At 45.1% G+C, this 55,518-nt stretch overlaps 7 protein-coding genes and 1 pseudogene across 10 annotated transcripts; 5 read left to right on the top strand and 3 right to left on the bottom strand.

Annotated features, from left to right (window-relative positions):
* Window positions 1-218: 218 nt before the first annotated feature.
* LOC133917107 (DNA (cytosine-5)-methyltransferase DRM2-like) lies at window positions 219-6,193 on the top strand. The gene is made up of 8 exons (XM_062361083.1): window positions 219-533; window positions 865-1,011; window positions 1,154-1,253; window positions 1,342-1,388; window positions 1,486-1,647; window positions 3,330-3,429; window positions 4,643-4,734; window positions 4,832-6,193. The coding sequence occupies exons 1-8, from the start codon at window positions 528-530 to the stop codon at window positions 5,990-5,992; spliced, it is 1,815 nt and encodes a 604-aa protein (XP_062217067.1). The 5' UTR covers window positions 219-527; the 3' UTR covers window positions 5,993-6,193.
* Window positions 6,194-6,381: 188 nt separating this feature from the next.
* Window positions 6,382-9,059, top strand: LOC133917108 (uncharacterized). 2 transcript variants are annotated; one of them, XM_062361085.1, is made up of 9 exons: window positions 6,382-6,628; window positions 6,706-6,805; window positions 7,013-7,140; window positions 7,224-7,345; window positions 7,460-7,528; window positions 7,633-7,771; window positions 7,974-8,036; window positions 8,180-8,223; window positions 8,684-9,059. In XM_062361085.1, exons 1-9 carry the CDS (start codon window positions 6,532-6,534, stop codon window positions 8,768-8,770), a joined length of 849 nt encoding a protein of 282 aa, XP_062217069.1. In that variant the 5' UTR covers window positions 6,382-6,531; the 3' UTR covers window positions 8,771-9,059. The 2 variants fall into 2 exon arrangements, with proteins under 2 accessions (XP_062217069.1, XP_062217068.1); XM_062361084.1 differs by having other exon boundaries at window positions 6,383-6,628; window positions 7,224-7,363; window positions 8,684-9,036.
* A 1,909-nt stretch (window positions 9,060-10,968) lies between these two features.
* Window positions 10,969-11,673, top strand: LOC133914915 (uncharacterized). Its single transcript, XM_062357877.1, has 2 exons — window positions 10,969-11,154; window positions 11,248-11,673. Exons 1-2 carry the CDS (start codon window positions 10,969-10,971, stop codon window positions 11,671-11,673), a joined length of 612 nt encoding a protein of 203 aa, XP_062213861.1.
* A 6,997-nt stretch (window positions 11,674-18,670) lies between these two features.
* Window positions 18,671-19,283, top strand: LOC133917106 (uncharacterized). The gene has a single exon (XM_062361082.1). The coding sequence runs from the start codon at window positions 18,754-18,756 to the stop codon at window positions 19,159-19,161; it is 408 nt and encodes a 135-aa protein (XP_062217066.1). The 5' UTR covers window positions 18,671-18,753; the 3' UTR covers window positions 19,162-19,283.
* Window positions 19,284-26,094: 6,811 nt separating this feature from the next.
* LOC133917105 (folylpolyglutamate synthase-like) lies at window positions 26,095-32,350 on the bottom strand (annotated as a pseudogene).
* Window positions 32,351-33,509: 1,159 nt separating this feature from the next.
* On the bottom strand, window positions 33,510-35,612 carry LOC133917104 (remorin-like). The gene is made up of 5 exons (XM_062361081.1): window positions 35,237-35,612; window positions 34,640-34,681; window positions 34,446-34,533; window positions 34,100-34,181; window positions 33,510-34,000 (listed from the first exon to the last, which is right to left on the bottom strand). The coding sequence occupies exons 1-5, from the start codon at window positions 35,382-35,384 to the stop codon at window positions 33,800-33,802; spliced, it is 561 nt and encodes a 186-aa protein (XP_062217065.1). The 5' UTR covers window positions 35,385-35,612; the 3' UTR covers window positions 33,510-33,799.
* Window positions 35,613-39,326: 3,714 nt separating this feature from the next.
* On the bottom strand, window positions 39,327-40,737 carry LOC133917103 (heavy metal-associated isoprenylated plant protein 39-like). Of its 2 annotated transcripts, none has more exons than XM_062361079.1 (3): window positions 40,497-40,737; window positions 40,277-40,358; window positions 39,327-39,745 (listed from the first exon to the last, which is right to left on the bottom strand). In XM_062361079.1, the coding sequence occupies exons 1-3, from the start codon at window positions 40,503-40,505 to the stop codon at window positions 39,543-39,545; spliced, it is 294 nt and encodes a 97-aa protein (XP_062217063.1). In that variant the 5' UTR covers window positions 40,506-40,737; the 3' UTR covers window positions 39,327-39,542. The 2 variants fall into 2 exon arrangements, with proteins under 2 accessions (XP_062217063.1, XP_062217064.1); XM_062361080.1 differs by having other exon boundaries at window positions 40,277-40,355; window positions 40,497-40,727.
* Window positions 40,738-43,542: 2,805 nt separating this feature from the next.
* Window positions 43,543-50,336, top strand: LOC133917102 (uncharacterized). 2 transcript variants are annotated; one of them, XM_062361075.1, is made up of 20 exons: window positions 43,543-43,704; window positions 43,808-44,079; window positions 44,156-44,249; window positions 44,347-44,429; window positions 44,572-44,792; window positions 44,901-45,039; window positions 45,254-45,336; window positions 45,469-45,681; window positions 45,777-46,133; window positions 46,224-46,395; window positions 46,616-46,807; window positions 46,894-47,100; window positions 47,180-47,272; window positions 47,741-47,937; window positions 48,006-48,521; window positions 48,642-48,722; window positions 48,810-48,892; window positions 48,970-49,629; window positions 49,716-49,866; window positions 49,941-50,336. In XM_062361075.1, exons 1-20 carry the CDS (start codon window positions 43,608-43,610, stop codon window positions 50,017-50,019), a joined length of 3,990 nt encoding a protein of 1,329 aa, XP_062217059.1. In that variant the 5' UTR covers window positions 43,543-43,607; the 3' UTR covers window positions 50,020-50,336. The 2 variants fall into 2 exon arrangements, with proteins under 2 accessions (XP_062217059.1, XP_062217060.1); XM_062361076.1 differs by lacking the exon at window positions 46,616-46,807.
* The last annotated feature ends 5,182 nt before the right edge of the window (window positions 50,337-55,518 follow it).

Below are 55,518 nucleotides of genomic sequence, written 5' to 3'. Positions count from 1 at the left end.
ACCAACGTCGGTTAACTCCGCGAACCACTCCCCACACGTATGGCCACAGATCGACCGTCGCACGAGATCCTTACTCCATAAGCGTACGGCGCCCTCTGTTGCACTCCGTCACTGACAATCCTGACCGAGAGAAAAGGGGCCCCACAGGTCAGCGGGTGTATCCTCGGCGACGTGCCCACAGACGCGCTATTTGGCGGGCGCAGCACACCAGTCACGTTGAGACTTGAGATTCCCCGTCTCCTCCTCTCCTCGTCTAAAGCGAAGCGGCAAGAGGGCGGCGCCAGGCAGAGGCAGCGCCGTCCGGTCGCCTCCTCCTCTGCTGCTAACGAGGCCAAGGGCGACGAGAAGGAGCGGCGGGGAGAGGTTGCCCGAGGGAAGATTCCGAAGCGGGAGGAGAGGGGCCGGGCCGGGCCAGCGCCGCGGGGTCGCCTACTCCGTCGCCGCAGCCTCCCACACCGCCGGGGCCAACGAAGACGAGAGGGATTAAGGTGGAGAGGTATCCCGAGGCGCTTTGCGAAGGTTCCAGAATGGTGGTAAGAACTCTCTCTCGTCCCCTCCCTCCATGTATTGTAAGAAGATGATCTTTTTTTTTTTTGTTTGATGAATTCTGGATACTAAATTTGTCCGCTGATACGGTGATTTCGGGCGTTAGATTTGGGTTTGTCATGTTGCGAGGTTATTGCGGTGTAGTAGTAGTTGTTCCTGCCCCCCCCCCCCCCTCTTCGTTGCGAGGTTATTGCGGTTTTTGCGCCGGAATTGGGTTAGAGCTTTGCATTTTAGATGCGATTTTGGCATTGCTGGTGGTTTGGTTGGTTCCATTGTCTAATGAGGTGCCTGAGGTGTGGGGCTGAACTCGTGTCACAGGACTGGATCAGTGACAGCGATGATAGTGATAAGCTCGAGTGGGGCAGTGAAGGCGATGGGGAGGCGGCGGCGAGCTTCGACGCACCTGGTGCTGGTTCATCAGCTCCGGCCTCGAGGAACATTGATGCTCCTGGCCCGTCGACACAGGTGAGGCAGCTAACCGATACATACATATGCCACAATGTTGCGTGAACTCAGCAGCTAGTTGTTCTTCAGCTCATGTTATTATTACCTTGTTTCTTGGGGTTATGATCTTAGTGTGCTGTTTGTTTGTGGAACTGTCTGAAAGGTTGCTAATGGGAAGGCTGGGTCATCTGCCTCTTTGGTTGAGCAATTCGTGGATATGAGTTTCCCGAGGGACATGGTCCTGAAGGCAATGAAGGAGAATGGTAGTTACAGTAGTAATCGAGTTCTTCTTATTTATTTAGGTTGCAGGTGATTTTACATACTTTGTCTGACTGCTGCTTTTGCTTTCAGGGGATGGTGGTGCAGAGTCATTACTTGAGCTTCTTCTCACCTACAAGGTCATCTATGCGCTTGCTTTTATTGATTGTTCCTTGATGATCTTATTGCATGGTGCGAAAGATGACTTATATTTACAAGTGATGTTGTGAAATGCAGGCAATAGGCGATGACCCTTCAGTGGATAACGGCTCTGCTTCTGGTTGTGTTCCCCGGACTGTTGATGACAGTGATGATGACGACATTCTTGAAAACTGGGATGATGAGGATGCTGGTGGGGGTAGCAAGAGGGGTCCTAACTCTGATGATTCCGGTGATGAGGTATTTTCATGCCCCCCCCCCCCCCCCTGTGACCGTTATGCATTTACTTGTGCTTCAATCAACTATACTTATGCACTATACTTGTTTCATGTTAACCTAGCCCTTTCTTTTTTTCATAATTGCGTAAATTGACTACTTACCCCAAAATTATTAGGCTTCTTACTTGCATCCGTTCCCTTTGTTTTCAAACAAGTGTTAGCTGCACAGCTGTACCAGAAATAGGATGTGCTTTGTTTTGTCCCCTGTCCTTTTACTTTGGACAATGAGGTTGTTTTAGGCAAAACAAAATATTCCCGTGAAACCAGAAACCTGGATTTTGTAAGAAGATCGTATTGGTAGTCAATGTAGTTGTGTCAAGCATAAACTTTGAGCTACTGCATTTTGTCATTTGCATTCAACTGCAGCTCTTGTATTAGCGATGTTCCTAAATTTCTTAGTTTTTATTGATTCGGTTGTCTGTTCTAGTCATCTTTCAACATTGTTTAGCTGTTCTAGTCGTCTTCATTGTTCTGGTGTTGTTGACCTCACTATACAGTTTTATCTTACCTTTAATTTAATATATCTTTAGTAGCATCCTCTCCTACTATTTTGATTAAAGAAAACTTCACTAGTAGTAGGGTAGAATCTGTGTCATGTTGAGCACGCCGATTCCATTTTGATACTTATGCAAATTGATAACTATCCTGAGAATTGGAGGGTCATATCAGCACGCCATTCCCTTTTAAAATCAAAGGCATGACCCTACTTTATTGAAAGTTAAGCTATTCCCTGTTTAATCCCGCAGGTCTCACCTACATAGTTGTACATCTGCACCATCACTAGGAATGTGTTGTATTTTTCCACCTTTAGGGTGAGTGAGGGTGGGGGTTTGCTTTAGATAAAATCACCTATTCCCTTAGGATTGGTAAAATAGCTTTTTAGTCCAGCCATGTTTCAATGTAACAGTGAGCTTGTCTTGTTTTCCAGTGTTGGGCATGTGACTGCATGTAGCTGAGAGTTGGTCGAACTAGACTTCCGCTGGGCTTCCCTTTTTTTTAATCCAGTACCCCTTTTCTCAATGAAACGATTTGCAAAAGAGTAGCAAATCAGCTAATTGTTTGTCCAAAGTTCTGATAATTCAAGAATTTTAGTTTTGTCCTTTGGAAAACAACTCTTCTCTTCAGTTGTGTTGCAAGTAAAATATCAAACTTAAGGATTAGGAATACCCCCATTATTATCTTACTAGCTAAGTACTCGTGCGTTGCAATGAAAACACAAATATTGAACGCGGTAACATTAAGCACAAACTCAAGGTATGGAGATGTGGATGCGCTATGGGAGTGCAGCCGAACGAATACGTCAGGAGCAATGCCGTAGTTTGATTTCAGATGGAATCAAAAAAAGGAGGAGGTGATTATCTGCTAATTTTCCTCCTAATTTTTTCATTTATTTTTATTAGTAAAATGGGTCTCATATCCGCAGCTCGTAACGAGGTGGGGAGGCTGGATGGCAAAAGTGGGTAAATTATTCGAATTTTTGGGGTTTTTATTAGATATGAGGGAAGTAGGGGGAAAAGGTGACACAGGAACCAACTTGTGTTTTATATAGTAGAGACTTCGAATGTGCTTTCTAAAAAGGTCGGGACAGCATCTGTTTGAATATTCTCATTGCTTTCTAATGCGCTTTTTTGTGCTTTTATACAGGATTTCTTACACGAGATGTCACAGAAGGATGAGAAAGTCGAGTCCTTAGTGAAAATGGGTTTTCCTGAAGATGAAGCCACAATGGCTATTACTAGATGCGGTATGCTCTCTATTTAAGTTGCTGCAGATTCTTTTTCGTCATGCTTGTCATCTCTCTTGTTTATAGAGATAACAACATGGTAGTATTTTGTATTTTCATCACCTTGTTCCACCCACCTCCTTATGCCTAAGATTCCTCAACAAAATAAGCAAGTTTTTCAGAAACCATGTTTCTAAGATGAAGTTCCAGCCTTGAAAGTAGCCTATGTTCTTATATAGAATCAATCAGTTGAATAACATCATTGCTATGTTTAATGTTATGTCAAACTTTCTAAATGTTTTGCTCCAGCTTTTGAGAACCTTCCTCAAGTGCTTAAACCTAAAACCAGTAGACTTGGCTGCATCTTCAACTGAGATAACCTGATCTGGTGGCTTCCTGCCAAGCCTGATTTACTGTTTGCATAAAGTCAGGGTGAGCCAGTAATTTTCGAATCTGAAGACAACATTTGGGCATGTCTACTAATTTGTACAGAACAAGGCATATGATAAAAAAAATATTTCTTACAAGAGGAATAGCTAGGGTGTTTAGGAACTTATCTGTCCAACTTGTAGGTGTAAAGAACCAATCAAGTTGTTCTGGTAAGGGCACTTCTTTTCCCTTGCTACATGTATATGCGATTCCTTTCATTTGAAATTCAACCAAACCTTTACTATTAATAGCATAATTGAACTCTTTCATGTTTGATAAATTAAGAGAGCCCCTTTTCCTGCATTCCATTTGTCTTACCAAATTAAAGTCGCACACAACCAGACACAGCTCATCATCTTGTATGTCAAAATCCTTTAACCACGACAGAAATTTATTCTTTTCTTCCCGAAAAGAAGGGCCATAAATATTGGAAAGAAACCAAGTTAAACTGGGAGCTTCAGACTTGAATTTCATAGTGAAAGAGTATTTATTCTGGTCAACACATTGCCCTTCAAATTGGGACCAACCCAAGCAGTTACAAGCCTCCGGATGCTCCTTCAGAGCTGACAAATAGTAGTTCATTAATTTCATTGGGACATATTTTTTTAATGTACTTGCTGTCAAATGAAACCGTTAGTATCTTGTAAGCAAATAACATCACTTGCAGATTCCTCTATCTTGTCTCTATTTGATTTTAAATTATCTTCAGAGTTTATTCTTCTAACTTTCCAGTTAAAGATACTCCAAGTACCCCTTTTGCTGATCATGCACCTTATTCTATCTACTGTGGTTTAAAATTACTCAGGGCAGGATGCATCTATCTCTGTTTTGGTTGATTCAATCTATGCTGCACAGACAGCAGGAGATGGTTACTCTGGCAACTTCTCAGACCTTGAGGTAGCGTTTTGGTTTAACTGTTCATTTGAATCAACAAAAAATTGTGGTTCTTCTAATTTAATGGAATGACAATGGAACTGTTTTTGTAATTCTGCAGGATAATTCCTATGGAGGAAGAAAGAAAACAAGGTTCATGGAAGGTAACAAGAAAAAGAGAAAGAGATTTGGGGCTGCGGCACAAGGAAGTAGAGGGCCCTTGGATGGTAGCCATGATGAGCCGATGGCTCTCCCAAATCCTATGGTTGGATTTAACTTGCCAGATGTGAGGTCAAGATCAAAAAGAGACCTACCTGCACAGGCTTTTGGCCCACCATACTTCTACTATGAGAATGTGGCGCTTGCTCCAAAAGGTGTCTGGACAACGATATCGAGGTTCTTGTATGACATCGAGCCAGAATTTGTGGACTCCAAGTTCTTCTGTGCTGCTGCCAGGAAAAGAGGTTACATACATAACCTCCCAATTGAGAACAGGTCACCTCTTCTTCCCTTACCCCCAAAGACAATATCTGAGGCCTTCCCCCGTACTAAGAAGTGGTGGCCCTCATGGGACCTAAGAAGGCAGTTTAATTGCCTCCAGACCTGTGTGGCTAGCGCGAAGTTGACAGAAAGGATTCGTTTGGCTCTTACAAATAGTGAAGATCCACCACCTCTAAGAGTTCAGAAGTATGTGCTAGAAGAGTGCAGGAAGTGGAACCTTGCGTGGGTCGGTCTGAACAAGGTTGCTCCTCTAGAGCCTGACGAGATGGAGTTCCTACTCGGTTTCCCTAAGGACCACACGAGAGGAATCAGCAGGACAGAACGATACAGATCTCTAGGCAACTCATTCCAAGTGGATACTGTTGCTTACCATCTCTCGGTGCTTAGGGACATGTTTCCACATGGAATGAATGTGCTCTCCTTGTTCTCTGGTATTGGAGGAGCAGAGGTAGCTCTCCACAGGCTTGGTATACCCATGAAGACCGTTGTTTCGGTCGAGAAATCTGAAGTGAACAGGACTATCTTGAAGAGTTGGTGGGATCAAACGCAAACAGGCACGCTGATTGAGATTACTGATGTACAAACTCTAACTTCTGAGAGGATTGAGTCGTATATCCGAAGAATTGGCGGATTTGACCTTGTGATTGGGGGTAGCCCGTGCAACAACCTTGCTGGGAGCAACCGCCACCACCGAGATGGCTTGGAGGGCGAACATTCTGCTCTATTCTATCATTATTTTAGGATTTTGGACTCAGTGAAGTCCATTATGGAGAGGATGTAGTCTTTAGTGTAATCTTTATTATCTTGGTTCCAGAACTTTAGCATTTGCTTTGTTAGCAAACTTGTTAATTATTTGAAGTTTGGCTGGTGTTATTCTCATGCCACTCTAATTTAGGCCATTTTTTAACCTTCTTTGATGATCAATGCAAATCGTAATATTAGCACAATTTGTGGCAGTGGCAATTCTGATGTTTTGTTTTCATGTATGTATTTCTCAATGAGAGATCTAGTATCCCTCAGCACAGATCTTTGATACAAGCAACAGTACTGCTGATAGCAACAAATATGGGAAACTTGTTTTCCATTATCTAAGAAAACAACAAATATCTGAAACTGTGAAGTTGTGAAAAGGACAGTGCTATAAGCTCCAGCCACCCACTTACGGTGAGGACTGAGGAGGTCCTCCCGCATTGTGTGCACCCAAAAAAATCCTACTTCTTCTCACAGTTACCACCATGGCACAGCTCCATCCAAAGCCATAAAAACCACTGCAACAACTAGTCAATGAGAGCTAAGGCTTCCAAGCTCTGAATTTTAAGGATGTTGGTGCCAGCTTCAGTTCAGATGCCTCACACCATACGACCTGTTGCAAGCTGCTTTGGGCTGCATCACCGTTCTGTGCTGAATTCTGACCGATGTGAGTTCTTCAGTGTCAGCTTGATGCTTTTCGAAGTGTATGTATGTTCAATATCGATTTAAATCTTCCTTGTGCAGATTGCACATCGTGGTTGACTGGAAAGAAGCTTATTCTTTCCACTCGTGGTGTGCTTGAATCCAGCAGTGGCGCGCCATCTGGTGGCCTTGTGAAGAAAAGGTGGGAAACTCTTGAGTGTTGCATTGCTAATTTACCTCAGAAAATTAAAGAAGTTGTCCTAAAATTGACATTGTGAAAGCATCGTATTTACCTCGAGTCTTTTAGATTCTTCATACTACCACCTCAGGTTTCAGAAGAGCCTAGTACAGTACATGCAAATCTGGAGTATGCAGAGCTGTAGACAGCTTGACTGAGTAGTTTTTGCAGAACGATAGTGGAGCACATTATTCTGCTTAGAGCCAAACCAAACATCTCCGATGCTGAAGAAAAGGACATGCTCGATTACTTATATACATCTCAGTATCAGATGAGAGGGATACTCGCAGTCTCATTAGGTGAGAGGCTTATATACATCTCAAATGCAGAATCGATTAAAGTTATGAACTGTATTTTGGTACTTGTGATATGTTGGATGCAGGCCGCATAGAGGACCCCAATAGCGAGAACTTCACGCACGCTGTTTTCATGCGTTTTCAGCAGAAAGAAGACATTGCAAAGTTCCAGAGTAGTTCATACTATTCCAAAATTCTTGATGAGCATGTAAAACCTGTTTCCTATGTACGCCTCTGCATGTAATCTTCTTTCCAGTTCTTACATCATAATGATTCTTTATGCTCATAGCATTGTGAGAGTCACTATTTGGATAACTTACAGGGCTCAGTTTCTGTAGATTTCGAATCTGAGGTGGAAGATGACATAATCCCTCTCTTTCGTAGGGGAGAGGTAACTCAACCTGACCTTATTCTGGCATATATTAATATCCTTCAGCTTTGCAAAATAATCCCTTGTGCATTGCACTTAAACATAAACGTTGGTTCTTGCAACAGGATTTTAACTATGGTGTCGAGTTTATGCTGCTGATATCTTTCTTGGAGACTTCATCTAAAGAGGCGATGGAGGATGCATTAGCTTCTCTTCAGAAGTTGATCAGCCAATGCAGTTATTTTATTGTGCAGGCAACCTTTGGTACGACAATATGATACCTTATGGTTCTTCTTTTGCATTGTCACTGTCGCGCAAATTCCCTAAGCACAATGTTGAGGCTGAAGACACATAACCTATTTATCTCGTATAGAATATTTCGCAGTTGTTTTTTTCTTTTTGTGCTTATGCTTTGTCCACAAAATCAAGGAACTGCTTGTCATGTCATACTTTTATTTTGTATCAGGCTGCTGTTTGAATCATATGGACAACGGATACAGTCATGCTGCAGTTATCCGGTTTCCATCCTGTAAGTGGGCTATAAGCTTCGTCGCTTCCCATTCAGAAGTCAGAATCCCTGAGCCATATAGGTGTAGGACAAAGCTAGACGATGGAAAAGCTTGCCTGACACTAGGGTCTATGGTTGCTTACTCGGTTACTTGTTTCATGCAGTTGATGACTTCAAGTTGTTCAAGGAGAGCATCGAGTACAAGGATGTAAGGCTTCTCTACTTGCATGCATTCATATTTGGAATCCAGAAGCTTTATTTCTTAATTGATTTCAATGGAATTTGTTCTCTAGGGGGGGGGGGGGGGGGGGAGGAAGCAAATTAAACACAGTTAGCTCTAAACTCCGTTGCTTTTGTTCAAGTTCAGATTTATTCAGAACTCGTTATTGTTATGGTATACAAGATTGTTGGAAAATTAAACACAGTTCTGGATTCGCACACCTTAACAAATTTTATTGCAAACAATTAGAACAAAATAGAGGTTGGCAGAATGATGATGCCGCCATAATCAGGAGATTCCAACTTGCTGGATCCAAGTCTGATGTATTACAGCAAACTACAACCATCGCTTCGGTTTACAACAAGAACGATTTACACTCCATATCATTTGCCAAGCATGAAAATTACTAACATTCTCCATAACTATTGTGTTGCCTCGTGAGCTGCAGATGTGGGCATCAAAATTTCATCCGATTGTGGAGAGATCCCTCCAGCTACATTTCACCGTCGACCCCGTGGGGAACCAGCTGATGTAGACATAAGCAGCATCCATTCTGCTCTGAATTTGCTACATTGTTGGCATTCTTTGGGTTACTAAAATCAGGTTGCTGCAATGGAATCTTAAAGTTCAACAGCAGACTGATCGATCCTCGTCAGATGAACACCAATCTTGCAGGGAGTTCGATCTCTCCGCCCATTTGGGCTGGACGGAGTGAAATCATTGCACGTTCTGTGCCTTGCTTTTCGGTTAACGAATTCCTTGTAATATAAAACTGTGCTAGTTATGACGTAACCATTCACTCGGACTGAGCAGAGGACTTATGACGTAACTAAAACGTAGCCATGCAGCCCCCCCGCATTCCTCCTTCCTTCCTCATCGATCCCTTCTGCCGTAGTCTGTAGTCATGAGCTAAAGGGCGAAAGCCAAACTGCGCGGTTACTACCCCTTGATCTCTTTTCCAAGAATACAAGATAAAAGTGTTGGAATTTGAAGGGGTTTTTTCTTTAAAAATCAAATTTGAATTGGAGTCAAATTTGAATTGAGCAAATTTCTTAAAGAAAAAAAAAGGGGATAAGGCCTGACCGAGTGGGCCGCTTCTCGGCCCAAAAGTCGAGCAGCCCACCCGGCCGGCTGCCTAACCTAAAAGGGTGCTCGTGCCCTGGGGTCTGGTGGCGGCCGCCACAGAGGAGCGTTGCGGGGCTCCGCCCTTCTCGGTCGCCCGTTCGTTGCCCGACGGATTCGGTGCGTCGTTGAGGCGTCGTGGGGTGGATGCCGGGCCTCTTCCTCTCCCTTCAAATGCAGGTGAACTCACTTGATCTTCTCCCCGGTTCACTTTCTGCGAGCTGCTCTCCACTTGCTCTCGGTCACGATTCTCTCTCTCTCTCTCTCTCTCTCTCTCTCTCTCTCTCTCTCTCTCTCTCTCTCGCGCGCGCGCGCGCGAGGCTGTGCCGGCTTCCTCCGGTGGGGCATCGACCGACGTGGTTGAGCTCACCTTTGGTCGAGTTCCCGTCGGCTCTCTCTCTTGTCGGCCTCATGCGGGATTTGGCGCTGCGCCTTCCGCCTGTTCGGTGCTCGGCTGTTCGGTTGCCGGCTGCGCGTGTGCGCGAGGAGATCCGTGGTGTTGTCGACTTGGTGGTTTCTGAGTTGTGCCTTCGTGCACGCCATAGCCTGCAGTGTACGACTTCTTCACCTTGGCCCAGTGTTGGACTCTTGCTGTTGTGATTTTCTCTGCTTCTCGGGTGTCGGCTGTGGTGTGCCTCGCAGCCGGCTCTGTGGCATTGTATCTCCGAAAGCTATTCCCAGTTATCCTCAGCATAGAGGAAGAATCTTAGTTTTCTGGGTCAGCGCATTCGCGTGCCTTGCCATCTTCATCCTGCTGGACAGTAAGCTCATTCCAATCCCTCCTTTACATTCTAGCGTGCAATTTTGATTCTCATTTAAGTTCATTGTATATGCATGCTAGAATTGGCAATATTCTGCTCTGTGATGAATGCGAGCTAAGTGCGTTTAGTGTATCAATTGAGCTCTTAAGATGGGCCGTAGTAGCCGGTTATTGATCTAGTGGAATCTCTATTGATCAGTTGTGTGTCCACTGTGGTGTGTCTTTTGACGCCCTCTGTTCAGTGGTTCCATGTTGGCTCCGTAACTCTGGAGAGCACTTGGAGTTCTCTGATTCTATTGGCTTGGGCACCCTTGAATATTCTTCTGGATCTGGTGCCACCTTGTGGCACCTTGTTCTGATCTGTTGCATTCGGCTGTCTTTGTGGCTACCTGATCCTGGTGGCTTGGGCACCCTGCTGTCCTCTGTGTTCGGCTCTCTCTCTGTATTCATTAGAGGCCGACTGATACTGTGCTTTATATTTTCAGAGTTGTTCACTTGATCATCAACTAGGGTAGCTCGGCCTAGCTCTAGAGGTGACTTGATACATTGATCGGTAACATCTTAGTATGTGTTGGATGGCCGTTAATTCGGCAACTCGCTCTGAGAGCTATAACTTTGTTTTAACAATTGTTCATGTGTTATATTGCCTCTCTTTGTCAACTGTCAGTCTTGATTCATTTGTATTCATGAGTAGCTTATGTGCTTTCATATATGCTTTTGAAATACTCATGTTTGCCTATATGATATATGTTGGCAGTTATGCTTTTATATATTCTTGTAAATTCGGAATCAATGTAATCGGAAAGTTGCTAAAATATACTTTAACACAACAATCCAGAAAACTGAGATTAATGGCCGCTCACTCAGACGTCATTAAACCTGATGCGTTCGACGGCACATGTTTTAAACGCTGGCAGATTAAGACTAGGATGTGGTTGACCGACCTGAAGTTGTTTTGGGTCGTGACGAGTGTTCTCCCTGAGACTGCGCTAGCAGATGCTGATGCGACAATGAAGGCCATCGCTGATGCGGAAAAGGCTAAATGGGAAGATGCAAATCAAGCCTGCCTGTCTCGTCTGCTGAACATTCTGTTGAACCGTCTGTTTGATGTGTATTCGGGATTCACTTAGGCCAAGGATATCTGGGATGAGCTAGAGAGCAAGTTTTCAGAGGTGGATAATGGCAACGAGTCATTCACGACAGAAAATTTCCTCAACTATAAAATGTATGAGGGAAGGTCTGTGATGGAGCAGCTACAGGAGCTTCAGCTCATAGTCAAGGACTTAGTCCAGTACAACTGCATCCTTCCAGATAATTTTCTAGTGAATGCCATTTTGGCAAAGCTGTCGTCCTCGTGGCGTGACTTCGTGACCACTCGCTATTACATGAAGAAGCAAATGACACTCTCTAAGCTGTCTGCTGCTATCAATGCCGAGGAACGTGCAAGGGCCAGCAACAAGCCATCACCACAGGTCCAGGCTCACCTAGTGGAGAAGGGGTCATCGTCGAGATTCCAGAACCAGAAGCAGAAGAAGTACAATGCTCAACCTCCATAGAATCAGAATCAAAACAAGCCCAAAGGCAAGAAGATGAAGAAGAAGAGAGAGGACTTTATTTGCTATGTATGCGGCACGGCCGGGCATACTGCTCGCAGGTGCCGGGACAAGAAGGGCAAAGGTCCGGCTCCTAAGAAGCGCAAGGAAGCACATGTGGTGCTGGATCCGTCCAGCTCCGAGGGGTATGTACCACAGGCCTTTATGGCAAGTCCATCTAATGATTGGTGGATTAATTCTGGTGCTACTGTACTATCGGAGGGTTAACTCCTATCGCAGGGATCCTGAGGGACCCCTTTTTAGAGATTCGGCCGGGGGATGATCCTGAATAAGTTTGCTAGAGAAATAAATGGATATGAATGCAATGGCTGGCAGGGGTGGAATGATCCAATGCAGAAAAGAGTAAATGCACTGGGAGTTTAGATAGGTTCGGGCCGCACGGAGGCGTAACACCCTACTCCTGTATGAATGCTATAAATGTCCTGAGAATGTCCCTCAAGGATGTTGCTGGTTACAAGAATGTTGTCTATCCTAGAGCCTAGGGCTCCTTGTTCTTCGGTCTGTGTGAGCTTGTCTTTGCTTGTTCAGAGATTTTCCCGCTTCTCTCAACCGTTGTCTCACTTGTCCAACTTGTCTTTGTCCGTGCTGCCGGCTGCTTTAAATACCCGCCGGCAGTAGTGTGCCCCGAAGGGGAGGGCACGAGTTCCAAGGCACCATAAATGAAAAGGGCGTCATCATAGCCTCTGTGCAAAGTGACGGGGGTTGAAAACGCGCCCCGCGCCCGGTCAACAGGCGTCATGATGGCGCTTGCAACGGGCGCCGTGGAGAGGGCCCACCGGACAGCGGCAGAGTGGCCCGGCGTGCCCGCCCTGTCTTATTCTCCTGCCACAGCAGCGCGGCAGACGGAACGCCTCGGGCCTTACGACATTATCCCGAGGCACGCCGGATGGTACGGGACGGGACCTATGCATTTAATGTCCCCACGCCCTTTTGCCAGAATATGGCAGGAACTGACACCGAGCATGACGGGAGCAGTTGGAGGTGACAGGCCACGCGTGCTCTTAAATACGGCCTCGGACATTTCACTGGCTGACACCTCATCTCCGGACCCCTGTGGGGGCCACTGTCAGGGGGCTTCCTAGGTCGTCGGGGAACCGAGTGCTCGGGGTCACTGTTCACCTCCCCGAACACTCTCTCCCGAGAATGCCCTTTCTTGATCCTCGGGGAACCAAGTGCTCGGGGGCCACTGTTCACGGCCCGAGCACTCTCTCTCGGTCTTGACTGTACGGATCCTCGGGGAACCGAGTGCTCGGGGGCCGCTGCTCGCAGCCCCGAGCACTCTCTCCCGGAACTTCCTTCGTTGAATCCTCGGGGCACTTGGGTGCCCGGGGGGCTACTGCTCACAGCCCCGGGCACACCTCTCCCGGTACTCGGTTTTTCTAGTCGTCAGGGGACTTGGGTGCTCGGGGGTCACTGTTCACCTCCCCGAGCACCTTCTTCCCGGTTACTTAGTCTTCGTAGTTCATCGAGAAACCCAGGTACTTGGGGACCACTGGCTGTGGCCCCGAGCACCCTCTCCCGGGACTTAGTCTTCTCTACCTCGCGGAGGTGACCCCGCGGGATGGCGCCACGTGGCGGATTGCTGGCCTGGCCTCGGGATTCGGGGACCCCCGGTTCCTAATTCACCGACATGTACACATATGTGCTGATCGCTCCGCATTCTCTTCTTTTTACGGTGCAGCCTGTGGCCCCGTCTTGATGGGTAACGGTGTACCAGCAGCAGTACGTGGGACTGGACAGGTCTGTCTGAAGATGACTTCAGGCAAGACGATCATCTTGAAGGATGTATTGTTCGTGACGACCATGAACCGGAACCTTATTTCAGTGTCACAACTGCTTCGCCAAGGTCCTAAGTTAGTGTTCGAGTTCATAGGGAAGGCGTATGAGTCTGGCGGTCTGTTCCGCATGTCTGTAATGAATAATTATTCATTTTCTGCTATTCATCAGTCTTGTAATAAGAACCATGATGTGTGGCATTCCCGATTGTGTCACATTAATTCGAGGGCCATCAAACGTTTGAGCAACATGAATTTGATTCCTGAATATAAACTTGATACTTCTGGATGTGAGATTTGCATGCAAGCAAAGCAACCTCACCTACCTTTCAAGTTCGTAGAAGAGAAAGGCAATTCTCCTCTAGACCTTGTCCACTCTAATGTATGTGAAATGAATGGTATAATTTCTAAAGGCGGTAAACGCTATTTCCTCACCTTAATAGATGACGCAACTAGATATTGCTACATCTATCTAATGAGAACGAAAGATGAAGCACTAGAACATTTCAAAATCTATAAGGCTGAAGTAGAAAACCAATTACATAGGAAGATTAAACGCCTAAGGTCTGACAGAGGAGGAGAGTATCTCTCCAACCTATTCTCCGAATACTGTGCAGAAAGTGGAATTATTCATGAAACCACTGCCACATACTCACCCCAGTCAAACGGGGTTGCCGAACGGAAGAACCGAACTGTCTGCAACTTGGTTAATTCTCTGTTGCAGAGTTCAGGTATGTCAGATGTATGGTGGGGTGAGGCAGTTCTCACAGTATGCTATGTCCTAAACAGGGTGCCTCCACGCAAACCGCGAGGAGACGCCATATGAAGGGTTTAGAGGGAGAAAGCCGAACCTTTCTCACCTTTGGACTTGGGGCTGTCTTGCTAAAGTCAGTCTACCTTTACCGAAGAAGAGAAAGCTAGGACCAAAGACCGTAGATTGCGTCTTCCTTGGTTATGCTACAAACAGTGCAGCCTATAGATTTCTAGTGGTCAAATCCGAGACGAGCGAAGTCGCTTCTAATGTCATTATGGAGTCTCGGGATGCGATATTCTTTGAAGACATCTTTCTGATGAGAGGAAATAAGATAGTCGCTCCAGATGGGCCTAGTGAGCCGTACTCTATTCCTTCGAGTGTGTATGATCCAGCTCCAGATCTGGAGTTAAGAAGGAGTAAGAGACAGAGGACTGAATCCAGATCTGGAGTTGAGAAGGAGTAAGAGACAGAGGACTGAAAAGTCACTGGGCGATGACTATGTCACTTATTTAGTGGATGAGGAACCACGATCCCTCAGAGAGGCATACGCATCTCCAGATGCAGAGTACTGGAGGGAAGCAGTCCGTAGCGAGATGGATTCCATCATGGCTAACGGAACATGGGAAATAGCAGAGCTTCCAGCTGGGTGCAAACCGGTAGGGTGTAAGTGGATCTTTAAGAGGAAGAGGAGACCCGATGGTACTGTAGAAAAGTACAAGGCCCGCTTAGTGGCTAAAGGTTTTACTCAGAAGGAAGGGGAGGATTACTTTGATACGTATTCCCCTGTGGCTCGTTTACCCATGATCTAGGTGCTATTAGCACTTGCCACTGCATGCAAACTCCATGTCCATCAGATGGACGTGAAGACCGCTTTCCTGAATGGAGAGCTGGATGAGGAGATATACATGCAGCAGCGTGATGGATTTATAGTAAAAGGCCAGGAAAAGAAAGTATGTCGCTTGGTTAAATCTCTGTATGGTCTAAAGCAAGCTCCCAAGCAATAGCATGAGAAATTCGATAGCACGTTGATCACTGCCGGGTTTTGTGTAAACGAAGCCGACAAATGTGTGTACTATCGTTTTGTTGGGAGCAAAGGTGTCATTCTATGTTTATACATAGATGACATATTGCTTTTTGGTACCGACATGGAAACTATCAAGAAGGCAAAAGAATTCCTCTCCAAGAACTTTGACATGAAGGACATGGGTGAAGCTGATGTCATATTAAACATCAAGCTGTTAAAGGGGGAGAATGAGATTACTTTATCCCAATCTCATTATGTGGAGAAGGTCCTAACCCGATTCGGACAGATGGACGCTAAGCCAGTCTCCACACCCTATGATCCAAATGTCAAATTGCATAAACACTCTGGTGAACCCGTAGACCAGCTGAAGTATTCACAGGTCATTGGATCTCTTATGTACTTGAGCAGTGCGATGAGACCAGACATCTCATATGCAGTATACAGGTTGAGTCGTTATACGTCCAACCCTGGAGATGATCATTGGGAAGCGCTGATAAGGGTACTCAGGTACTTAAAAGGAACGATGAACCTCAGTATTAAATATACCAGTCATCCAGCAGTCTTAGAAGGATTCGGTGATGCTAACTGGATCAATGACTCGGATGAAATGAGAGCTACAAGTGGCTATTCTTTCACTTTAGCAGGTGGAGTTGTGTCATGGAGATCGTCTAAGCAGACATTGATAACACGATCCACCATGGAGGCTGAACTAGTTGCCCTAGATTCAGCAACGATGGAGGCAGAGTGGTTGAAAGACCTTTTGTCAGACCTTCCTGTGCTGGAAAAACCAATTCCAGCAGTCCTAGTATACTGTGATAATCAGGCTGTGATTATCAAAATTCAGAGTAGAAAGGACAATTTGAATACCTCCCGACATATTCGGAGACGGTTAAAGTCATGTAGGCATGCTAGAGAGACTAGTGTAATTGCAGTGGAATACATCAAGTCTGAAAGGAACTTAACTGATCCTTTCACTAAGGGTTTGGCAAGGAGGCCAATCCAAGCAGCGTCTGAGGGAATGGGACTCTTACCCTGTTAGGTTTCTACAGTGGATACATATCCTGAGTGATCGGAGATCCCATGATTCAGGTTGTAGGAAACGAAGCTAGTTGACACCAGAAGCATCTCTTCCTGGGTCCCATCAGCTGCAGTGCTTCATCTGTATGGTAGGCTGAGCATACGCTCTTAATGAGCTCTACGCCATATGGTGGGAAATTGTCCTACATGATTTCTTGAAGAGCTCACCTATGTGAACTAATCATGAGGTCGTGATTCGGGAGAGAAAAAGGGATACTCTCTAGTGAGTTCATGAAAAAGGTACAAGGGCATGACCGTAAAGCCCTGCCCGTTTGAGGAGCAGATCTAGTGCCCTGTACTATGTCTTTGAAATGAAAGCCCTCACACCAAGACACTGGATCAAGGTTTAACCCTCCAAGCTGTCTGTGCGGGATCGTAGTTTCTTTGGCTAGGCAAGGTTCAAGCTTAATCGCACCTTCGCCGAAAAATTAGTATATTACATCAATTTTGATGTCCATTTGGATCAGTCGAATTTTGAAAGGTAAAAGGTGGGGATTGTTGGAATTTCAAGGGTTTTTTCCTTTAAAATTCAAATTTGAGTTGGAGTCAAATTTGAATTGAGCAAATTCCTTGAAGAAAGAAAAAAAGGGATAAGGCCTGACCGAGTGGGCCGCTTCTAGGCCCAAAAGCTGAGCAGCCCACCCGGCCGGCTGCCTAACCTAAAAGGGTGCCCGTGCCCTGGGGTCTGGTGGCGGCCGCCACAGAGGCGCATTGGGGGGCTCCGCCCTTCTCGGTAGCCTGTTCGTCGCCCGGCGGATTCGGTGCGCCGTTGAGGCGTCGTGGGGTGGATGCCGGGCCTCTTCCTCTCCCTTCAAATGCAGGTGAACTCACCTGATCTTCTCCCCGATTCACTTTCTGCGAGCTGCTCTCCACTTGCTCTCGGCCACGGTTCTCTCTCTGTCTCTCTCTCTCGCGAGGCTGTGCCGGCTTCCTCCGGTGGGGCGTCGACCGACGTGGTTGAGCTCGCCTTTGGTCAAGTTCCCGTCGGCTCTCTCTCTCGCCAGCCTTGTGCTGGATTTGGCGCTACGCCTTCCGCCTATTCGGTGCTCGGCTGTTCGGTTGCCGGTTGCGCGTGTGCGCGAGGAGATCCGTGGTGTTGTCGACTTGGTGGTTTCTAAGCTGTGCCTTCGTGCACACCATAGCCTGCAGTGTTCAACTTCTTCACCTTGGCCCAGTGTTGGACTCTTGCTGTTGTGATTTTCTCTGCTTCTCGGGTGTCGGCTGTGGTGTGCCTCGCAGCCGGCTCTGTGGCATTGTATCTCTGAAAGCTATTCCCAGTTGTCCTCGGCATAGAGAGGGAATCTCAGTTTTCTGGGTCAGCGCATTCGCGTGCCTTGCCATCTTCATCCTGCTGGACAGTAAGCTCATTCTAATCCCTCCTTTACATTCTAGCGTGCAATTTTGATTCTCATTTAAGCTCATTGTATATGCATGCTAGAATTGGCAATATTCTGCTCTGTGATGAATGCGAGCTAAGTGCATTTAGTGTATCAACTGAGCTCTTAAGCTGCACCGTAGTAGCCGGTTATTGATATAGTGGAATCTCTGTTGATCAACTGTGTGTCCACTGTGGTGTGTCTTTTGACGCCCTCTGTTAAGTGGTTCCGTGTTGGCTCAGTAACTCTGGAGAGCACTTGGAGTTCTCTGATTCTGTTGGCTTGGGTGCCCTTAAATATTCTTCTGGATCTGGTGCCACCTTGTGGCACCTTGTTCTGATCTGTTGCATTCGGCTGTCTTTGTGGCTGCTTGATTCTGGTGGCTTGGGCGCCCTGCTGTCCTCTGTGTTCAGCTCTCTCTCTCTGTATTCATTAGAGGTCGACTGATACTGTGCTTTATATTTTCAGAGTTGTTCACTTATCATAAACTAGGGTAGCTCGACCTATCTCTAGAGGTGACTTGATACACTGATCGGTAACATCTTAGTATGTGTTGGATGGCCGTTAATTCGGCAACTCGTTCTGAGAGCCATAACTTTGTTTTAACAATTGTTCATATGTTATATTGCCTCTCTTTGTCAACTGTCAGTCTTGATTTATTTGTATTTATGAGTAGCTTATGTGCTTTCATATATGTTTTTAAAATGCTCATGTTTACCTATATGATATATGTTGGCAGTTATGTTTTTATATATTCTGTTAAATTTGGAATCAATGTAATCGTAAAGTTTGCTAAAGATACTTTCGCACAAAAAGTTCGAGGGAAAAGATACTTTAGCAAAAAAAGTTCAAGCTCCCGATATAGTCATCGTAGAATCCGCTGAAGGCGCGCGGGTACTACTGTTGATCTGTTTTCCACGAATATGTGAAACCCGCCACAGTGCAAGCTAGTATTTCCGCCACACGCACCACCCCCGCACTCCTCCTTCCTTCATCATCGATCCCTTCTGCCTTGCCATGTTCACCCCCGTTCAGCTCAGCAGCAACAGTGCTGCCACTACAATCGACATGAACACGACCCAAGTCATGGAAGCTGCAGGTGAGGCCGGCACCTCGAAGCAGCTTGCAAGGCTGCTGTTTATATTTGGGTTCCTCACTCTGCTCATGGATTTAGCTACCGCGCTTTACAAGCCGCCGAGCGGAGTCGTCTTCGAGAGCCACAAACGGGCTTACTACCTCACCCTCGCCGGAATATTCGCTGCTGGATTGGCCGAGGTCTCCACCGCCTTCTGCCTGTCTGTTGGCTCCTCCGGCGAATCCATAGGCCGCCTTCGCGCGTTCGCCAGGGTAGTACTCTGCGCCTCCGTCGTGCCGCTCGCCGCTGTCATCGCTCTCGGCGGCTACGCCGTCCTCATCAAGGGCTAATTCTGCATGACGAAGAGGGTGCATATGTGCAAGTCTATATAGTAATTATCTACGGCTCCAGATGTATGGGTTGTACGTCGCTTGTATCTTTTTTCCCGTTTTCATTGCCAATATAATAAAAATAAGAGTTGTATCATATATGGATATCGTGTTTCATCGATTGGAGATAAATAGCGTGGTCATATATAGTAGCTTCTGGTTTGAGTTCTTCACATGTGTGATTAACTTGGCAGTTGTATTATGTTGAATTGAAGGCATGCTCTCCGTCAGCGGCCAGTGCCGCTGTTATCCCCGAAAGAGAAGAAGAACAAGAGGATGGGAAGAAGAAAACAGAGCAAAATAACATAATCTTCCTTGAATTGTAGCAAGATTTATGGAACACACATGTGAAACCTGGAACAAACAAGGGAATTGTATCATAATCTACCTTTCGCATTGAAAAGTTTTGGAAAAGTAACAGGCGCTTATTTTCTATGATTCTGGTGTGCCTCTCTCCCTCCCTCCGCGTATCATAATCTACCTTTCGCATTGAAAAGTTTTTGGAAAGTTTTGGTAAAAGGGCGCCTCTCTCCCTCCCTCCCTCCCTCCGCGTAAACTCCATAATTTACATGCATTCTAGTTCGTTCTCAGCTTGTCCTGCTTCGGAGGTGGAAATCCATATTTGCTTGTACGTCGCTGATCGAGCATGAATGAATGATCAGAATCTAGAAGATCGAGTTGTGTTTGCTGAATGCTGATCAGATGTGATTATGTGGGTGTGTGATGGCGACCTGCGGAGTCTCAGGTCTCTAGTACTGCTTCGGCTACCGACTCAAGATGATGATAGCTGCGCACGCACAGCACAGGGATGCATGACCGAGTTGGCGATGCGTGAGTGCATGACCTGCATGCATGGGCCAGGCTTCGGCTGCGTACGACCTGAGCTTGACCACTAATGTTGGGCTGCTAGTTAGGGCCGCACGGCCTTTTTCTACTTTTCAGAGGAGCGTCGCACACCCAGTCAGACCGTCCACGTCTGAGCGCAGTTGGGCCTCAAGCTTTGTGGGCCGCGTTTCCGGCCTAGGCTTATTTTTTGAAGTAGATCGGTCTAGGCTTATACTTTTCTCTGTTTTTCAACATTTTTTCTTCACTTCCCTAAAAACAACATTTTTTCTCCAGGGGCTGAGAATATTTGTGCACATCTAGAATAGCCGAACGCATACTGTCATGCATGAACAATCAGAGAATATTTTTTTCTTCTTCCTGAATTCAAGAGGATGTATGTCCTAAGTTGTTCAAGCAAACATATTTCTAAACCCCGCGTATCTGATTCGAAAATGGGAGTGGGGAGAGCAGGGGCGAGGTGGAAGGTGGACGGAGGCAGCGAAAACGGTGGTCGGTGAATGTACAACTAGCGGCGGCGGATTGGACCGGTTTGCAAGGGCGGGCTTCGATCAACAATGACGGATGGTGGATGCTCATAGTTGTTGCGGGGCGGCGGCTTCCCGGCCGTAGCGCCCCGGATCGACTTCGTCCGGGAATTAATGCTCCTTTTAAATTTGCTACTCTACATCCGATGGACGTCGTCGTCTGCCACTGCCAGCCAGTGGTGACGACTGGGTCGCTCTGCACCGCCCAGGCGACACAGCCGCAGGCAGGCTCTTGTCCAGTCCTGTGGCCGTGTCGTAGTCACTCCAGGAGCAAACCGTGTCGTAGTCACTCCAGGAGCAAACCCCGCACGAAGCAGAGGACCAATCAAGCACAAGAGCGGTGAGAAAAGATCAGCTCACTTGAAGCTGGAGCAGTGGCGAGCCGAGCTGACCGGAAGAGTTCCTGCAGGGTAACCCGTGACCAGCGTGCTTGACTGCTTGGGCAGTTGGGCGGGGTGCTGCAGCTGCTGGCCTGCTGGCTGCTGCTGCTGCCGGGTTCGCCGGCTCGAGGTCGGCCGGTCAGTGCGTGGGCTCGTTCGTGCGTGTTCGCGTGGGCGCTGCAAAGGAGGAGGAGCCGAGGAGCGAGGAGGGCAGCTCTGCAGCGGGCAGGTGCGGCAGTGCCGCAACCGGGGGTGAAGCCCTGTGATCGCGCGCTCGCGGTTCCCTCGGTCGTTCGACTCCTGATAGCGCGGAGGTGGAGCGTCGGAGGAGCCGAGCGCATGGGGGAGAGTGACACGCGACGCGACAACAGGCCTAGGCAGCTAGTCGGCTGCGCGAGTGGGCTGAGGCGCCGAGCTGAGCAGGCTGCAGGCGTCCGTAAGTCTGAACAACCCTGGTGCACCAGTTGCTTGGACCGTGGTACCAGTGCACCAGGTGGTCTCACTGGACTTCGCCCCTGCCTTCTCCCTTGTTCCGTCACCCACGCCGTCTCAAGCGCGTTGTCCCCCAGCTACAAGCGGGAATTTCCGCAACCTTGTCGGTACTGCTGCATCCGACTTTCTGTTGGGAACGACCAGATCACAGCAGTGGCACTGAGTGTTTTTCAAAAAAAATTATTCATCCTCTTTCGATGCAAAATCTTAAAAGTGATAGTTTTCGAAGACCTGCGCTCCCATTCATCGGTACACGTCGGCACAACAGGATGGAGTAAACTACGTGCAGCGACACAATAGAGAGAAGGGTAAAACTCTAATTGTGTATATTCTTTATGGTGACAACTGATAGGTATATATAGAGAGAATTACGCAGTTAAGACGTGTCACTATCTCATTCTTAACCAATATAATTATCATATATATATACACCCACACAGTAAAAAAATAAAACTACAAAAGAAGACCGCACATACGCCCTACGCAAGCTACTATACCGATTTCGACGAACAATTCACAGAGATGTCGTGCGCCCGTGCCCTTCGCTTCCGCCCCGACCTCAGCCATAACCTGACAAGGCAAAGCGAGCGAGCGCGTACGTGTGTTCTCCTAGTATTCTCATCCATACATGCTAAGTGAGCGAAAGATATATTTTTTTTAATTTGATATCCCTTCACCTCCACTAGTAAGGTGTGACTAAAAGATACACCTTCATTTAGTTGGGCCTTTGAGATTTATTTGAAATTCTAAATATATTAGGCTAAGCCCATATATCGAACAATTATCCATCAAATCTCAAAATCCCACAGAGATTTTACTTTTTTCTCGATACTGATTGATATACCAGTGTTTCGATGAAGACTTGCTAGGGTTGAACATCCACCTAGAGTATTAAGGTACACTAATTCACAACTTAAATAATGGACTATACCTTAAATTGTAAGTTTTGTGCAAACAAGTTTAACTTAAAATCATAACTGATACTTGACTGTCAATAGATTACCCCTCGGGTAGAGCATATAAGTGGTACTCGTTGATCTCTTCATGAGTTTATTAAAAATTGAAGGTTTATCTAATCCTTAAGTATGATTTTGATAATTAATGATAATACCTGTAGACTGGCAATTGTATTAAGAATTGTTAGTATGTTATTTCATATGTAATGCATGGAGGATTGAGCATGAATTCATTGAGGAATATCATGTGATCAAGAGATATATCAAAATGAATGAACTCTAGGTAATACTCGGGTAAATGATGATCAGGCCTTGGGGCGAATCGGGGTCGGGTGCAGCAAGAACACACCCAACCCAAAACCCCGTATGCAAAACCCAACCTGATCCTAAAACTTCTAACGGGTGAGAATTCACCCTCGACCTCGAACCCGGTGGGGACTCGAAACTCGACGGGGACCCTACGGGCGTGGGCAACAATGCGGTGCGAGGTGAGTGCCGGCGACGGCAGGGGCGACGCCAGCACGAGCGATGAGGGAGCTACAGTGGTGGGTGGGAGGGAGCTGCAGCGCGCGCTGGCGCGGGCGACGCCGAGACGAGCACCAAGGCGAGCGACGAGGGAGCCGCGGCGGCAGGTGGAAGGGATCTGCGGTGGGCAGCGGCTCTACAACGCACAAGAGCAGCAGGTGGATTCTTTTTTTTTTTAAGGATGGTAAGAGTATTACCGATTTTTTTATAGAAGAAAAGAATTAATCAAGTTTATTAAAGAAAACGGACCCGAAAACCTCACAAGTATATGGTTTATTTGAAAGAAAATCGGTAAAAAAACTAAACAACAACAGCCGAATAACATTTGGATTAGAACTGAACCAACAAACAACTTCATAGCACTGACATAATCCTACCAATCTACCGTGTCTTAAATCAGGTTGCTGCAATGGAATCTTAAAGTTCAACAACAGACTGATCGAACACCAATCTTGCAGGGAGTTCGATCTCTCCACCCATTTGAGCTGGAAGGGTGAAATCATTTCAAATTATGTGCCTTGCTTGTCGGTTAACGAACTCCTTGTAATATAAAACTGTGCTACTTGACAGATACACTGTTTTTATGAATGAATCTTACAAGTGAACTGCTTACTTAGGAGGTGCTCTTAATCAATGTTTTGGGTAGCAACTAATCTGTTATTCTATCACTTAAAACACATGTCATCAAGATGAGACAGCTGTCTGTCAGTCTCAGTCATGCTCCTTTGAAAATTTCTCAACAGTCTTGGATATGGTAAACATACGCTGATGGAGCCGGCATGTGAGCTCATTGACGCCGCCCGGCCGGCACATGGATGTTACACGGGGACGGGCGGAGACGCCGGGTGGGCGGACAATGCCAAGTCGCCGTCTGCCATTGCCAGCCACTGGGTTGGGTTGGGCGGCTGGCGCGTCCGCTCTGCACCGCCCGAGCGACAGCCGCGGGCTCCTGTCCAGTCCCGCGGCCGTGCCGTGCCACTCCTGGAACGGTGCGGCTCTCGCGACCCAGGTGGGAGCGCGCGGCCTGGTCGTGGATTCGTTCCCCGACCGCCGGGGGTGGTCGGTATTCCATTTACCGACCACCCTTCTCCATTGTTCCGTCATCCACGCCGTCTCAAGCTCGTTGTCCCCCCAGCGACAAGCGGGCATTTCCACTGCCCTGGTCGGTACTCCTGCATCCGACTTTCGACCACGGCATTTTGACCCGCCGCTTCGTGCTCGTGCGTGCTTCCCTCTCCTTCCGTCGTCCTGGAGAGATGGACGCGGCCGCGAGAGAACGAACGGCGCCGCCGACGAGTCGCTTGCACGCGCGGAGGCCCCAACGGACGGCTCGACCTCCGCGGCCGAATCCCGCGCTTCACCAGCGACGGCGCGCGCAACAACCTACTCTCTGCAGCTCCGCAGCGCGGCAACACGTGCTCTCCTCTCCTCCGTCCGTGCCCACCACGAGAAGAAGCAGCAACAGCCACGGCGTGAGCCGATCGAAGGCGTGCTAATATCCAGGAAAAGTTGCAGCCATGTCGCCAATGATTTAGCCGTACCATAATCGCGTTTTCCATCGTAATCGACTATAATTTCATAGTCCATATGTGTCTCATGCATGATCACAAATCGATCTGCGTTGCCTTAATTCGACCACTAACAGATAACAAGCACAATACAAAAAAAGTTACTCCTACTGTAAACATGTAGACGGAGTATGGATATCGATTCTACATACAAAAAATGTTTCTCTTCTTGCATGCACAGGGGCTCAGGCTCGATCAGCTGGAGCACCGAGCTCGCCGGTCAGTTGTGCAGCGGGTTCGGCCCCTGAGGCACCACTCTCTTTGACTCGGACAAATCCTGCATCCGCCTGTTGCGACGATGAACACCGCCATGCTTCCTCCAACGAGGTCTCTGCTTGTACTTGTTGGAGAGGAAGTAGTAGCCCTCGCTCGGCCTCGGCGGCGACTCCACTTGGTGCACCATGACCACCTCTTCGCTTGGAATTATCCAGCCATGGCAGAGGCCAGCGAGCTCTCCTCCCAGGAGCAAGAGAGTGAGGAGTAGCAGCATAAACCCGGCCGATCTCATGGTTCAGTGAACCCAAAAGGTGTTACGACTTACGACAAGTCAAGAAGATGGAAACGAAGGACTTGGAGCTAGCAAGTACTAGCAAGAGATTTTGAACAGAGATGTGTTGGTTTGTCAATTGTCAGTCACTATATAGCGAGCGGGCGTGGAGGCTAGAGAGCCTAGCCAAAAGTCAAAAACATCGCTTGACAGGACATGCATGATTGTTTAAACACTAGATGATGTCCTGACTATGGCCAGCGAAAAGTTTGTGCAGAACAAGGCAAGAGCGGCACAGAAAGTATTCAACTTTGGCCATTTTGACCCATGAGGAGCTTTGTTACAGTTGAATTGCTGATGAGACGAGGCCAACGAACAAGACTCTGCGAGGTGATACAAGACATGGGGGCAGGCGTCGAGTTTTTTTTTTTTAGCTTTTTTTAAATTAATATTTTAAAAACATCACTTGTGACACTATATTTTTAAAAACTAGTTTTTCTGTTACGCTAAAGTACAGTAGCATCCTATCTCGACGTTTTATCATAATCTTTTTGTCAAGTAAAAATATGTAACGTGACTCACAACTTGATCATACAACATGCATAAATACGTGGTGAGTCACATATATATATATATACTTCGACGTGATAAAAGAGAATTTAAAATTTTGGTGTCCCACATGCCCTTTTTAAAATATTAGTTTAAAAAGAACTAAAATAAAAAATCCGCAGGAGTCACCATTTGGCTTCGTGCGGACAACATGTCGAATGGGATCGAAGGCCAGTAGAGCTAATGTCATGGTCCTTGAGGAAATAATACTAGTCTTTGGCCAGTGAGAGACGCCAAGTCTCGTGTCTCGCCTCACAGAATTGCGACTGGGCATGCAAAAGATGGTTTCTCACGGGTGCCAACAGGAAAATACTGTTTGACTGTTGCCCCCTATCATTGGGGTATCATCAGTCATCAGGCATATGTCAGGCGTTAAGAGAACAATAATTCAGTTCTCAAGGTTGAATCATCGCATCAGTCACCAGAAGCTTCAGAAAAGTATATCTTTTCTCAAGGCTGCTATCTGTCCAACGACTTCCTTAACGACCAGCTTGCAGAGAACAATAATTCAGTAATTTCTGCTCCATGGTTCCATTGCAGCGCATGTACTTGAAGAAAACCCATGCACGTATTATTGATGAGTATACAAGCTGATCAAATATCATGTTAAATTATCAATTAAGTTCTATGGTGGCATGATCGATATCATCTGATTCCTGCCTTTACATTCTGAGTTCCAACAATGGGCATAACATTTTCCTGAGTAAAAGGCTATTAGTTGGCAACAGTGGTCAGAAACACACAACATGTGAAAACCAAGGAGCACGAAGCTTGGTTGGCATCATAATCAAAGCCGTTGAAATTTCTGCTCTCGCTAATCATGTGGTTGCCCCGTAGGTCTCATAGATAAACCATGAAAAGCTGCAGCTTATGGTCTCATAGCCAACGGGTCCAGTTTGAACTTCAAGTTGCAAACCATTTCGAAATAGATCACTTCTTGATTAATTTCAAGACATCACCAACGAGATGCAGGGAGCCAGTAACCAAGACCTAGTTCAGTGCCATCAGACACAAACATATCAGCATCAAGTGCGAAGGCAGCTTATACAAACAAAAGAAAAAGGACAAGATAACGCCTCCTGGATGAATCATGTAAAATGAAAGGAGCAAATAAACACGATCCCATGTCGAAAGGATACAGGATCAATGGAAGTTACGAAAAGCAGCACTTAGAGACTTAGTTGTACAACAACAGATCCCAGATCAGTAGTGATTGAATGGGCAATCCCAGGTAACAAATATTAGGATAAAACACCAATATGCAGATTTCTGAAGGGGAAGGTTGTATTCTCATGAAAGTTTCACCTGAAAAGAAGTAGATCGGTTTTCTCGGGCCTTTTTCCTTAGCCACTCAATTGCTAGTGGAAGCGATTCAAAAACTTGACTAGTCTCTGGAATTTGTAGTATTTAAACCTGCACCATTTACTTGCAAGTTATTACATGATGTTCAGATCAACCAATGTTTGTTTCAAGAAAAAAAAATATGGCACTAATAAAAGCAGCATAAATGGCTAAAGCAATCATGTTCGGAAGAACCTTTATCATGAAGTAACTTCTCCCACACTGTTTGGAGCCACAACTGCCATGTTAAATCAATTTGTTCAAGCTCCGCAGGTGCTGATGCATTAGAACCAAGCTTGTTGTATTGTGATTGGTTTGGAACGAAAAAGGGCCAGATTAAAGTGGGCACCTGAGAAAATTAAATAACAACAAATGCATCCATTCAAAGCAGAACCAGCAAAGGTGGAACTTGGAAGTGAACTCAACAGTAAATAAACCAGTAACTTCGCACAGAACTCAAGTGGTCAGTAAATTTAATAATTCCAATCAAACAAATTTAGATGAAAAATTAAACAATATATGAATTATTTCGTGACTTATTTTTTTCCGAGCAAATTTGGTGAATTATTGCACAGGGATACTTTCAGTGTTGAGTATTTTTAAGGTCCAATTTTGAGTTGATGCGTCCAGGAGATGCGGAAGCAGTCTCATAGGATCTCTCACAGACATGCAATTGAACAGAAGGATCTGCAATGGGTCTCAAAAGGAAATTTTCAGAACCTGAGATGTAATACATGCAAAAGTGGGTCAATTCAAGCATGACAAAATTAGAGATGCTGCGAGACATACCTTTCGAGGATTACTATATGTCTGAGACTGCTCCACGGAAGATTGGTAGTCTTCTATCATCCTTTGTGACATGGGAAAACCACTTGGCACATATTTCCATACTTTCTGGACTGTGCGCCCCATCCAAATAGAAAACCAAATAACAATCTTTGTCCTCTTCTGAATTCACTTGTGAATCTGGAACAATCTGTGCTCGGCCTTGCAAAGAAGCACTTGACAGTCCTCTAATAAAATGATCTGGTAAAGGATCCTGAATTCCATCATAACAGAAAAAAGTATCATAAGATCTTTTTCTGGAAGAGCAAAATGAATTGATAAGACTTACAGTACGGTTGGCTGGCACTAGGTCCTTATGTCCCTGTTTCTCCAGCCATGTACTAGCCAATGCAACTGCAAGGCGAGCATTCATATATTGGTGTTCACCATGCAGTCCAAGATGTTGATCTCTTAATTGATGGGGCTCCAAAAGATCAGCTACTTGGAGTGAAATCTTCAGAAACCACAGTTGCATTAGGTATCACGGCTAGAATAGTGGTGACAAAAAAAGAAAGGAATCGATAATAGAACATACACCCAATTCTGAAGCTCTTCGTTTGAGAGAAATCATTGCCTCCTCTGGCTGTGGAGCAGTAAAGGCCGGAAGTCCTTTCTGTTAATAACAAATTCCACGAGGGAACAAAAACAATAAGAAATTTGACTATGGAACTTGAAGTACAACTTCTTTAAGAAAGCAATTAATCAAAAACCTTGAAAATCCCAGCCTTCTCCCCGGCAATTTCACCAAGCGTATTTCCTGCTCACAGGCCATACAGCAAACATGGCAGCATGAAGCTACTTTTTTCTATTAATAGAGATACTTCAATTGTCAGTTGCACGACTAACCAAGAATTTCCATATGATCATATCCAAGGGAAGATATTCCACAAACTACAGGTGCTTCAACCTGCAGACACCCAAATTTACAAACCCGCCGTGCTCTTTGATTTTTGATAGTTCAAAATACAGTGTGTAATATAAATGGGCTCAGAAGAAACACATGGTAAAGTTTTAGACAGAATCCAAGACAAGAAGCAAACATATAGCTTGACCTAAATGAATTTGTCCTAACTGCTAGTACAGTTTGTGCTGCGATCCAGCCCATCCTTTAGTGCACAATAGAAGTCTGCTTGCAAAAATAAGTGCGTAGATTCGAACAAACAAGAATTTTCAGGACTTAAATGGCACACTTCAAGAAGCTTATTCTGGGTTTTGACTACTCAGCATGAATGCATATACACCACCTCTGGTTATACATTACTGGAATAGAACATCACATACCACATTAGTCGCGTCAAACTTCCCTCCTAGTCCAACCTCGAGAACAGCAACATCAACCTGTTAACGTCAGAAAAAGGAGGGAGAAATGATCGAGTGGATTCTAAAAATAGAATAATTGTTTAGCTAGAAAAGTATAGCAGTCACTAAATTCAAAGTCTCAGAACGAAATATATGTGATAGATGTGTCTACCTTAAAATCATGGGAAAATTATGAAAATACCATCGCAAAAGAGCCCGAGTTGGAGAATACCATCGCAAACATGCCTAAGTGCTGTAAAATGCTACTACCATTCACTTTGACGCCAGGGAGGTCCGTTAGTGACGCAAATGTCGATACTGCCCTTCACTAACACGTGCACATGCTTTTACAGCACCAGCGCTGGCTACATCACCCGGGTCTCCGGCTCTCCGCGGCGTTCGGCCCCGTCGCGGCCTTCCTCATGCAGCGGGCAGGCAGGCCGCAGGCAACCGTGCCCAGGAGCTGCACGGCCGTGCAGGGGCTGCAACAGACCACGAAGTCCTCGGAGCGGAGTAGCGGCACACGAGAAGCACGGCGAGCGCTGGCCTCCCCGATGAACGTGGGGTTGTCAGAGCCGGACTTGGCGACTTGTCGGATCTCATGCACCACGCGCTTGGTCGCTTCAGGGGAGAAAGAGACTCCCAGCTTCTTCACAAGAAACGACGCGGTCATGCGTGCCGCCTCCAACGTGGCCTTGTTCGCGGCCACCACCGGCGCCGGCTCGGCTTTGCCTGGTTCAGAGCCATCCACAGCTGCGCTGAAGAGGACACACTTGATGACGACCTCCTCGAGGATGCCCTCCAGCCTCTCCTGCTTCGGCACGATCTCCCTCTCCACCTCCTGGATCAACACGAGCACGCTCGCCTTCAGCTCCTGCTCCACGGTTGTCGCCCACCGGCACTGTCGCGACGTGAGCGCGAGCAGGTCTGCCATGTCATCGGCAAGCCAGAGGTCGGCGACGGGGAGGAGGTCGAGCAGTGTGGCGAGGTCGTGCTGCAGTTCCCATGCCCTTGGCCACCCGTCCAACTGCAGCAGCAGTCGCACCAAGCTTCGAGTTCACACCGCCAAGCGTCGATTTACGTCTTCAAGCTTCGATTCGCGCCATCACTGAGCTCGTCGTAGGGAGCTCGATCTGGGTGTTTCAGCTCGCGCGAGGTCATCCTCGCCGCCACCAAGCTTCGATTCGTGTCGCCAAGCTTCGATTCACGACATCACCTAGCTCGTCGAGGTCGATTTGGGCGGTGCCATACTTGATTTGGGCGAGGTGTGGTGGCGTGAACGTCACTGATTTGGGTGAGCTTCCGAGGGGCATCCTGCCCTCACCAAGCTTCTTGTTCTTATGATGAGGTCAAGATTGAAAGACAATCGGGAGGAGGAAGGAATGGAGCAGTGGGATGGATCGAGCGTCGCTTCTCTGAATTCTTGGGTGGTGGCAGCGGGCTAGATGGAGACCAGGGTAGAATCGCCATTTCTTTTATTTCCTCTAATGTTTCTGGGCTCTAACGGACTAAATTGAACGGCTGTAGCATTTTGCAATTCCTATGGATGTTTGCAATGGTATTTTCCAAACCGTGACATTTGTGATGGTATTCTCCAACTCGGGCTCTTTTGTGATGGTATTCTCATAATTTCCCCTAAAATCATAGATTTACACACTGCTATGCAAGTAAAATGACTTCAATCATGTTCATGACTAGACATATGTGGTGACTGAAAACAGAAAGCAGGCAGAAAGAGCAGGAAGTATTTGTATTTATTTTACCTGTTCAGCTGAAAATATCTTAAACGCAAGGAACGCAAGGAACCTGAAATAGGCTGGCATGGGAATATCACCGTCAGCCTTCTCCTGAAAGTACACCCATTTACCTCATCATCCACCAGTTTTTATAATTGAAGCAATCTGATGAGACCAGATAGCTTATGTAACAAATGTGAAAAATTCCTGATAGAAATAATTCTATGGCTGTGCTTTGTCCCTTCTTGGCACCCAGCACAGAGTGACTTCACAATCTAGACATGTACCTTCAGCTTATTCCAGCACAACCAAAAGTACTTCAAAAAAATTTCTTCAGGAATATCCACCCTGATGCCCTCAGAAAGGAGGAGCTAAGTCGGTGCAATCATAATACCTAAGTATAGGGACAACATAAAAAATATGATGCAGCACATCTGCATACAGAAAATCATTCTGAAGTATACAAGGAGCTACTGTTATCAAGACCAGAACCAGAAGCGGATATAAGATAAAAGAACAATGGGAAAAGAATTACCCATCTAGCCGGAATCGCTCCCTGACATCCATCAAATGTGGTGAAGTAAAAAGCCCAGTGTGGAAACCACACGATCGCAGGATCGACTCTGTGAATGCGCATGTTGAACCCTGTAGACACAGTCAATGTCTTCTAAGACTAACACATCGTAAAGAAGCCAAGGACTTCGTAATATTCTGCATTCTACATTTTCACTAGCCAATACAGATCTAGAATTGGTTCCATTGCATCCTGGTACAAAATACAAATAGCACTAGCTTTTGTAAAGCTTAATGCTGCACGTTGGTTACATTTGCATTCCAAACCTACCTGGTAAAGTTTTGCTTTACAAATGTAAAGTTTAAACTTTCTGATCAAAGAAGAAATCACACAGCATCTATTTCAAGCTACTTGGATGGTTAGTGTACCTTTCCTTTGGTCCCCGCGACGTGAATCACCTTCATCCGCGCGATCGGCTCCTCCAGCTCCAGAATCTACGCACCGTAATAGCCAAATCCAACCGAATCAAACAGCCATCCTATTACGATTCACAACTGGAACAATAGGACTTCAAAAGAGGGGGGAATGGACCTGGAGGTAGTGCGCCATGAGGTCCCAGTTGTTACCGCGGTTGCCGCTGTGCGCGCGCACCTTCTGCGTGATGAGCGACGAGAGGCGCCCCAGCACCTCCTCGTACTCCGTCGCCGCCGCCACAACACCTGCAACACAATCAAATTCCCCGCCGTTATTACCACACCGATCACCATCCGTAGCCTCTGGGGGCCTGTCCAAGTGAGCTCTGTCCCGGAGGTGCTACCTGTCGGTGCGCCGGCCGTGGAGGCCATGGCGCGATGGATGAGGTGGCGGGCCGGAGCGGCGGAGACGGTAGAAGAAGAGAGGGGGAGGCGGCGGCGGAGCGTAGCGGTGGTGGGAGAGTGGAGGAGGGGGTTGGTGGCGGCGGCATCCGCCGTGGTGGGCCCACGGGTGCCGCGGAATCCCGTTTGTGAGGACGGCCGTTGGCTGACGGGTGGCCCCTTCTCTTGTTTTTTCGTGCTCACGGTAATGACTCATCCAACAGATATACGCTTTCCGAGAGAAGAAGCGTATTCATTAATCACTTCTGGAACTACGCCTTCAAGATTTTTGCCATGGACCATCGAATACGGCGGCGCTGGCGGCGGAGACAGGCACCTGTTGTGCAGCCCCCCTAGAAACTACGGCCAGAGTCCGCGGAAGCAGTGCCCGCATCAGTCGCTGATCTCGACGCCGTCGGCCGTTCGTCTGTCCAGATGCCAGTGGCGGCTAGAAATCAGAGTCGAGTTGTGGTGCCCCCAAAGATTCGATTTTGGCAGTTTCAAACTTCAGATTGGAGCTGAGCCTCCGAGTTGTGGGAAACCGACCACCGGGGTCAGTGTTTCAAACTCCAACAACGCATGCACAGATGAAAGCATCTCCGTCGATGGAGATTTCAGATGTGCACGTGCAGTCAGGTGCATCTGCTCTGCTGTTGTTAAGCGAGAGGGTACGGCTGATAATATTCACCGAGTTAGTTAACACCTGTGGAGTGGATTCTTGGGAATACTGATGATGGAATGGACAAGAAATGTGATGTTTGTGAAATTTTGGTCATCTTGCTTTCTGTGAGAACTACATGTGTTTTACTATTATCAAGCCGCTGGAGCTTAACGTTGCTCTCCACCAGTTGAAATTGATATTTTGTTATTTGATTCGCCTTCCAGGTTTCTCTGTAGACTTATAATGATCGGTGAGCACATCTACTGGTATTTCAGCAAGTTCTTCTGTGACTGTTTCAGGAATTCAGATCAAGATTAGGATCAGGAGACGCAGCTGAAAGTACAGGCCCCTGATTCACATTACATTTTAGGTACCTTCTCCGTTGCATCTCGGATTGGCCTTTGTAAACTTCTTGTTCTATCTACTGAAAAAGTGTGAGCTCTTCTGCCTACGATAAAATTTCATTACAAGAAGGAAGTTAGCTTTTCCTTTATATCATCTGCCAATTCTGCAGAAAATCTTGTTTGCTGCAGACAGCTATGCAGCGTTTGCACTAGCTTCATGCATCAAGTCTTCAGTGAGAATATTGCCTTTGCTCTTAATTTTTCCTTGCACAAATATTCTCATACTATTCATAATGGAGCACTGTAATAAGACGAGTGATTTCCTGTGATGTCCTTCAACAAAGAAAATGGACGAGTAAAACTGCCAGTTTTAAAAGCATAACCAGTTTGTACAGACAAAACTTTCATGAAAAGAAAGAATAAAGGTATACACATCAGAGCTGCACTCTTATGCTAATACACAATTCCTTTACAAACTGCACCAAATATCAAACCTTCCAACAACAAAATTAATACACAACAAATGGCCTGGGAATACGTACAAATGCGCACACCATAAACATGCCATTCACAAAATCTGAAAGTAGCCATCCCGACATATGTATATTCTTCAGAGATCGTGGGTGCCTTATCATTTCTCATGCTTTCAAGAACCCGAAGAGCTTCGTGGGAGCCTCGCCCTTGGCGCGGTACTTGGCGGCCATCTCCTCCGCCATGACAATCTCCTCCCCTCGCTTCGCTTCGGTCAACGCCCTCTTCTCCTCCGCCGACTTGTGGAGCATCGCCAGCTGGTTCTTCAGCTTCTCTTCGTACGCTGCCTTCTTCTTCTCCAATTGCTCCTGCCATGGCAATTAGTACTAACTGTTACTGAGCTCATAATTACTAATAGACTTGCTATAAATTTACAGTGATAAGGACTTGTCATCTTGTTCGCCTACCTCGATCTTTTTAAGCTCGGCCTCTATCTCAGCTTTCTTTGCGCTCTCCCAGGAAGTGATGTAGGCCAGGTTCTTGGCGGCCCTGTCATCATTGCAGAGAAACGGAGGGGATGCAGAAATGAGTTAGTTGCAGACAGTACAAGCTATTGTTGGTATGGTTGAAAGGTCAGTTGCATCTGCATGCGATGGAGATGAAAGGTGCGCTTTCATTTCATGCTTTGAGTGGATCACAAGATATCTATCTCCATCAAATCGAACCAGAGTGATATGCCATCTGAGTAACGCACACTGGTAATTTAATCCATTTTACTTTTAAGCAACTCCCAATTAAATACAGTTCAATTACCTGTTCTCGGCTCTAGCCTTCTCGCTCTCCTCCCAGGCGCTGATCAGTGTCAATCTCTTCTCGGATACAATTTTCTCGAGACAAGCATCTGAAGAAAAGGAAAAGGAAAGATAATGTGCACGCAATAAGTATGGATGAGAAGTCTTGTTTGTTGGCTAAACTGAATTTAGATGAATATTTTCTAAAAAAATTACCTCTTTCAGTTGAACCTCCTGTTGCAGGTTTCTCAGCAGCATCTGGCGAAAAGGGAGAGAAACCAGAATGTTCAGCAGATTCTATCAGTGCTTAACCCAGAAAGATGATAACTTGTCGTAGCTGGAGTGACTAGTGAAAAATATTTACCAGTAGTAGGTTGTGTTTTTTGTACCACATTGATTTACTAAAAAAATCCGAAACTTGAATGGTAATATGTTTTGTTTACAGCTTTGTACCAAAAATTTCTTTATTTCTTCTGTTTGGAATGTCAAATTTTAACTGCAAAACCAGTACAAAGGGAAAATGAACTTGTCTTGAAATTTGCCATCTGAAATTCCCCTGTAGAATCTAGATAAAAGTTAAGGTAGAAAGTGATCCATGCATGCATGATCTTAAATCTTTGGTAGGGGGCTATCAAATCAAACTATAAACTAAGTCGAACTATATAAATACCTATTTCCTGCTCGTCTACTATAGTACTGCAATATTTGTTTACGTCGGTAGTACAAAGCTGCTACATCTTCAAAAGAAAAGGAAAAAAAAGAGTATACGATGATAACAACGATGGTAGCTGGGACTAGCTCTTGGTTACATACCCTTGACAGCAACGATGGCCTTGGAGTCGTCGGCGGCCAGCTTGTCGTGCTTGGCCGGCGGCGGGGGCAGCGGCACCACCGCCTTCTCCTCGGCGATGTCCTTGGTCGCCTCCACCTCCACCTCCACCTTCTTCGCCTCCTCCGCCATCTATGCTCAATTCAATCAGACCGATCTTCTGTCAGACAGCAGCTCAGCCTGCAAGACACGGCTCCAGGGCTCGCAAGCAGCAGGGGAATGAAATAGTTAGCTGCTCGATCGGAGGATATATAGACGAAGTCAGGCAGGCAAAGGCAAGTGCATAAGTAAGCTCCGAGTATATGTAGAGAGAGCAGAGAGAGAGAGAGAGAAACAAAGTGTGTTACTACTTATTTGAAGCAAGCACAATGCATATTGCCTTTGTTAACTAATTGGGTGGCTTAACTAACAAGGGAGTCGATGATTGATCGGCTATGCCAGGCAGGCGGTGAGCTGCTACTGGTAGCTTTGCGTCGAGATGATTCGACTCATTCAAGGTGCATACGTCATAGTAGCACGTTGTGGTGACTTTTAGCAGGGTACTTATAATTACGCCTCCACATCGCACTCTCAATTCGAGTCTTTCTCGACGCAAATTTAGATGGTTATTGTCTTGTTAGTACAGAGAAGTGCCTAGTTCCTCGTAATTAGTCTCGTTTCCTTTGTACTACTCACTTATATTTGGTGTTGGATGCATGTCACGCCGTCATTGCTTGGCAGCTCAACCGCTGTGCCAACCTTACATGGGGCCAAAGGACAGCCGCGCGCCACCTCGATATTCCAGCAGGTTGCAACGCGCGGCCGGGCCGGCCATCCCCTACAGCTCACACCTTCTTCATTTATATATACGCATAGAAATGGACAACTGGTCCTGGTGAAGGAGCTGGGAGAAACTCTGGTTTATTTAATAGCTAGAGAAGTGATATTTTGCAGTGCCAAATTGCACGCGGAAATAATCGTGGTAGAAGATTCCAAGCACAAGCTTTCGGCTGTGAATCAATTCATGTCAGGTACTCAGGTTATCACTTTGTACCTGCCAGAGAATCTGGGCTAGTCGATCGCTAAGCCATTCACAATTAACAGTACGTTCTCCAGGTACAATAATCCGTGGAGAAACTAGTGAGAGAGAGGTTGCCTTTTCTTGTGAGAATCATCAACATAAGAAAACCATGGCCGGTACTACACTTCCTGTGGACGATAATTGCCACCTTTTTCTTCGCCATATTGCCCTTCGTTTTCTCCTCTCCTCTACTTGGAAAAAAGATGCGGTACGTAGTGCCTCATTAGCTGTTCTTACATGCATCCTTTCTTTCGCCAAAAGGAAGGAGAGTGCATGCCTAGCTCAACTTGTATGACTAGTCAATAGACCAGCTGGATATCAACATACTACTATACTACACCTAATTAAACAGGCTCTAACAGAAAAATAAAGAGATAGCATGAAACAGTTGTAATATAATATAACTCCCTTGCTTATATTCCATCCGTACAGAAATACGTATTTTTAAAAAAAAATCAAACTTTATGTATTTTGATTAATATTTAATCAAATTATAAGAATATCTGATGTATAAAAATTATATAACTAAATTTACCATTCAAAATAACTCCACGTAATATAGTTTTTTAACTATAAATGATATATTTTATGATAAAATCTTAATCAAAATTTAACTTTAAAGACTAAATAAAAACATGTTTACTATTTCTAAACAGATGAAGTACTATTTATAATCTGACTGATGTAGACGCAGTGTTGGTGCGTGACAGCATGAGAGAGGGGAGCAAGAGATGATCGAATCTTTGGGTGTCTTTCTTTCCAACCTTAATGAATTAGAAATGAAGCTATGATCAGTCAGGAGTGCCTTTGTGCATGGGCAATGACAGGAGCACTCGACGGCCGCCAGCGAATCGGGGCTGTGATGACACAGCCTCCGCGCGCTGCCTTTACGGTGCTGCTGCTGCCGCGTTGCTGGTCTGGTTGGCATCATATAGCGAAAATAATTTTATTAAATTATAATTATAATTTTGATGATTAATAATAATATAATTATTAAGACTAGTTAATATGTTTATCAAAAATATATATTAGTAAACCTTATGGATGCAATATATAAAGAGGTTATTAAAATCGGGACAAATTTTAGACTGAAGTAGACAAGTCTTAGAAAAAATTACTACACCAGAGATTTGACGTTGGACAAGTTTGTACATATCAGAACTTTGTGTTCAGATGCAGTTGAACTTACTGGATAGTTCGGTATTAAACAAGTTTAGCACATCGGATAATAAACATTACAAAGAGAAAGCAAAAGACCCTATCGAATAGCCCAGTGCTTAGGAAGTGTGCTCACCAAAACATTTGTGACAGTGGGTGAGGGTCACCTCACCGGATGATTTGATGCTCAAGGAAGCAATACACATCAGAGCATTTTCAGAAGAAGACAAAGGAAGATGAACTCATCGAATAATCTGGTGTACTAGTTGTACTCATCGGAGTATTATGCCAGAGCATTTTCTATACAGAATGATTCAAATATTGAAGACTAAAGATCAACTTACCGGATGATCTGGTGATATACGTGTGATCATCGAAGGACCACACTGGATGAAGCCGACACCTTAAGTCAGAGTTGCTCAATCTTGTTAACACTCTGGTTTGGTGTGGAGCGACGTCAAGACACTTGTACGGGAGTGCAAAAACATTTGACTTGGTTCAAGCTCCGAAGTAAAGACGGTGACAAGTGGCCGGGAGAAATGTTATTGTTGAGACGTTACCTTTGTGGCTTGATGTTTCAAGAGTCGTGATTAAAAAAGACTTGACGACCAGAAGCATATTTTTCGTGTAGCTTTAACATGGACTAGGGGCGACTTATGTATTACTGATACCATAAGATAAAAATTTCTTGTGTTGAGTTTGTCTCTCTAACTTATTTATGTTTTCATATTTATATTATTGCCATTTAACTTGTTAGAGTTGGTTAAAATCTTTTAACAATAGAGTAATATACTTAAATAAATCTAGAGCATATTTAGATCGAACTAGTATAGATTTATCATATAATTTTTTAAACTAATTAGATTAATCTTTAAGTATCCTAATTCACTCTCCCATTTTTAAAACAAAACGTCACAAATTCCTACACGTCTCTCATCGCAATGGCAAGCCTCGGCAACAACATTGACCACTTGCGATGCAGTCATGTCATGTAAGCCACAAGCGCCCTGCTGCCATGGACCGACGTGCTTTGATGGCCTGATTTGGACGGGGTGGACTGCATTCAACTGATCGATGGAGGAAATTGGGGTGTGTTTGTGCACCAGATGAGGTTTCGACAGTTTAATACATCTGCATCGTATAAGCAGCGAGGAAAATAAGCTGAACTAAGTTATATTTGTTAAAAAAATAAATATTTAATTGATTATATCTGTCTTAATATGTTAAACTAAGTTTATATTTATTTGGCTGAATCTGAGAACCTATGAACAGATATAAAAATTAAGATTATGATTCTTTATTCTATAAAGATAATTTTGTGTCACTGGAAAACTCACCTGCATGATTGAAAAACTCAACTGTATGAGTAAATACAAAATCTACATCCGTCAAACAAAGCTGCGGAGTGAAGGTCGAGTCAGAATAAAATTGTATATTACACCCATCAAATCAGGATGCAACATTAAATGTATATAACTAAATAAGTTTTTTTAAGATTCTACCTATCTTCTAGGCTAAGATAAAGAAATCCGGAAAATCAATCACACTTCGTCGTCGATGACAGAAAGACGATGGCCATCACAGACCGTCGTCGTTCTTGTGTCGCTCTCTCTCTCTCTCGTTGGTCGATCTCGACCTGACACTGACGATGGCGTTGTACTCTCTCTTCTGGGCTTGCGTGGGCCACCAACCGAATATCCTACGAAATGCGTCTGTCTCTGCTCCGTGTAGACACTTGAGAGGCCATCAAAATTTACGCTGGTCCAAGGCCCATAAAACATGATGAAAGCTTTTGTGGTTTTTTATTTTAAGAGAAGAGATTATTGAAAGCAAATTTAAGAGTCTTACAACCAAAATAAGCAACTTCAGTACTTTCTTGGCAAAGTGCCAGATCCGATGATAAGATTACGCAAACATGATCCGATGATAAGATTACGCAAACATGATGAAAAAGTAGCAGCCACGCGTAAATGTCTTGGTTAATGTACTGTAGTTCAGTATACAAAGTGATTTCGTTCGCAATGGAGATAGCTCTAATCTTTTTGCGTGATGCGGTTGGCTTCAGAGTTCCTTCACTTCTTGTCCTTCTCCCCCTCCTTCTTGTCATCTTTCTTCTCCTCTTTCTTCTCCGGTTTCTTCTCTTCCTTTGCAGGCCCAACCGAGACGATGTCGATCTTCCCGAGCTTCTTCAATTTCTTCGCGATTGCCACGGTGTCCATATCTCCTATGATGGTCATCTTGCCGTCCTTGAGATCTGCAGCTATTGAATCAATACCTGAACCAAGAAAAAAAGAAGACGATACATTATTCCATCAGCTAAGCGGAGCTGATCTGTAGTAGTTCACGACCAATGATTGGATTCTTGGTACTATTTTGAGATGATCGTATTGTTTACGCAACATATTTAATGGGGACATATTGATCCTTATTATTATTATTATTATTGAGCATCCTCCGAGCTCATGTCATGACTCCTGGCCAATCATTCGCTTACAAATGGCCCGTCTCATAGATACCAACTTTTCAGACGCGTCGTGTTTGATCACGCGTCACAATCCAATCCACCTAAGAATCTTACCATTCTTTATTTATCGTCACAAGGTTTCAGCTACGGATCAGTCGTAAAGCTATGTTTCTGAATGATAGACGAAAGCAAGCAAGCGCAAGATAGTTTCAGTTTCAGATATCCTTTTACAGCATCCGTTTCAGTCCCTTAATTAGCTGATTTGCATAGAGTGTAATCTTATTTAATCCAAGCTTCCAGACAAGCAACGATTAAGGAACGGTGTGCTGATTTCTTGCTTACCGTAGATATCTGCGACGGCTTCAAATGCTTTCTGCTTCGTCTTGTCGTCGGTCATGGTCGGAACCCGGAGCACCACCTTCTGCTAACACGGTGCACATCTTTAGATTATTTCAGGTTTCAGCCATGAAGATGTCTTGATTCCACTTAGAGAAGCATCAAGACCGTGGAAAAGCGCATGAATCGGAGAAGAAGAAGGTATCGGTATCTGCGTAGGGCGTACCTGAGCCATCTGAAGTCTTGGATGGACAAGAGCACTGGAGAGGCTGGCTCAGAGAGATGAGAAACTTTCCTGACAGAAATTTGAGCAGTGGGAAGAGTATTGGATGGTGGCCTCGGCGGTCTTATAGAGGCTGAGCTGCAGCTGATGAGGTGAAATGTCCTCTTCATCCGGATGATCAGCAGGACAAACAAAACCGTCTAGGTGTTTCCACGCACAGCCTGTTCGATTCAGGAAGCACATTCTAATTTCTAGCACATCTCTCTCTCTCTCTCTCTCTCTCTCTCTCTCTCTCTCTCTCTCTCTCCCAACTTGCGTTAAGCTGTGGTTAACATCAACATGTGCGATGGCTATTCCTCTTAACACAAGACAAACACGTCCGTGTCAGCATTTCCTGGCGTCAGACTGTGAGACATCCAATTAAATGTAAGTGCGCCACTAAATCAGACTTTCTGTGCCTGAATGACTAAGCCTACGTTGTAGTTGTAGGGACCTTTTCCATGGACGATGAAGAACAAGAATAAATCCTATCTCTTCTTCTTCTTCTTCTTACTTTAAATTGATCCTAATGCAGCAAAGCATCCACATCGTGGTTACTGGGGTGCTTTTTACTTGACTGATCAGTGCCTAATAGGATGCTACGGAAGCAACAGCCGGGTGGGTCACCGTCGAAGTCGCCGCCGGCAAGTGCCGTGAATGCATCGCGTCTAGATTCCTTCTGCCTCCTTGACGAGCACTAGACAAAAAACACAAAGCTGAGGATCGTTTGGGACATGACATCTTCCACCATTCCATGTACTCCAGCTTAGTAACTGGAGTACGTCAGTGCTCTCCTCAAGAGCATGAATCGCTGTCCTCTCGCATGGTGATTCTGCGCCCGAACAACAGCGACATCTAAGTCGATCGTGACAACGACAGATCCTACAAGAGAAAAGTGCATTTTTACCCCTTGGTCTATTGAAAAAGATCACTGAACCCCCCTCGTCTGGTGAAGGGCTATTTTTATTTTATTTTACCGTCCCATTTCCTGGAACCAGTGTACAAAATCGTCACCGATCCTTGAAAAAACAGTATTTTTTATTTTAAATTTTCAAATTTACTCCCTCCGGTCATAAATACTTATCGTTTTGATCAATACCTGATCAAAGTTTTCAAATTTTTAAAACTTTGACTGTCAATAGCTTCTAAAATATTTAGTATAAAAATATAAAAATCACACATATAGATTTATCTTGAAAAATACTTTTATAATATTATGTTTTTATTGGATATTATAACTATATTCTAATAGAAAAATATGATCAAAGTTACACATCGAAGATTATGAAAAATTAAAAACAACAAGTATTTATGACTGGATAGAGTAGCAATTTTAGACGGATTTTTGAAAAAATAGCAAGTATAGGCATTCAGTTTGAGCTTGGTTCGGTCCAATACAAAATAAGCTAGATTTTGAATTCAGTAGATCGTCCTTTTTTAGCTTGGCCCGGTCCAATGTTTGGAGCCCCAATAAACCCGGTCCGATACCAACTGTACCCAAGTACCCAACCGACAGTCGTCCTGTCAGAACCCTCGGCTACAAGCGGCGAGGCAATTAACTATTTGTCATCGTTACCAGTGGTGTGTTCTTAAATACCATCATACTGAAAAACTTTATCAAATTGCCATTCAGTCCCGTTGGAATGTGGCTATTTTACCCTGTTTAGCTGACATGGCATAATCTTTAAGGAATATTCCTCCCAGTGACATGATGATGAGGACAAAATGTCTTTTAGGACTTTCTTCATCTTCACATGCTTCTCTCCTTCTCTTGGGCTGATGCCAGCGGGCAGCGGCTTGCAATGGAGACCATGCCTGATTTGGTCGCGATCTAGGCCCTGGTCGATCACCGGCCACCGACGGCGCAACCTCCCCTTCGTTGAGCATGGAGGTGAGCTCCTTATAGCCCCATGTCTTTCTTTCTTCTAACTTCCCCCTCTTGCTCATGTGATGTCCTCGTCCTTCTTATGTATCTCAAAATCTTGTGATTCAACGTAAGGAGAGAGGAATAAAAATGAGAGGAGAATTAGGAAAAATTCCATGCAAGAGCTGCTTGCTCCTGGTTCGCTAAACCTGTCTGGATTTTGTTGAGTTCTTATAACAATTTCCCTTTGTGATAAGTGTGGTGCATGTTCTCGACGCTTTGGTGCATGTAACCAAGAAAGGTGGTGTGAGTTTTGGCAAGAGTTCCTTTCGGGGCCCTTCCCGTCGTTCATACCCTACAGGAAAATAAGCTATTTTTTAGATCCCACTGCTGTCTCTCGCCGGAGATGAGAGGATTACACTAGATATTCCACTGCTTTCTCGTCTCTGTTATGCTCCACAACCATGGCGATCAGTCCCTGAACTAGACGTGCCACCCTACCAACCTAGAGGCACTTATTGCCTTCTTCAATGGCTTGGACAGGAAGAGCGAGGGGCTTGTCGGGTGGGGGTTACGATGATGCCACCACCTACTGTTTCTAGATTGACGTCACCTACGATCTTAGGAGGGGTGGTTAGGTTGGATCTCTGTAATAAGAGTCTACATGGTGTCATCTCCTCCTCGATCGCCTCCCTCGATGGCCCCGCGACGCTAAATCTCTCTCGAAACTCGCTACATAGCCTACCACTGGCGGAGCTCGGTCGACTTCCGGGGCTGCGGGTACTCGACTTCAGCGTGAGCCTGTTCCCGACGAGCGACGATGGCTTTCAAACAATCGAGGTGGTGAACATCTCCTTCAATAGCTTTAATGGGTCGCACACTGCTTTCCCTGATGCGGTCACCTTTGCCGGTGGCATCAACACCACCGCGCTTTGTGTTGCGCCGGTTAGAAGAAGGAGAAGGGAGAAGAAGAAGCCATTTCAATTATTTGCCATCCTATTCAGAGAAATATTCCTCTAAGATACCATCACATCAGCAAAAGTGACATATTATGAACAATCTAGTGGTCCCGATAGCAATTTATCGAAATTTTTCGGTAAAATGATATTTGAAAAAACGTCACGACAAGGTAAATAGTTAATTGCCCTCCAAGCGGCGGCCTAGCCTAACCCCCCAGAAAAACCCTACTCCCAGTCTCCCCCGCCTCGCCTATGGACGCCGGCGGCCACCTCCGTCCGGGCTCCTACCTGGGGGACGTCTCCGCGCTCTCCTTCCTCCCCTCCTCCCCCCGCCCCATCCTCCTCGCCGGTACCCTCCCTGTCTCCTCCCTTTTCCAATCGCCGCGCCGTCTCCTGCGCCGCCGGTTCGTGGGCGGGTGATAACATCCACGCCCTATACCTTGTGGCTGCAGGGACCGGATCGGAGCTGCTTGTGTACGATGTGGGCGCCGCCAGGCTCGTCGCTTCGTTCCAAGTGTTCGACGGAGTGCGCGTCCACGGCATCGAGCCCCGGGCAGGAGGCCCCGATTGTTCCAACTACTCGCTCGCAGTGTTCGGTGAGAGGAGGGTGAAGCTTTTCTTGCTCGGGGTCGGCGACGATGCAGGGGACGGCGAAGTGCGGCTGGAGCTGGAGCAGAGGCTCCCGGGGTTCGATCACTGGGTGCTCGACGCTCGTTTCCTGGAGGTAACACGCTTGGTTCTTGCTCTTACAGTGGAACTTTTCGTTTTCCCCCTTAGTGGTCTATGTGTTTCGGGTGCAGGTGGATGGGTTGCTTGCGATTGGTCTGAGTGACAATTCAGTTGCGCTGTGGGATTTGAGCGAGCACGTGTTGGTTACCCGAGTCAAATCTCCAGGTTTGATTAGCATCTCAGCGTTCCATCAGTCCAAATGGCATGGTCTATGCTAAATTCTTCGTTGATGTTTGGTTATGATGTTGCCTTCTGAATGCAGAGAAATGTCTTTTGTATTCAATGAGAATGTGGGGAGACTCTGTTAGAGAACTTCTTGTGGCATCCGGAACCATTTTAAATGAGGTAAGTTTTCCGTGCTCTCAGCTACTTCTCTTTCAGCTCCAGTTCAACCGTTCAAGGAAAATCTTAAACAATTTCATGATTTTCCATGATGAAGATCACATTCTGTCAGAATTTCGTTCTCAATGTTAAACTTCTTTCCCAGATTCTTATATGGAAATTGGCACCCCAAATACTGGGCCCATCCTTGTTATGGTGGTTTGAAGGGGATACTCCCGGCGGAAATAACTATGAAAATGTACATCCTAGTGATGAGCAGTACATGGCAGTTCATCTTGGAAGGCTGAAGGAGCATGAAGGTTCAATATTTCGAATAGCCTGGTCCCCTGATGGATCAAAGTTCATGTCTGTTTCTGATGACCGTAGGTTGGTCCATATCGCCTTTCACTTTACATTGCCTGTGTCAGGAACCTTTTGTTTCAAAAGCTTGCCTTTGCAATATTGGTTACCTACTTAGTTCTATTGTTATGGCAGTGCTCGCATATGGATGTTGAGTTTCCAGTCACAAGGTTCTGTCAATCAGGCTGCCAGACAAGATGATGTCGATATTATACCAGAACTCACACTTTTTGGGCACAGTGCTAGGATATGGGATTGCTATATTTCTGATTCTGTAAGTTTGCCAGTCTTTTTTTCCCTTTCCTTTGAAGATGGATTTCCCATTTGTAAATCATCTGTCAATACTTTCCTTTTACTTGTAACTGTAATATGGACAAATCTCACTAAAGCCTTTTTTCTGAAATAAATAAGAAAACTTAAAAAAATTCAGGTGAACTCTCTTTGTGGTACTAGATTTCTTACTATTTGCAACTGAACTTGCCTTTTAGATAGTTATAACTGCTGGTGAGGATTGTACTTGTTGCATTTGGGGCATGGATGGAAAGCTAATCAAGATGTTCAGAGAACACATGTAAGTTGGGAACATCCACTTGCTTAACTTGTAACTTGCGCAGAATTAGTAAGTTGGTATTCAACTACATGGAATTCAAAAGGTGTTTACTCTAAGGAGAACTCCATTTGATGTGCTGCTCTAATTTTACAGTGGTCGGGGAATATGGCGATGTTTATATGACCCAAGATCACTACTTCTGATCACTGCTGGGTTTGATTCATCAATAAAAGTGCACCATCTATGTAACTCCTCTTTCCATGACATAGGGGAAGACAAAGTGGTCTCTGATGGTCTGAACTATGATTCTGAGGTCTTTGTAGTATCTTCTCCTACAGTGGCAGGGCAGTATGGTCCCCTGGATAGGTGTGATGCACTTCTGTATCGTATCATAATTTACATGTTATCTCCATCTCTCATGGTGTGACAATCAAATTTATTATTCATTTGGTTCATCACAGCAAAAGCGAGTATGTCCGGTATCTACACTTTGCAGAAGAAAATGTTCTTTATGTTGCCACAAATAATGGATATCTGCATCATGCAGAGCTCTCTAGTGTAGAAGATGTAAGATGGACGGAGATTATTCAAGCCGTTGAGAAAACACCAATTATCTGTATGGATGTCATGACGATGTATTCAGACTTTTCTTTGAATCGGGAGGATATAGTTGCCCTTGGAGACGGTCGGGGAAATGTTACTATTGTCCGTTTAACCAGTGGCAACATCGAACCTAAAGTAGATCTATCTTTTACCTGGTCAGCAGAAAAAGATAGACAACTACTAGGAGTATACTGGTGCAAGTCACTTGGATGTAGGTTCGTGGATTGATTACATTTCTGTTTAAACCATTTCAATACAATCTAGCCATTGTTCTCATTAGATCCTCTTTCTTTTCTTTCTTGCAGCTACATTTTCACAGCTGATCCTAGGGGCGTGCTTAAATTATGGAACATAAGGGACTCCCTGTTCTCAATCACGAATGATATCAATGCATCTCAGATGGTTCTACTTGTAGCAGTGTTTGAGTCTTCCTTTGGAGCTCGAATCATGTGTTTAGATGCATCACCTCTAGAGGAGGTAAATTTTATAGCCCATTGCATTTCAAGTTGAAGACAAAACAATACATGCTTATTGATACAATACTTTATTTGAACATCATATGTCAGTAAGAATGACTATAGGACTTTTTGTTATATAGCTAGAATGCTTGTTTCTAATTTTTAGCCAACAGAAGAGTGAATAATAAGAATATCCCTGATCTATGACTTAATTTTGCCCCCCCCCCCCACCCTTGCAGATCCTCATAGCTGGTGATAAAAAGGGTAACATCACAGGCTTTCCCTTCCCTAAAATATTGACAGAGCATGGAAGCATTGTGACACAACAGAAGATACCTCTACGAGATTGTTTTAAAGGAGCTCATGGCATTTCTAGTGTCACAAGTGTTCATATAAAAAACTCAACTTCTGATCATATTGAAATTCACACTGTATGTCCAGAGTGTTGTTGCTGTTCATTTTACTGAATTTATGGGCTCAGTCTGACATATGCTTCTCATCCTCGAACATTTTATAGACTGGGGGAGACGGCTGCATTTGCTTCTTCAAGTATGGCAGAAATGTACAAAAGATTGAATTTTTTGGAATGAGACAAGTAAAAGAATTGGGTACCATACAATCCATCTACAGTAATCTTGCATCTGAGAACCAATTGCGTAGTACCTATGCAATAGGTTTTACCTCTGCAGATTTTATCATTTGGGACCTTGAAAATGAAACGAAGGTAATGCCTACTAAATGAGTTTGCCAGTTAGAACCAACGGTTTAGCTAATCTGTAATTCTGAATTTTTATCTTCTACAGATGGTTCAAATATCCTGTGGAGGATGGCGGCGGCCTTATTCTTATTATCTTGGGACAGTCCCCGAGTATCAAAACTGTTTTGCCTTTGTAAAGGTTTGTGTTTCTGTTGCTTTAGTAATGTTTTATGGAATTGTTTTCTTAACTAATATTCCAGACAAAATTAACACACCTCATGGGAAATAGCTCTTCTGCTTCAAGCTTGCATGAGTTTGGGTTCATATGCTTGCCATTTATGACTTGTTTGGAGGAACCTGTAATTCTGAATTGTCCAATGAGCTAGAGGGCCTACTTAAGTTTCCATCTCGCCAAATTGGGGCCTAATCTTGTCTAACTCTAAAATGGTACTGCGGAAATAGGCTGTCAGTCTTTCATTATTATTTGACTCCATTGTAGTGGCATTTTCATCTAATATTTGGTTAATTGTTTGCAAGATTAGATTGTTTTTATTATAGTTTTTGACTAATGCATACACATAGTTAACTTTTGATGTTTTTGACTATCTTTGATGTTACACATTTTCCATCATATAGTTAATTTTTGCTTCTGTTTCTTTTCTGGCAGGACCATAGTATTCACATTCGCAGGCACTGGGCACCAACTCAAGATAAGAAGTTGCTCCCTCAAGTTCTCCATCTGCAGTTTCATGGAAGAGAAGTGCATTCGTTATGCTTCATAGATGCAAGCTATTCAAATCTTGAGAATAGCTCGGATATGTGGATTGCAACTGGATGTGAAGATGGAACCGTGCGCCTTACAGGGTAATTAATTTGTTGCTCAAGTGTTTTATGAATCATATGATCTATTTTGGCCTTGATGTTTATTACAGTTACTCAAGTGGTAGCTCTGGAAGATGGCATTCCTCCAAGTTGCTCGGGGAGCATGTTGGGGGGTCAGCCGTGAGAGCTACATGTTTCATCCCGAAGGCCTACACGTCAATAGATAAATCGTGTAACTACGATTCTAATGGCATTTCCGATGACGTTGTGGTCAAAAACAAAGACAGCACTTCCTTACTCATATCCGTGGGATCAAAGCAAGTCCTGACTACTTGGATTTTGCAACCTAGGATTGCCGACAACAGACAAATGTGTTTGAGTGGCTTAGATGTAGATTCCAAGCAAAGCTCGGAAAATGGTGATTCAGCCATGTCATTTCAATGGCTATCTACCCACATGCCGCCAAAGCTTCCAAGGAACGGGCTGAAAGCTGGCCATGCAAAACAGAACTTTGAGGGAGGAGATTCCTCTGTTGCACAATCCAATCTGGTTATTATGGATCAGATGGAAAATGACTGGCGATACCTTTCTGTTACAGCATTTCTTTTGAAGCACCTGGCTACCAAGTAAGATCCAGTATTCTACACTCATGTATTGCTGAAAATACATAGTCTAGCTAGCACAACAATTGTTTTCATTCTCTTGGAATAAGTGGCGGTAATCTTGAACTCTTTTTCTTGTGTCAGGCTAGCAGTATGCTTTGTCGTTGTTGCTTGCGCTGATGCAACACTTGTGCTCCGTGCTCTCCTGTTGCCCTCTCGGTTGTGGTATGCGATGCGAATTTCTGAAACGAATTTCCTGTTTGTAGCATTATTGGTGGCTGTATCTCTGAGCTGCTTCTTTATTGTGTACAGGTTTGATGTTGCCATGTTGGGTCCACAGGCATCACCAGTTCTGGTGCTACGGCATATTATTGTCAATGCTAGCCACTATAAAGGTCGGTTCTAATTTTATTCATTTTTGTATTCTGACAAATGATGCTAATCTTAATGAAATTCTTGCTCTGGTTTTCAGATAAGGCTAGAGATAGATACATTATTGTGAGTGGATCTACAGATGGTAACATTACTTTCTGGAACCTAACAGAGACCATTCATGGTTTCATGCAACTAGTATCAGAGGCACAGCCACACATGGTTATTGATTGCCAAAAGCGTCCCAGGACTGGAAGAGGGAGTCAAGGGGGTCGTCGTCGATGGAGATCTCTGGCAGGCCATTCTTTGAAGAAGAGCAATGAAGAGACGTTGCTCCCTGATGGGAGCAACCTGAGCACCCCATGTGCTGCTGAAAATTTGACTAAAACTTCTGGTGCGGAAGAAAGTGCCACAAATGCTCAAAACATAATGCTTGAAGAAAGTGATGGTGCAAATACTCCAAACATAATGCCTTCAAGTATTCAATCATGTGATATACCCGAACTGGGACCAATGCACATATTCAACGGCGTTCACCAGTCAGGTGTTAATTGCCTCCATGTGTCATACTCAACACCTGATGACTCATACCACGTCATAAGTGGCGGGGATGATCAAGCTGTTCAATGCTTTAGTTTCACAGTAGGATCTATGGAGGTTTGCTCAACAAACACAACAATGCTAAAATCGCATGACAATGACACAATTAACATTGTACATCAGCATAAGGTTCCATCCGCTCATAGTGTAGCGGTTAAAGGTTTGTCACCGATAACATTGATTTAGTTCATATATTTTCACTGATTCCGTCTGTTAGCATGGAGTAAGATGCATACTTTTCACTAGGAATATGGACGGACGGTACCTGGGCTTTCTCAACTGGCCTTGATCAAAGAGTAAGATGCTGGAAGATGGGATCATCCGGCAAATTCGCAGAATACTCCCATGCTATCATTAGCGTGCCTGAGCCTGAAACTCTAGATGTTTTCCATGACCGGTGAGTCTTTGATGATGTGTGTGCTGATCTCTATCTTTTGATGTTTCTGACTGTGGTTGTTGTTGTATTGTCAGGGCAAAGAGGAAATACCAGATAGCTGTTGCTGGAAGGGGAATACAGATGGTTGAGTTCTCGCCACCTGAAGACAATTGACAAAGATGGCGCGATTGTATGGAAGTTACATGGATGTGGTGGTAGCTGCGTTGTGAGACCAATTTGGTTTGAACTTTTGCTGGCAAGGCCTACAACGAATCGAGAAATCAATACCAGAATGATTTAACACGGCGGGTTGAGCGGAAGGCGGTTGGTGCAACCCTGTGGGGCTGCACGTGTTCCCTGATTTTGGGTTTCTCTATTCTCTTGTATCAGTAATACGTATAATTTTAATAGGATAACATCATAGTCATACTTCGATTAAGATTATGATAAAGGTTTGCTGATACAAAAGTTTTAATCCATATGATTCATTACATTTATGGTCAACCGGCCAAATTGAACGACGACGATAACTAAGATAACGGCTCAATGTCATAGATAACTTGGGTGCGGATAGATAACTTGGGTGCAGCTGTAACGTTAGACTTCTAATCATCATCTTTAGCAAAATCAAACTTTAGTTCATCATTCGATCAGAAAGCAAGAATGAGTATAAGTACGAAAAGTACTCAACACGTCCTAATACTAGTTAAGATGGTGATAGATGCTTAAGGGAACAATAAGGAATGGGGCTATAAGGTATAAGTTTGAATATAAAGCAGGTTTTATGCGATTGTTTAAGTACGTGACACGGCTAAAAGCATTTGACTAAACAATCCGAGCTTAAGGCATAGGATTTTGGTCTTGAGAGAAGCTATTTCCCACGGTTTCTCACATAACGTTTCTCACGGTTGACGAGGAAATACCAGATTGCCGTGGCTGGAAGGGGAATGCAAATGGTTGACAAAGACGATGCAATTGTACGCGTTATGTGTAGTTTTCTCGTAAGAATGTAAGATGAATTTTGGTTTGAACTGGCGAGGCTTAAACGAAACGAGAAATCAAATCGGACACGAGAGAGAGAGAGATATACGTGGACGAGCAAGGCGGGGGCGGTTGGTGATTGAGCCGACACAGTTCGTGGCACCGATCGACCATGTTGCTTGCCCCGTTGTTGTGGGAGATAAATTTTATGAGATCGGTTTTTTTTAAGACCTGTGTAATATTTTGACACATGTCTCTGCGTGTGCAGGTATATACGCGTGTGTACCATACGATCGTATGTGTACGGCGCAAATGAGGATTTCACCGGAGTCTCACACGTGCAGATCTCATAAAATTTGTCTCCGTTGTTGTGGGCCTGCACGGTGGCTGGAGCCGGAGGAAGGCGTCGGCTTTGCAGCACGGCGCCGTCTTCGCCGTGGGCTCGTGCCTGCGGTACTCCGCAGCGGTTGACTTGGTAGCATTTTTCGTCTTTGACGAGCGACCTGCGCCGCCCGGCTGCTCCACCGGTTCCTCCCATCGCCCTTCTCCATCAATTGACGGCGTCTCCTCTCCGGCGCGGACGGCTCCATAAGCTAAGACTGTTGAAGTGGCAGCATGCAGCATGCTGCACATTACAATTACATGATGGTGTGGTGTGGTCCTTCATGGTCCATTCATTTCAAAGTTGTAGGCTTCAGGAGTTCACGGTGTCTGCAGGATCCTGTGCTTACTTTGACCAGTTAGTCACCGAAATCTGGTATTCACTCGGATAATAAAACCAGTGCGTTTCCATTAGAATCATCAATCACAAAAATGCTTTATCCGTTAATTTTAGTCGACACATCATTTCTTAGCTCTGAATCAACTGATATTTTTTTTAATTATTTTTATCGTCACAGCAAAATGATACAAACTTAAAGAGTTTACTTTTGGCTTTTGTATAGCTAGGCTGCATCATCCGATATTGTCGTTACGATTTTTTGTTTGAACCAATATAACAATGTTTGGAGCAAAGAGGCAGATTTATTGCTTCACGTTGTCGGTTTAGTTTGTTTATTGATGAGTCCCGCATCATCATTAGCATATTTTATGCGGCTGGAGGCCATTGCTGATCAGCTATTTGTTCGGTGAAACCTACCATCATTAGTATAGTTTGGTCGCATGATGTCCATTATTCTTCTTTTCCGTGTGTGATTGATCCTTAAAATGTCCTTTTTTTTCTAAAGAAAATAACAAGTAATGCAGTATTCATGAAATGGACACCACTTTTACAATCCGACGCTGGCAAATTCGAAGGAAGTTTATACTGAGCTATTTTGTAGCATCACTAGGCAGAACGGACGAGTCTGTCTTGAAACAAAACAACGAAAATTCATGGTGGCATATTTCCCTTCCGTGAAGAGCACGATTGGTTCTAAAACATAATACTCAGTGGCTTCTGGGTAACATGTTTTGTAATTTTGACTCGCAAACAGGGTGGATCCAAACGGCATCGGGTCTAAGACTATGCCCAAAGGAATTCCTTCACGGTTCAGATTTTCGTCGTGAAGGGATTTTTGTTTCCTTTAGTGTTCTAACGGTTTCACTTCACGGTTCACGTCACGAAGGGATTCACAAGGTCATTCACTCTAAGACGGGATTCTCTCTTCTTTCCTTTTGCGATTCCCCTTGAAGGGAAGCTGTTGGAGATGAGAGAAAATAAAGGAAATGAGAACGAGGAAGGAAATCGGGAAGGGAACGAAATGAAGAGAATATGGTTGGAGATGGTCTAAGCATTGCTTATCGCCAATCAGCCTATGACTACCCAAAGGACAGTTACCACTATGCAGTGATATGGCTAGGGTAATTAGTGCATACTCGCACTTGTTATCGAGGCTCTAAGCAGCTTTTAGACGAACTTAAGCTTTATTGCTAGAATCTAGGGTGCCATTACTCTCTCTCTTCATTGACTTGGTGATTGTATTTTTAAGAGGTTGAGAGCAACTAGTGTATAATTTTAAAAAGTTTGAGTAATTAGACACTTGTGATCCTTTAAGCAAGCATCATCAACTTATTACTCTTGAAGGTTGCCGCCTCATACGGCTTGGAAGTTGTGGCACCATCGAGCCCTTCAAAGAAGATTCTGAAGGAGCTGCGGTGGTGATTGTGAGAGGTTTGAGCACGTCTTGCCGGAGCGGTAAATTGCTTAGCAAGTGAAATCGAGGTTTTGAGTGGTTCTAGTTCAATTTCAGCTTAAGGTCAAGTTGCTTGGTGTGAGTCCTTTCTCGTGTGAGAATTGAATACTTGATAGAGAAGTAGTTTGAAGCTTGAACTCACCTCAACGTGGATTAGGGGTAATCGGTAAATCACCAATACCACAGGAAAAAAATCTCTTGTGTCATCTTTGAGCTATTTACCTCATCGTTGAGTTATTTACTTTCATGCAATTTACATCAAGTAATTTATCTTCCTAGATTATAAATTATTGCATGTCACCCTAGGTTTGCAAACCTCAATTTAGCTCTTAGTTGTTCTACTTATTTGTTTTCACAAGTTTTCTTGATCGCTTAGCAATTAGTTTTTAAAATCGCATATTCACCCACTTCTAGTCGGTATCCTTGATCCTACATCCCCACACTGTCGCTCGGTTTCGTCTTTGAGCAATTGTGGGTACTGGTATGGTCGAACTGCAATGGAGGTCGTCTTGGGGAGTAAATGGATTCGATGATCAAACCACTAGCGAGGAGGCAGGCCGTGTGGTGCCTCAAAAATATCTGTGAATTCTGCAAGGAGCAAGCTCAGGAGGTCTTCCGACTGCAGCGCCGGTGTAGCATCCATGCCTACCCACTGCACACGATGATCATGGCACCAAAAAGGACATGGATAGCCGATCGAAGTCTCACAAAATCAGCCCCAAAGTGCGCAACCATTGTACCCTGAGAACTAGTTCATATCCTTCCATTGGCAAGATATATAGAGAGATGGAGAAAGCTTCGTCGCTGATCATGATGGATGCCAATTTGCAAATTCCTATACATGGAACGTGATCACCATTGGCAACGCCCATCGTGAGCCCATCCTGGGGAGTCGATGCGAGGCCAAGGCGACAAGTTGTCTGGTCTGCCACAAAGGAGTATTTAGAGCCTATGTTGACCAACACGCGCAATGTGTGGCCGGTCACCCTCACGTCCAAGTGCATCGCATGACTGGATGCAATGCTAGTGATCGCATGCATCGAAATTTCCGATCGTTCCTTTGCCACCTCATCATCCGAGATTGCAATGTCATCCAGCTTGAGTAAGTAGATGTCCTTCATGGAACAACGTTGGAAGTGCTCCTTCGAGAATTTCAAAGGACAATTGAAGCAAAGTCCCTTGAGACGGCGCTCCGCCATCTTGGCCGGTGTCAAGTGTGAGAAGCATGTGCCCAGTGCTGGTATGGTCTGCTATGACGGAGCCAGAGCTGGCGGCGCGGTTGGTGCGTACACGGGCGAAAGCACACCCTTCAGTTGAGCTGGCATAGCTACCGATCCCCTTTCCAAATGGCACAACGCAAGCAGGATGGGACAACTAAATGCTAGTGCGTGTGTCCTCCTCTTACACCTCCAAATGGCAGCCAAAGGCTCGAGCCAAGTTCATAGCATCCTCCAATGTCATCAGATGTTGCAATTCCACATCAGTCCAAAGTGAGTTCCGTAGGCTAGCCATGAAGATGTGCACCTGCTGGATCTCTGTGATATCGTCGCACCGCGAGAGCAGTGTCAAAAATTGTTCATGATACTCTTCAATTGTGCCCGTGCGCCAGAGATGCATCAGTTCGCCAAAGGGGTTGCTAAGCACCGGTGGGCCGAATCTGTTGTTGATGAAGTCTACAAATTGCGGCCATGTTGGAACACCGTGGTTACTCTCCAAGCGATAATACCATTGGCTTGCTGATCGGATCAGATGGAACGAAGCCAGCCAAACCTTCTCATCGTCTGGAGTTACTATGCGTGGAAGAATTGCTCGCAACGATGAATCAACATGATTGGGTCGTCCTTGCCGTCGTAATTCGGGAACTGAAGCTTGTGCACATGTACCGCCGGTCGAGCAATGCACACTGCTGTATCACCGAATGACTTGCGGTCATCATCGACTTGCCTGGAGCTCCCAGCATCTCCCAATGTCGAGTGAACAGGCTCATGCGCCAACTTCTTGCTCTGGAAATGATTGAAGGCAACGTCGAGGGAGGAGTACTATGTCTGGATGTGGGCGATGTCACTATTGTTGCGAGGTCGGCCATGATCGCAGGATTCCTTATGACTGATACCAAAGATGATATGGCTACGATAACTAGTGCATACCCAAGGCTCCAAGTAGCTTTTAGGCAAACTTAAGCTTTATTGATACTTGCTTTGTCGAGTAACCTCGGCTTATATTATATAGCTGCAACCTAACAACTTTAACTAACCGATCTTTATCCATAAACTCAAATCTTATATCTAACCTCCTGATACTAACTAACTGATCTTTACCCATAACAATCTCTAATGAATTACAACTGAAGATTTCTATCTCTATTCCAAAACGTGCCCTACATCTGCCTGCTCGACCATCACTCCATTCTTTTGAACCTAGCGTATGTACTGTCGTTCGATAAAAGCGTCCACAACATATAGTGTAGTGGAATTTGAGCGGATACTAATCTCAAGGTTGAAAAACTAAGCACCAGCTT

Source organism: Phragmites australis, chromosome 4 (assembly GCF_958298935.1).
Source record: "Phragmites australis chromosome 4, lpPhrAust1.1, whole genome shotgun sequence".
In the NCBI taxonomy this organism is placed as follows: Eukaryota; Viridiplantae; Streptophyta; class Magnoliopsida; order Poales; family Poaceae; genus Phragmites; species Phragmites australis.
Note: the sequence above shows the minus strand (reverse complement) of the source record. Positions and strands in the feature narration are given on the sequence as shown.

Coding starts and splice junctions, on each gene's coding strand:
- LOC133917107 (XM_062361083.1), top strand. Junction 1,012..1,153: donor CTCCTGGCCCGTCGACACAG/GTGAGGCAGCTA, acceptor ACTGTCTGAAAG/GTTGCTAATGGGAAGGCTGG. Junction 1,648..3,329: donor CTGATGATTCCGGTGATGAG/GTATTTTCATGC, acceptor GCTTTTATACAG/GATTTCTTACACGAGATGTC.
- LOC133917108 (XM_062361084.1), top strand. CDS start 6,532: ATGTTGGTGCCAGCTTCAGTTCAGATGCCTCACACCATACGACCTGTT. Junction 6,629..6,705: donor TGTGCTGAATTCTGACCGAT/GTGAGTTCTTCA, acceptor TTCCTTGTGCAG/ATTGCACATCGTGGTTGACT. Junction 7,772..7,973: donor TATTGTGCAGGCAACCTTTG/GTACGACAATAT, acceptor ATTTTGTATCAG/GCTGCTGTTTGAATCATATG.
- LOC133914915 (XM_062357877.1), top strand. CDS start 10,969: ATGGCCGCTCACTCAGACGTCATTAAACCTGATGCGTTCGACGGCACA. Junction 11,155..11,247: donor CCATCGCTGATGCGGAAAAG/GCTAAATGGGAA, acceptor GGATTCACTTAG/GCCAAGGATATCTGGGATGA.
- LOC133917106 (XM_062361082.1), top strand. CDS start 18,754: ATGTTCACCCCCGTTCAGCTCAGCAGCAACAGTGCTGCCACTACAATC.
- LOC133917104 (XM_062361081.1), bottom strand. CDS start 35,384: ATGGCGGAGGAGGCGAAGAAGGTGGAGGTGGAGGTGGAGGCGACCAAG. Junction 34,682..35,236: donor GGCCATCGTTGCTGTCAAGG/GTATGTAACCAA, acceptor CCTTTTCGCCAG/ATGCTGCTGAGAAACCTGCA. Junction 34,182..34,445: donor AAGGCTAGAGCCGAGAACAG/GTAATTGAACTG, acceptor CAATGATGACAG/GGCCGCCAAGAACCTGGCCT.
- LOC133917103 (XM_062361079.1), bottom strand. Junction 39,746..40,276: donor AGCCGTCGCAGATATCTACG/GTAAGCAAGAAA, acceptor TTCTTGGTTCAG/GTATTGATTCAATAGCTGCA.
- LOC133917102 (XM_062361075.1), top strand. CDS start 43,608: ATGGACGCCGGCGGCCACCTCCGTCCGGGCTCCTACCTGGGGGACGTC. Junction 47,273..47,740: donor ACTGTTTTGCCTTTGTAAAG/GTTTGTGTTTCT, acceptor CTTTTCTGGCAG/GACCATAGTATTCACATTCG. Junction 48,723..48,809: donor CTGTTGCCCTCTCGGTTGTG/GTATGCGATGCG, acceptor TATTGTGTACAG/GTTTGATGTTGCCATGTTGG.